Genomic DNA, 72,089 nt, shown 5'->3' on the forward strand with positions numbered 1-72,089 from the left:
TGCTGACAACGTCTTGTCGCCGCCGGCGCGCGCGCGCAGATGAGGGAGGCCGTGCGCGGCGTCGCCAAGCACTTCCCCACGGCGATCGTGACCGGCCGGTGCGTCGAGAAGGTAGCGCACATTCCAGCGTCTCAGCAGAACCTCATTGCACTCGCATCGTCCGGCAACACACACGCTCTGAGCTGACCAAGTTTCCTTGTTCTTTCTTTGCCGTGCAGGTCTGCAGCTTTGTTGGCCTCTCCGAGCTCTACTACGCCGGCAGCCACGGCGTGGACATCAAAGGCCCAAGCTCCAAGGTAGTAGCCGGCCATCTCATCTCCCTATCTTTTTATCTCTTTCTCTCCATCGCCACGCACCCAACTAGCCATAGCCCATGCAGCCGTAGCATCTTTCTTCAATTCGCCTCACTCCATTGCTACTTCTGATGGATTTCCAGGATGACCAGATGGTCCTGCTGCAACCAGCTCGCGAGTTCCTGCCGGTGATCGACAAGGTGTGTGTGTCTCTAGTTCACCCCTCTTGTTGCTATCACCAATCAATTACAACCACACCGTCGACAATGCTTAGCCGTGTAAAAAGTTTCTCCTCCTCTAGTAATAATTAGTTGATCCATGAGGAACTCACCGTCTCACGCGACGCATGGGCAGGCTTTCAGGGCACTGGAGGAGAGGACCAGGGCCACGCCGGGGGCCAGGGTGGAGCACAACAAGTTCTGCCTGTCCGTGCACTTCAGATGCGTCGCCGAAAAGGTGAGTCCGCCGCCGTCGGGTCTCGCCGTCGCCGGCCGGCGGCACACCGTACCCCTCGCTCGCCGATGCCGTCCTTGCAGCTGTAGTCTTACAATATCTCGAGGCCTTGGATGCCGACCCGTCTTCTAGTTTAGGCGCGAGTCAAACGATGCAGCAAGGTTAGAACGCCACGCAGCTTATTCAAACGGGCGATGAACAATCGTCGTGCAGCGCACGTGCCTTGGGCTTGATGCTAGCTTGCATCGGTCGTCGTCTTCAACAAACTAACCGCTAGGCCTTGCTGGCTGCAGAGCTGGAGCCCATTGGCGGAGCAGGTCAAGGCCGTGCTCCGGGACTTCCCCAAGCTGAAGCTCACCGAGGGCAGGAAGGTCCTGGAGATCCGGCCGGCCATCATGTGGGACAAGGGCAGGGCCGTCGAGTTCTTGCTCAAGTCGCTCGGTAAGTGCCGCACGCATGGCGGCGTACGTGCCATCGCTTGTCGTCCTCCCTGTCGCCGTCGCCGTCGCCGTCGCCGTCGTCGATCTCGTCACCGCGGCGAGGGGTAAAAATCTTTCTGGTCGCTGACGGCTTTGTCCGCTGGCTGTGTTCTCCCCTCCTCGTAGGATTCGACGACCGGAGCGACGTCCTACCGGTGTACATCGGGGACGACCGGACCGACGAGGATGCTTTCAAGGTGGGTATTTTTTCTTTACAACAGCGATCAGTTAGTTACATGGAGCACACGGACAAAGTTTAGTACAAGTTTTCCATTCCCTACACGTCGTGCTGTCGCTTTACATGTTACGACACTGCTGATTTAGTTTCAACTGTCCCGTTTGTTCCAACCATGGTAAAAAAATAAATAAATTCCCAATCATCAATCTTTTAACCTTCGCTGATGATTGATTTATTAGGTGTTGAAGAAGAGAGGTCAAGGTCTAGGGATCCTCGTCTCCAAGTGCCCCAAGGAGACAGACGCCTCATACTCTCTCCAGGACCCCACCGAGGTAAATTACAACCTGACGCAGTCAGTGTAAACTACTCATTCCATCACTCTCTAAGCAAGTTGTCGATCGGTTGATAGCCCCAAATCCTTGGTTTTCCAGGTCATGGAGTTCTTGGTCCGTCTGGTCGAGTGGAAGCGGCTGCGATCGCCGTCACCAGCGGCACGCCCAAGGGCAGTGCAGCCGCAGAAGTAGAACGCACGGTGGCGGAGCACACGCCCCTCACCGTCGATCGCTGCGTGATGCTAGCCTCGCCAAGAAGTCGATCGATCTCCGCATGTTTAACTAGTAGTTAGTTAATTGTTAATTGTGCACTAATAACCCTCCCCCAGATACATGCACTGTCAACCCCCGGGCCCAGATGTGAACCGGCGTCATGCAACCCTGATTGTTTTAGCCGCATGGGTTTTGGGAGGCAGGCAGTCATGTGCCCTGCCTGCCGCCCTTAGCTTAACCCAGCAGGAAGGTTCACCCCCTCTATGAATTGTGATGACTACTAGCTATGACTCTAGCCTGCACTACCCTCCTGTAAAATGTAATATATATAAGAATTTTTTTCTATTGGAAGCTATGTAATGTACTTACTTCCTTTGCTGAAGACTGAACTCATTGCATGTGCTGAGTTGAATTCCTGATCGATGGCTTTGTTTATTGTCCAATTTATGCACATGAACTCATATGTGGGTAAGGCTTGGGGCTTAAAAACAACTTTTCCCCAGACCCCGCACAGTGCGGAAAGCCTACGGCACTAGGTACGCCTTTTTTTTATGCACATATGCCTGCTCAATATGGCATAAGAGGCTAGCAAAGTGTATCTGGAACAAGGACTTGCCACATTCTCACCCGGCAATAATACATACTCATTAGTAGGCCTTGGTGACAAGGTTAGTATTTCTTGGATGAACACAAGGGGTTTTAGTATGTGCCTCCGAAGAAAGAATTTCAGTACCTCTAGAGGCATAATTTAATGGTGCTTCAAGGCTAAAAAATATGTATTATTCTTGTATGAGATGCTTGACTTGTTGATTGAAGCGCGCCCTTGTATATTTATTCAGAGAAAAATAAGGCACGCGGCTACGGTGCTAAATTGAAAACTCATAAGTGTGTTTGAATAATAATGGATGAATATAATGAAATAACTTGTTTGACTTTTTTTTTGGGGTGTGTGTGTTTGGGGGTGGGGGGACTGAGAAAACTTATATGGGATAGGCCTTACATATAAGGCGCACCACTAAAAAAACAATCTGATTGACTAGTTTAAACTTCCATCCTGGTTCAAGTATGTCTTTTACAACTCAAAACTTGAATTATATGAAATCACGCCACTTATGCACACAGCAAAACAGAAAAGGCGTTCCCCTGAGAAGCACAACTCCTTGTGTACATGCTTGTTTCTTCAGGTAGAAGTACAAGGGGTGGTAAAGGGTCTTCAATTTTAGCCTAGATAATCTAAGGGACAAGCTCTATAAGGATCTTATCGTATCTTTAACAAAACCAAGTATTCATCATTTATGTAAGATATTTTCAGGGGACCTACTGGTTGCGCTTATGGGCGCAACTGCAGTATAAAGATACGATAAAGGTGCCGTTCCGAAGGGCGAGTCTTGCATTGGAGACTGTCGCCTTAGAGTTAGCCAATCACGAGTGGAAGCATAACCTCAGGATTGGTTTAGATCATTTTCTCTTTGTTCATTCCCCCAGTTAGCCAATGGACGGCTATGTTTTTGTAAAATTTTTTGGCTGTGTCCACTTTGTAGAGGAATGAACTTGTTTCCATTATCTAAAAAAAGTTGGATTGTGAAGAGAGCACTAGAGCCATGATCCCTTACCACCCTGTACAACACACATATACACTCAAATGTTCTTGACGGAGCTCTAGCTAGTCAATGAGTACTTACATTTCTGTCTATAGGATGCTTAAGCCTGAATTATGATGGGAGTTTGGGCAGAAAGCATGTGCAGATTTTTTTTCAGGTTGTGTTGAACCTCGGGAGACAGGTTATTGAGATGCCAAAAGTTTGTCTATATCAGAGCAGCGCACATGGAGTACACTATAATCCGTCTCACCGATTCCATTGGATAATATGCTTTGCAACTATAGGCATCCCCTGCTCGATCAACACATCAACTGTGACTTTCTCACTTTGCTGCCGTGGTCCCATCTCCCAAAAACTATTATTCTGACTCAGTTAAGCATTGTGCCATCATGCGAATGGTGATGATGAAGTGATAGTTCTTGGTTCTCTTTTAGTGCAGCTTTGGATCAAAGCTTTGATATGACCAGATCTTTGGAGCAAAAGCAGCATTAACCAACTGCCATGCATGCGTGGTGGGTACTTCAACACATCACACAGCTAGAATTTTATCCCTCATTGCGTGGGCGGTAGCGTTTTCAGAAGACACGTTCACATCAGCGAAATGGTAATAAATCGGTGCACGCGTAATGGCGCCATGTAAACAATGTTGCTGTTGCTGTTGCATAAGCGTGTTTAGCGGCCTTTAACGGTCGTCCAAACTTCTTTAGTTAGGTCGATGACGACGCAGCATAACACCCATGTATATATTGTCCTCTCTCTCTCTCTCTCTCATGAGGAACAACTTTGGCCATTATTTTTCTTCGAAAAAAATACGGTTGTTCTCTTCTTTTTTCTCTCGAATTTGCAGGAGAGCTATGCATCATTGTATTAAGAAGAAGTGAAAGTTAAGAACAATGTGGAGCTTAATTAAAGAACGCACACCGGTTTACAAAAGCACCCAAAAAATGCAGGTGGTATAAGGAAATAAAGTACCCTAAAGGGTTAACTCTCAAAAGTACTACTGGAGCTCCTGCCCGTTGCAGCTCAAGCGTGTATAGAGGAGAATGAATCTACCTTGTCATAACGGAGTAGTATTTCGTTCCCATCCTATTTTTCAACTGTCATGATTGGTCAGGCCATGGGTTTGCCACGAGGGAACAGCTTAAACAGTTGGTTTGCAACGCAAACCTGACGGAACTGGATTAACAAAGGCATGTCTCTCCCCTGGGACATGAGAAGATTCTTCAGCTCGAAACCAGCGATCCCAGTCAGCGTCATGTGGGTGCTTGCCCATTTTCAGGGCACCTCTCCATGTTTAGCACTGACAAGGCAGTGCAGCAGCCCTTAAAATGTTTTGCTTGTCTTCACCGGTGATCATGTGCCGACGGTCGACGGTTCGGGACGGCCGGTGTATTCTATGAATCAGCATGCTGTTCCTGCACTTATAAAAAGAAAGATTCCTCTGACTGTGAGGTATCTGATCCTCCGAGAGGCATCAGCACCAATCATACAAAGGAAATAAACGCCCGTCTGAACCATTTCCCCTGCAGGGGGAGAGCAGGAGAAAAGATGCTACATAATACACAATTACAGTACTGGTCTTATTTCGCTGTGTGATGCCATGAACCGGCCGGTGCATGTGATATCTTTTACTTTCTTGCATGGGTGGTTGATTCAGATGTTTATAGTCAGTCAGGGATGCCCAAAGCAAAAGGTTCAGGCCCTGGTGTGTGTGCATGCCCTGTTTCTGATGTTTCCACACAAGAGCCCTGCCCAACGGACCAGCAGGAGGAACCAACCATACATTATTGGTCGGGGATCGTCAGCGGCCATGCATCGTTTTTTCGAAAGAATATGAGCTGCGGCCATTATTGGGTGCAGAGGTCAGAGCCGACGCCAATCAGTTACAGATCTCAGGCCGCTTCGTCATTCGCTCGCTAGCTTCCTATCTGACAGTTAATCCAGTGCTCATTATCTAGTTGTCTGACTAATTGCGATTAGTTGGGCTTATCGGTCATTAATCTCGATAAGGGACGCTGAGTAGGTTTGAGCGACTAGTTTTCTAACCGTTCGACTAGTCGTCGCCTAATCGCGATTAGTCATACAATCAGGTAAGAAAACGATCAAAATCAGAATTGTTTTATGAGCTATTTATGGGCTTCGGCTGGTGGTGGGCCGGCGAGGTGATCCATTAGGTTTTTGATATATGGAGGCCATTAGGTTTTTGATATATAGAGCCATAGAGCAGAGACAGAGCAGCTGCCATCCATCCTTCACAAATCACAACACGCACCGCCAGCTAAGTCCACTAAAATCACGCTGCCCCCACCCAAAATCGCGCCACCCCGTGGTCCGTCGCCGCTTGCTGCACGCCCGTCGGCGCAGCTGCTGGCCTATTGCCCCGCTACCCTCTTCCTTCGGCTGCGTGACTCCGCCAGGCCTTGGGCGCCGACATTCCCCCAAGATGCTGCCACCACCAGTAGCATCTAAAGATGAGCTCCGCTACAGAGCATATATATCATATCGGTCCTGGTATACTCCCTCCATACTCGAAAAGAATGTCATTTTGGATAGCGACACGGTCTCCAGAACATAACTTTGACTTTTTATTTTTATAAAAATATTTATCACAAAGTGATATATTTATATTTTTATGAAAGTATTTTTCAAGACAAATCTATTCATATGGTTTTTGTATTTTGAAACTCAAAAACTTAAAAGTTATTCATGATTTATATTCCCAATGTTTGATTCAAATCTTGTCCAAAACAACATTTAAATCTTTATGAAAGTCCAACAGGTACCAAAGAGGCTGCCACGCTGACCCAACCGGTACCAATGACTTTTTCCTTTTTTTCCCCAAATCCAGTTTTGTTTGTTATATTTATTACTGTTTATTTTTTTATAATTGCTAAACGCATTCGAGCTCTACAGTACTATACGTTCATTGGTCGTTCGTGTTCGTTTTCAGAGAATATTTGAAACTAACTAAAAGTGAAATGCGAGCATATAATTAAGCTAATTAGATGAACTAATATATTTACAAATATACAAACATCAAGGCATCACGTTTAGAAATATTTACAAATGTACAAGTCATGTTTGTAGTCCAACTACTGGTCCCCTCAGGAGCTCGATGGAAGTCCTTTATGGATGTGACCGTCGTGGTAGAACTCGCCTCTAGGATTCAAGATCTCGTTCAAAATGAATTCGGTGAGCTGCTCGCACACGGCGTTGATCCGATCAGTAGAGTAACATTCATCCCCCATTTGAGACATCTATCATTTAGGAAAAAAAGATTAACATCATTTGCGTTAGTACAATTATGAAAATGTACTAGTGAACAGTTTGGACGTACTCTCATGTCCTCATCATTAGTCTTCCCGCATGGAGTCATGATGCGCAAGTAGTCGCATACGTAGTACCCGCACCAATCAGTTTCTTGTTGTTGTCTCGCACACTTAAGGAGAAACAAATAAATTACTCAATTTAGAACAATTTGGGATTATATACTTAATTAGACAAATCTTTGTGAATCAACATACCGGATAATCCATTTTAACGTTCAGTTCGGGCCTCCATTGACCACGTCCTTTGTTATTTTTCACAATTTTTTTCCAAATCCTGTGCTCAAAGTTAAGTTTGATATTCAGGAATTGTTATTAATAGAAAAGGATTTGATTGTGCAAATTGAACTTACCTGTTCAAGGGGTCTATGATATGTTGGATTGCGGACTTTAGATTTCTCATTGAGTCAAAGACTATAAGATTGCCGGTCTCTACGGAAAGTATGAGTAAAATCCAATGATAACTGCAGATATAGATAGGATATATACATACATGCATTAGACGACTTAGTATTTATTTAGTAATATAACAGAGGATTGAGTCGACCAAGGCTTACCCAAAGTTGTATGGTATGAATATATAGGATTTGTAATTTTGCCTAGTCAACGAATCGTACATGTTTTGGCATGTTTTCTTGTAATTGTCGTTGAGCACTTTCTGGTTGACTAGCAAAGGAGACATGAAGCCGATCTGATGGTGCCATCCATGTTTTCGGCTTCTTTGGGTCTCCTGTCTAAATGATACAATAGAAATTTTATAATGCACACATATAATTATGTTCTTGTTAACAAAAAATATTAATGTAGAGGTAAGTGATACTTACAAAACCCAAATGGTGATGATAGAGGCGTCGAGAGCTTGTCGATGGTAAATGTGATATAAATTTTCGAAGTACACCCAGAAGTCGTCCTCCCCGCGGAAGAAATCATGGTCACGATACTTGACTCCAAACATTTTCCCTTCGCCATTTGACATTCGCAGGTACCATCTATGCAAATTGAACATCTGCGTGCCTAGACTTTTCTCCTCTTCCTCAGTGACAAAAGGTTTTCCATGCTGGAATGGATTAAGAACGGGAGCGACAGGGATTTCCGCCTCCACTTGCCCCGTTGCCTCCTCTAGCGTTAATCTAGTTTTAGAAAAGAAATATCGCGGCCTGTAGGTCCGCCTAGAGTTGTACGTCCGTCGGGTGTAGGAGTGGCAACCCTGGCACTTGGAGGGGCTCGAGTTCTTTTTGTTGTGTGCCAAGCTGAGAAATGGTCTTGCCACATTTTTTCTTCACATTTCTCATCTTGTGTGCCTTTGTCAGAGTACGTTCATAGTCCGAGGGTAAGCTTTTCAGTTGTGGTGGGTTGTCTTGGCTCGCGAGAAGCTTTTTCCCTAATTCTAGAGGTACCTTTTCCCTGGGGGGGGGGACTTTAGGCTTCATCTGTTCTTTTATATATCGAGCAGTGTCCTCTTCCAACTCCTCAGCGGTCTTCTCGTAGGTCAATTTTCTTTCGACCGTTTTCTGCTTCTTCTGTGAGGGTCTAGCCGCTGGGAGGGATGCTATCTTTTTCTTTCCTTTTTCTGGTGCAGGAGGAGTTGGAGTACTCGTGGCCCTTTGCGCCGGCGGAGACGGTGGTGAGGGAGCTGGTTGTGGGGACGGCGGTGAGGGAGGCCGCGGAGACGGGTGATCGGTCTGCATGGGAGCTGTTGTGCTTGCAGTAAGTTTGATGTCGGCCTTGCGCCATAGAACGACCCCATGCAGTGCGTCTCCCAATGTCTTCTCTCCATCCCCTCCAACCAAGTCGAGCTCAAGATCCTCATTGTTTCCAACTATCTGCTCGACTGTGACGGAGGTGTAGCCAGAGGGTATTGGCCTTCCATGAATTGTAGTAGGATTCAGAGGCATGGCTGACCTGTATGCGACATGAATGGATATATTCCTTGCTCGCACATGAAGCTCGCACGGTGTCGGCATGATGACATCATCCACTGGATACTTCTGGTCATCTACCGCCATTGGCTCAATCTGGGGTTGCTGTTCAGCTTGTACGTCGGGCGCCGCCGTGGATGCAGAGCTGCTGCGTCGCTGTGAGGCCGGGCTTATCACAACATCCGGGTGCGACCCAGCAGTGCCCCTTTGGTTCAGATCTAGCTGCACTGCCTCATTGACCCTGGCGTCCATCTGAGGTTCCAAGGATGCAACCTTCTTGTTCATCTCTTTTTGTATGGCACGAAGTTTCTCTTTCTATTCGGCTTTGCTCTTTCGGTGAGTCTTGTAAGAGGAATCTCCGGCCCAAGCAACTTTCCATGGGACCACGCCGATGCCGCGGGCTCATTCAGGGTGTTCCGGATTCTTTAATGCCCTTGTCAGCTCATCATTCTCCCTTTGAGGCTGGAATGTTCCTTGTTGGGCCTCATCTATTGCAGCGACTAGATCGCGGGACACTTCTTGCATATGCTCGGGCACGACCAAACTTTCATGCAACTAGTTTAGTGTCACGCCATTAGCAAATAACCACAACTTGGATCTATCCGGCCAATCCCAAGTCGTCAGCCTGATGCCTCTATCCATAAGGTCCTGCTCCATCTTCTGTCATTTTTTACTGACTTCTTGTACCCGACAGCCCCAAGGTGGTGGCTGTACTTCTTATTTGCTGCATTCACCTTGGCATGTTCGGATTTTTCTTGGGATTCCTCTGATAGTTTGTATTGTTTGAACTCCTCCTAGTATGGTTTAACCTGAGGAAGATCGTCTCAGTTCGGCTCCTTATCCTTCTTGATGTAATTGATGTACAACTTTTTCTTGAAAGTTGCAAAGGCAAGGGCCATCTTTTTCAAGGCACATTTCTTCACAAGTTCTTGGTCAACTCCTTCAGGAAGAGTGAACATATCCTTAAGTTCTGCCCATAGCATTTCCTTCTGATGTGCAGGCACGGCGTATTGCTGTTCTTCGGGTTTGCTTGTTTTCCATAGTCTTGTGGTGATCGGAATTCTTGCCCGAACAATAACCCCACATTGATTGACAAATTTTGTGCTAGCAGCCTCTGGAGCACTTGGACAGCCCTCTGCGTCCACTTCTGTGATGACCTGTCTTCACTCCATTTTCTTGGTTGGCCGCGCGTCTCCCTTTTGACTGGCTCAACAAAGTCGATGCGGAGATCGACTAAATTACAGAAAAGATATGTTAATTGCAAAACTAATCTACCGAAGTCACCATGCATATAGTTTTAAGATTCATACTGGAACATACTGCTGTTGATTGGGCGGCAGTGCAAAGTCATCATCTTCTTCATCGGCATCTCCAGACATATTCAGGAACGAATCAGCTGTCCGAGCATCTTCTTCAATGATTGGCTGGGTGGTGTTGGCCCTCGTATCTTCGTTTATTGCGTCCAACATGTATTGCCTGGCGGCCTCATCATCACAGAAGGGGTCCATCCTTAACTGAAAACCATAAAAATGTGTTAGAGTATGTGTCCATCCTTAAATGAAGCAGGAGAATTCAATTCTTTGAACGAATATGTGTGTTTGAAAGAGAGAGAGAGTGTGTGTATGTTAGAGGGAGAGAGAGTGTGTGTGTGTTTGTGAGTTTGAGTGAGTGTGTGTGTGTGTGTGAGAGAGAGTGTGTGTGTGTATGTTAGAGGGAGAGAGAGTGTGTGTGTATGTTAGAGGGACAGAGAGAGAGTTAGTGAGTGTGTGGGTATGTCTGTGTGTGTGTTTGTGTGTTAGTGGGACAGAGAGAGAGAGTTAGTGTGTGTGTGTATGTTAGAGGGAGAGAGAGAGTGTGTGTGTATATTAGAGGGACAGAGAAAGAGAGAGTTAGTGAGTGTGTGTGTGAGTCAGTGTGTGTTAGTGGGATAGAGAAAGAGAGAGTTAGTGTGTGTGTGAGTCAGTGTGAGTGTGTGTGAGTGAGTGTGCGTGTGAGTGAGTGTGTGTGTGTGTGCGCGCGTGCGTGCGTGTGTGTGAGCGAGAGACCGTGCGTCGGTGAGGAGACAACGAGAGAGCGTCGGTGGGGAGACAGCGAGAGAGCGTCGGTGACGAGGAGACAACGAGAGTTAGCGAGAGACCGATCGCCGTTAAGAAGTCATTAAGAAGGAGAGAGTGTCGTGTTTGATTTCATAATTAAGAATGAAGAATTCATAATACATAAATACATGAGTTACAGAAATACATGAGTTACATGATAAATACATGAGTTACATGATAAATACATGAGTTATAGAAATACATGATAAATACATAAATACAAGCATTATTCACTCTCTATTTAAATACATGATTAAATAAAGTCTCTCTAATAACTAAATTCTATAACTAAATTATACACTATATATACTGAAAACATTGTACACTATACATAAGACTAATAATAGAAATTCTCTCTAATAACTAAATTCTATAACTAAATTTTACACTTGTAACTAAATTCTCTCTTTAATATTTTAAAAACATGAGGTAAAGTCCATTAATGGGTTTAGAAAAAAATTATCTGAAGCTAACTACACTTCATAGAGCTCATGTCTCAAAGCTCATAAGGAGAACAATTTTAGAACTTAGTATAAAATAAAAAAACTATATGTTACTCCTATTTTTAAAACTAGCTACACAAGGTTTCAAAACAAACTCATAACATCATCACGTAGAGCTACTCACAAGGAAAATAACAAAATTAGTTTTACATTTTTTCTACAAATTCTTATGAATTTCCAAAGTTCACTAAGAAAAAAATAGAAAAAGGGATCGTATCTCTAAATAATTTCTACTAACTATATCTAATAATACAAACACTTTAATTCTCTCTAAGTATCTAAGTATCTCTAATTATCTACAATTACCTCTAATTCTCTACTAATTCTCTAATTCTCCACTAATTCTCTAATAATTATCTAATAAATATATCTAATTCTCCACTAATTCTCTACAAATTATCTCTAATTATCTACAATTCTCTCTAATTATCTACAATTACCTCTAATTATCTACAATTACATGTAATTATCAACAATTGTCATAAAATAAAAAAAGGGGGCGGCGGAGCTCTGGTGGCCCGGCCGGCCTGCACTTACGGCGAGGGGGGGCGGCGGAGGTCGAAGGGACGGCGGTGTCGAGGCGGCGTCGACACGGCGAGGGGGCGGCAGCGTCGAGGAGGCCGGTGTCAAGGAGGCGCGCAGAGGAGGCACCAAGGGGAATGGCGGCGGCGCACCGGGGTTCGGCGTCGAGGGGTCGTCGAGGAGGCGCGCAGGGGCAGCCGGCATTGAGGAGACGCGCAGGGGCGGCGGCGTCGAGGGGGCGCACCGAAGAAAAGGGCCGCGCGGGGTCATCGAGGAGGCGCGTCGGTGGAGGAATGTCGGCGGCGTCGAGTCGGCGTGCCAAGGGATGACCGGGCGCGGCGCGGAGGGGGTGGCGGACGACGATCGGCGTCGGAGGAGGCGGCGGAGGACGATCGGCGCAGTGCGTGGAAGGAAGAAGTGAGGAAGAAGAGAAGAAAACAGGGCACGACCTTATATACATCAAAGGCCTAAGGTGCCGGGTGATAATATCAACCGGTGCCTTTGAGGGCCTAAGGCACCGATTTGAAACCACCCGGTACCTAAGATGCCCCAAAGGTACCGGGTGATAATTCCACCCGGTACCTTAGGGCTACAACGGGCGGGAGTTGAAAAGTGACTAAGGCCCCGGTTAGTAAATAAAAACCGGTGTCTAAGACTGCTGAAATGTTTGTACTTTAAAGCTTTTGCCGTCAAACCTATCGAAAACACTGTGTAACGCAGTGGTAACCCTAAGTTTTCTAATCTCCGAGGCCCGGGTTCGACTCCCGCGCGCCCCTTTGTTTGCCAGAACTTTGGTACCGGTTGAAGGTTTCAACCGGTACCAATAGGTTATCTACAAAATCGATTTTAATTACGTAATAAATCATAATAAATCAAATAATTGCATAATAAATCATTTGAATGCAAAATAATTCCAATTATTACATAATAAATCATTTAGGTGCATAATTAATCTTTTAGTTGCATAATAAATCGTAATAAATCAAATAATTGCATAATAAATTATTTAAATGCACAATAAATCAGATAATTGCATAATAAACCATTTAAATGCACAATAAATCAGATAATTGCATAATAAATCACTTGAATGCAAAATAATTCCAATTATTACATAATAAATCATTTAGGTGCATAACTAATCTTTTTAGTTGCATAATAAATCAAATAATTGCATAATAAATTATTTAAATGCACAATAAATTAGATAATTGCATAATAAATCATTTAAATGCACAATAAATCAGATAATTGCATAATAAATCGGGTAATTGCATAAGAAATCTGATAATGTTCACGAAAAATATTACAAGACATAATCATTCAACTAAGGGAATATTAACGATGGTTCGCTTTATAATCGTCCCTTCATTATGATCATCACGTGCGTAGGGAGCCTCCTCTTCGGCTAAAAGAATACTTGTGTCAACCTCCACTGCGAACGGAGTCATATCTTCAACCTTATTTTATTCTTCTTCATCTGTGACATCGTCGACTCCCACAATTTTTATTTTTCCTGCCAGAACAATATGGCGCTTTGGCTCATCTCCGGCACCTACAAAACTTGATTTATTCCTGGACTTGTCCTTTCTCGGTTTGCTAGACATGTCCTGCACAAAGAAAACTTGAGTGACATCTTTAGCTAGGACGAATGGTTCGTCTTGATAGCCAAGCTCTTTGAGGTCTACCGTTGTCATTCCGTACTCATCGATATCAACACCTTTTCCTGTGAGTTTAACCCATTGGCAATGAAATGGAGGGATCTTCAACGGCCCATAGTCGAGTTCCCAGATCTCTTCAATGTAACCAAAATATGAGTTCGTTTGGCCACTAGAGTCAGTGGCATCTATATGGACACCACTATTTTGATTAGTGCTCTTGTTATCTTGGGCTCTTGTATAAAATGTATAACCATTAATTTCATATCTTTGGTACATCAGGATTGAATTTGCCGAACCCCTGGCCAGCCAAGCTAGCTGCTCATGAATTTGATCGTTGGCCATGGCTTCCTTCTGCAACCAGGTGGCGAATGTATCGTTATGATGTTTTGTAATCCATGTCTCAGACTTCAAAGGGTACATGCTTCGCACAATTTGCATGTGCTCCTCCATGTATGGAGCCACCAAGGCTGATTGTTGCAGAACTGTGAGATGTGCTTTGCTCAACGTGGCATGATCTGTGGCATTTACTGATTTTCTTCCAAGTGTGCCCTTTCCAATCAGCCGCCCCTCATGACGTGATACTGGAATCCCAATTGGGCAGAGTTCTTCCACATAGTCAACACAAAACTCAATGACCTCCTCTGTGATGTAACCCTTCGCAATGCTTCCTTCTGGACGAGCCCGATTACGAACATATTTCTTTAGGACTGCAAAGTATCATTCAAAAGGGAACATATTATGAAGAAAAATAGGACCGAGAATACCAATCTCTTTGACCAGGTGAACTAGAAGATGCGTCATAATATTGAAGAATGATGGAGGAAATATCATTTCAAGACTGACTAAACTTTGGACAACACCTCTTGTAGCCTGCTTAAACTCGGTGGATCGATTGCCTTCTGAGAAATTGTGTTGAGAAAGGCGCATAGCTTTATGATTGTTGCTCGAACATTAGCTGGTAGAATACCTCTAAGTGCAATTAGAATCAATTGCGTCATCAACACGTGACAGTCATGGGACTTTACATGTCTGAATTTCTTCTCTCTCAAGTTCAGTAGCCTCTTTATATTCGAAGAGTAGCCTGATGGGACCTTGATACTGTTCGAATAGTCGAACATACTTTGCTTCTCTTCCTTACTAAGAGTGTAGCACGCAGGACCTAGGTAATGATGTCCTTTACCCCTTTTTTCTGGATGTAGGGCGGCCTGTTGTTTCATATGTTGAAGATCTTGCCGCACTTCCAATGTATCCTTTGGCTTACCGTAGACACCAAGGAAGCCTAGAAGGTTAACACAAAGATTCTTTGTTAGGTGCATCATATCAATTGCGTGGCGGACGTCTAAAACTTTCCAATAAGGTAACTCCCAAAAAATACTCTTCTTCTTCCACATATGTGCACGTCCGTCATCACTCTGCACTGATCTGCTGCCGGGTCCTTTTCCGAATACTACTTTTATATCTTTGACCATTTCAAACACCATTTCCCACAACGGTGCCTAGGCTTGGTATGATGATCTGCCTTTCCATCGTAGTGAGCATGCCTCCTCCTTAATGGGTGCTTGATCGGAATGAATTGACGATGACCCATATACACGATCTTCCTACAGTGCTTGAGGTATGTGCTGTCAGGTTCTTCTAAATAATGGGTGCATGCCCTATAACCCTTATTGGAATGTCCGGAGAGGTTGCTTAGTGCTGGCCAATCGTTGGTGGTTACGAAAAGCAATGCACGAAGGTTAAAATGTTCCTCTGTGTGCGCATCCCACATATGAACACCCTCCTCTTTCCACAACAATAGAAGATCCTCAATCAGTAGTTTTAGATACACATCTATATCGTTACTGGATTGCTTCGGGCTGGGGATAAGCACCGGCATCATAATGAATTTCTGCTTCATACACAACCAGGGAGGAAGGTTGTATATACAGAGTGTCACAGGCCAGATACTATGGCCACTGCTCTGCTCACCGAAAGGATTCATGCCATCCGTACTTAAGCCGAACCTTATATTCCTCGCATTATTTGCAAATGTTGGGAATGTTATGTCCACTTTTCTCCACTGCGAACCATTAGCGGGGTGTCTCAACATATTATCTTGCTTACATTCTTCTTTGTGCCATCGCGTCAATTTAGCATTCGTTTTGTTCATGAACAAACGTTTCAGATGTGGTATTAGAGGGAAATACCACATCACTTTGGCAGGCACCCTCTTCTTGACACGCATCCCCTCAATGTTGCCTGGATCATCTCGAGGGATCTTATACCGGCATGCGTTGCATACAGGGCATGAATCCAAATTTTCATACTCACCTCGATATAGGATGCAGTCATTAGGACAAGCATGTATCTTCTGTGCCTCTAATCCTAAAGGACAAATAACTTTTTTGCCTCGTATGTTGTCTCCGGCAAGGTGTTACCCTCAGGGAGTAAGTTTTTTATAAGTTTCAGCAACTCCTCGAATCCCTTGTCAGACAAACCATTTGATGCCTTCCATTGCAACAATTCCAATGTGGTACCCAACTTCTTTTGGCCTTATTTGCAATCTGGGTACAACAATGTTCTATAGTCCTCCAACATACACTTCAGTTCCCTCGATTCCTTTTATGTTTCGCAAACTTCCTCAGCTTCGCGCAACATCTGACCAAGATCATCATCTACAACATATCCTTCAGTATCTTCTTCAGGCTCACCCATTGCAGTGTCATTGAAAAAGGCATCATAATTGGCTGCAAAGTCAGGAATCCTGTCCTCTTCTTCTACATTATTATCCAGCATAATTCCTCTTTCTCTATGCTTGGTCCAAACATAGTAGTTCGGCATGAAACCACTATTGAACAACTGACTGTGGATGGTTCTTGATGATGAATAATCCTTCTCATTCTTACAGAATTTGCATGGACAACGAACGAAACCGCCATACTTGTGTTTCTCGGCCGCTTCCATGAATTCATGCACGCCATCAATGAACTCCTTTGAACGCCGGTCGGCCATGTACATCCATTGCCGACTCATCTGTGTCCAAAATACATTTATATACATCATTGTAGTGTACAAATAGTTCATTCACACTACCAATTTATAACTAACATTGAATACGCTATTAATAAAACTTAACTACAAAATTATAACGATGCATATGGCCTTTTGACTGCATGACTGTGTAAAAACTTTGTTTTTCTATATGGAACTTTATATTTTTGTACAAGAAATGACGCATGTGGCCTTCTGGCTTCATGACTGGTGTAAAAAACTTTATTTCTATATATGGACCTTAGTTTTTTGCCTAGAGCCTTGAGGATTTGGGATCATCGTCTATGCAATGATTCTCTTTGGCATGGTAATTTTGTCTATATTAATGGCACTGGCACAATAATGTTTTTTTCTTGTAGATGCGCACGCTGCAGCGCAGCAGCGGTAGGCCTAGCTGAGCTGCGGGTCTCGAATTGGCGCAACATGCATCTCGAATGTGGAATCTTGTAAAGTTTTGGAATTTTGAAGGGAACTAAATAAAGCCCCCTTGCATATGTAATTGATAATATTTCCATACAAAATTTGAATTCAAATATATAATTGATAATGCATATAACTATAATAAATAGATACTATTCACTTATCAAATAAATTTATAAAACATATAACTACAATAATTTGATAGTATTCACATATCAAATAAATTGATAACACATATAACTACAATAAGATGCTACAACTAAAAATAATTATCACATGTATATACTAAATTAAGTGATAACTGCTTCTAAAAACCAATTGCTAAGTTATGGAGAAAAATAACTAACTTTTTTTGAAAAAAAAACAAAATTTCGTCTCCCCTCCCCTCACTCAGCTGCCATGAACAGTGAGTTCACGGCAGCTTGGAGGGGGGAGGGGTTGGGATATTTATAGGCGTGGCCCAAAGGCGCTGGTTGGTGCTCAACAACCGGTGCCAAACAATAGGCATAGGCACCGGTTGAAGTTACCAACCAGTGCCTTTGTGGTGGGCACGTGGCGGCACCGGGTCATGGCAAAACCCGGTGCCATTGTCCGCTCTTTAGGCACCGGTTGGTGCCACCAACCGGTACCTATTCCTCCTTGTTCTTTTGGTACCGGTTGGTGGCACTAAAAGGTGCCTATATTGGGGTTTTGGTACCGGGTGATGCTTTAACCCAGGAACAAACTCCTTACCTTTGATCGCCGCTGGCCAAAGGTACCAGCTGCTTTTGCAGCCGGTACTGATACGTGGCATTAGTACTGGTTGCAACAGCAGCTGGTACCTTTGGCCAGGACCTTTGGCCCGTTTTCTAGTAGTGACCCATGCCACGTGTCAACTGCCATTGCGTGCATCAAGATCGCCAATAGAACATATCAGCTGCGAGAGCCTATATATATATGTACGCCCATTATTGGGATGCAGAGATTAGTGTCGACATTGGGGTTTTTTTATTAAAAAAAGAGAGACTTTGAAGTTAATTATATAGAACCAAACTGCTTCTTTCCTATTTACTTCATACGATTCCACACTACTACTACAAAATTGATTTGTAGAAATTCCCTGATTTCACTACTGGAAAAATGCACATTCGTCCGCGGCCGTTAGTACCGGTCACGGTTTCGGCCGGTACTAACGTGCAAATTTAGTACATGGCCAAAGGAACAGTGCCCATGGGAGCCGATTAGTACCGGCTGGTGGCTCCAGCTGGCACTAAAGTACGCCACCGACAACCCTCGACAGCTGCCTGCAACGGCTAGTGACAATTTAGTACCGGCTGGAGCCGCCAGCTGGTGACTCCAGCCGGTACTAAATGGGGAGCTTTAGTACCGGCTGGAGCCACCAGTCCGTACTAATGCTCCCACTATATATCGGGGCTTCTTCCTCTCCAAGCCGAGCCAGTGTCCATTTCACCAGAGAGCTAGCTCAAGCTTGGTTCTTCTCTCATATTAGAGTGGTGCCACCATTTGATCCTTTTTTTTTGTGATATTTGCACTCATCCAAGTGCGCCAAAGGTTTGCAACTTCATCCTCTCTTCTTTGATGGTCTTCATGCTTTGTTTTATGCTCCATAGTTAGAGAAATTTGTGATTTTTAGAAATAGTGAGAATGAGCATTTCTTTGATTTATGCAATGATTTGAAATATATAGAACCGATGACTTGAATGTGGAAGTAGGTTTATTGGCTAGGTTGAATGTGGATAACTTATAGAGATATTTTTCAATCATTTTCTATATATTAGAAATGACCGTTGTATATTTTTTAATTATTTGAATGAGATGAGTATATGTGGACAGCGGAAATTTTTAAAATGAGTTTAGAGAGTTCATGTGATTTACTTGTATATATGACCATATATAGAAAGTAATTTTTTTATAATGAAGTATTGAAAGAAGTATAATAGAATTTTTTGTATTATGAATGGATTGTTTTGACCCTCTAGTGATGTATTTATTTAGGCTCACATTGAAACCATCTAGAAGCTTAAAAAAATCTTTATTTCGAAACAAGTATACATCGTTAATCTCCATTCAATGGTGATGACACTACATTTCGGGGATACACGATGCGCTATAAAGATGTCGCCAATAGGTTGGTCGCAACACCAGTATTTTAGGTTAATGCGAACACATCATTTGGCGCAGTCACCGTGGCCGTTGTTGCACTGAGAGCATATCAACCAGCATGCTGCCTGTGCCAAGTGTCGTGTTCGTATCAACTGTAAATGTTGGTGTTGCGACTGGCCTATTGGTGATGTGTACTGCACCGTGTCCCCCCGAAAGGCAGTGTCATCATCGCAGGGTCGAGGTTACTAACATATACATTTTCTGAAATAAAGTATTTTTTCTTCTAGATGGTTTCAGGATATTGGAAAGAGTGTTCTCCTGGAACTGAAGGGTGCCAAAATAATTAGGAGTTATAGAGATTTATTTCAATTAATTAGAGATTTCTTTCAAATGTTGTTTTTATATATGTATATTTGTTACCACCAAGTGTGAACTGTAAACGAATTAGTGTTGCTATTGGGGCATTAGTCACATCGTGCCTGCAATGTCGCAACTTTTTCTAGACCCTTCATTATGTAGATAGGGTGAGGCCAGGAGCGATGAAGAACAAGGGTTTAGGCAGAGCTGCGACATTGCAAGGACACAATGATGACTAATGCCTCAATAGCAACTCTAATTTATTTACATTTCAGACTTGGTGGTAATAAGGGTACACTTTAATTGTAATTGTGAGAGCAATTATTGTTTTATTATAATTGTAATTATTGTTTTATTGTAATTGTGAGATCATAGACACTTACCAGCAAGTGTGAAATGTAAATAAATTAGTGTTTGCAGTTGGGGCATTAGTCACATCGTGCCTGCAAGGTCACAACTCTTTCTAGACCCTTCATTATTTAGATAGGGTGAGGCCACGAGCAACGAAGAATAAGGGCTTAGATAGAGTTGCGACATTGCACGACACACAATGATGACTAATGCCTCAATTACAACTCTAATTTGTTTACATTTCAGATTTGATGGTAAGTGCCTGTGAAACTCGAATATGAGAATATAATGATGTACATATTTTAATTGTAATTGTGAGAGTAATTCTTCGTCTTTTTATATGTTTTCATTGTTTTTAGTAATAGTAATTAATTTGATCATTGTAATTGTAATAGTAATTAATATTTGCATTGTAATTGTAAGAATTTATAATTTTGTGAAAAATAAAAGTGTTTTCTAGTAAAATATGGTTTAAGCAGCTGGAGGGAGTGGCACCGGTGGGGGTGATCGTTATCCTTTTGGAGAGAAGGGCACAACTCCAGTAGGTCGTCGGTCCAAGAAACCTAGCGCTTTTCATAGGGCAGCGCTCTGTTATTTGAAAAAAGAATATAGAGAATGTGTGGCAAGGGGCGAGGAACCTCTGTTTGATCTTGAGGATTTGTTGCGGCGTTATGGTTCGTCACCACCAAACTCGGAGGTTCCAGCTCCGCCATCTTCTTCTGCGCTTGCAAGAAATCCGTCAGAGCATTCTGCGTTCCCACGCAAGGACGGCTGAAAACCTATGTGTTGTTGTGCGAATTTTTAAGTTGCATGTTGATTGTTCGGATGTTTGTGTTCGTTTTTGAATACAATATATCTATCTGTTGTTGACTAAATCATGCTAGATGGTTGAAGACTTATGTGTTGTTGAATAAATTGTGTTGGATGTAATAAAAATGTTTGTTATTACAAAATTGTGAAGTTCTTTTCCTGAAATTGCTTATCCAACGAGAATATATTATTTGTAGATGGATCGACAATGGATGTACGGCCAGCGGTGCACAATGGCGTGGATTAACGGTCTTAAAACTTTCCTCGATGCTGCTGATGCCCACAAGTCGTCGAAAGGTTTCATGTTCTGTCCATGCCGCATTTGTAGAAATCAAAAGGAGTTCTCAAAAAGACATACTCTACATGTCCACCTTTTTAAAAAGGGTTTTATGGATAACTATACTCTTTGGACCAAGCACGGTGAACCTGGAGTTCCGATGGAAGACAATGAAGAAGATAATGATGATGATAACATCCCAGACTGGGCTCACTTGTATGAAGCTATTGACGCAAAATTCAACACACTGGAATCCGAGGGCAAGTGTTCGCCAAGCACGGAAAGTAGACCAAGCGTGCCAGTCAATCTGACCTGTTGATTGACAAAGAGATAGAGTAAATGTTAAATTCGAGGGTGTATCGGCTGGAGTTCCGATTATCCCTCAGATAGGTGTATCGGCAAGCTTTGCCGATATAATACACAACAAAAGAATATTTAAATGCAAGTGTGTAATAAATGAGTGTGTCGGTAGAATCAGCCGATGCACTAGACGACAAAACCGGCTTTGAGTAGCCGATTATGCGTGTGTAACAAGATCTAAGCTATGAATGTGTAACTCAGATGATGTAAACTAAAAACAGATCTAAACCGGCTCTTGAGATAACAAAAGTGTTACTTCAAAACCTAAAGCCGATCTAATTTGTTTTTAGGTGTGATAATGGCCAAAAAGCATAGGAAAACCTACAAATCTAGCCGATATCGATAATTGGTGAATAAATCTAGACAAGACGACAGCGATGCGCCCGAAAGTAAAAGCCTAGATAGACTCGATAACTTTTGAATAGATTTGAATGAAGCTACAGCGATGCGCCCGGTAGCTAAAGCTCAAATATACTCAGTAAAATGAAAACTCACCAGCAAATCAAGTCGCTCGAATGTGAGGCGTCCTTGATCAACTTGAAAGAACTCATCGAAAAAAGAAAAGAAAAGGCGAAGTCGCCGAAAAAGTGCAAACAAATTGTAAAGTTTGTTGTATTGGATGTGTATCAAGTTTTTCGAGTCCCTTACAACTGATATATATAGCCTAGCGCTATCAAGTCCTAACTGATCACGGCAAACATTACTTGACCCTAAAGAAAAGACTGTCTAAAAGATAAACTACTTAAAATATTACAACCGAATCATCAAGATTCTCGTAGAGTCCGGATCCTCTTCTCCTTCCTTGACTTCATCGGCAACTCTCCATCGTCCGAGCACCAGAGCTAGCAGATCAGCATATTCACAGAATATTCTCCTAGCCCATCGGACGGACTTCCATCTGCCGATTCCAACCCTATGTATCTTTTGGTTTCTTCCATATCGGCTATCTTCCCTTCACAAGAATCAGCTTCCTTGACACGTGTCAAAAAACGGTGTCAACACATGCCCCCCAGTTTCGGAGTAATAGATCTGTTGATCCAAAATTAATGTTAATCATTATTGCCAACATTCAAATTTATCCTCATCTCCCAATCAGACGGTGTATCGAATCCCCATTTTGTCCTCGAGCAAAGGTTATAAATATCTCCGTCTTCCCTTCCGCTGGCACATTTCCTGTAGCATTTCTGCCTTCTCTCTTACTCAAGAACACATCTGACCTGCTGCCGCCATCGCAGCCTCCTAGGGTTTCAAGGACCCAAGTCTAAGAACCACTCTCCTGGCAATGGCGTCCATCTCTGAGATTCCAGAGGTATGTCTCCTTTCTTCACCCGCAACATTTGCTTTTCATTCTCTTCCCGATCCCTTCAATCATGTTTCTCATTTCTGCCTTTATTTTTAGAATCTTAGGGGTAATATGATTATTCCGCTAGAGAATCAACCCAGCATGATCTGTTTAGGTCCCATGGCTAATCCAGACCCCACCAGTATCGTCAATCTGGAGACCAATAGAATACCCCTTAAATCCTCCGATATGAACCTAGATTGTTCTCAGGCCTTTAGATCTTGGCCGAGCGTCACTCCCGGATGGAGGAATTGGTTCCGTAGGATAGCCAATTCTCAGAGAACAAATTGGGAATAATATGATATCAGCCAATGTCTGAACTTATCTTTATCAGAGATGATCAGAAATGAGCCGATGCTAATATCGGCTTCTCACTTTTGGTCTGACGCCATCAATGCATTTATGTTCAATCATGGGCCAATGACACCTACCCTGATGGATGTTGTGATGCTCACTGGCCTGAATATTCATGCTGCCAATAGACCTTTTCGTTTGCTAGAAAAAGCATATTTCAAAATTGAAATTAAAAGCATCGGCGGGTGGAAAGGATATAACGGCAAGAATATGAAGACCGGATCAGTATCTGTCAGAGAGCATACTGCCTTTCTCAACATGTGGCTTGAGAAATTCATCTTCTGTGGCAAAGCAGTTGGTCCAACAAGCAATAATCTCAAGTTGGCAGAAAATCTGGCTACTGGGAATCCTGTCCCTCTCCGTAAATATCTTCTGGGGTCAGTTTACCACTTGCTTCATCAAGTATCATCCAGACTCAGAAAGAATTAGCCGATCACCAACTTGGGAGGCCCCTGGTGGTTCATTCAGTTGTGGCTGCACATGTACATGCACAAAACTATGTCAGTTGAATTGTCAGATATAGAATTCTCATCAGAAAACTTCTTTGAAGAAGAAGAAACCATTACTCGCTGATGCACATCATTCGGTGAAGCAGCTATCATGATTGCCAATGATCCCAAGACCCTTGTCATTACTAATTTTTTGAAGTCCTTCTACAATGGTTTCCCAGAGATCTCCACTACTTGGTTTGCATACCAGGATGAAAATGTCATATATGAAAACCCTTTCAAATTCCAGCTTGACTCGTGGAAAACTGATGAAGAAGCCACCAAGATTATGAAAGAAATAATCTCCCCAAGAATTCTGCCGGTCAACTTCACAGCTGGCAGAGATGTCCCCAGCTATTAGTTTTATAATCCATCAGTGGCAGCCAGACAACTGGGATTTGGCCAAGTGCCCCCTTTTCTTTTTTTCGTTGGTAAAGTTCAGTTCAGAGGAGCTCTTGACAACGCCCTCTCTTATGGTCGACTAAAAGATTTGGAGCCTGATGTAAATATGACACTTCTAGCTGATTGGCAGATTGCACCTTTTGCCACTACTCCATTCATCCAATGGTGGTCTGAATGGCAAGAGCATATCTTCTGCAAATCGGCCAATCTATATTGCATGGCTCTGGACAACAATTACCAATCAGGCGAGAATGAGGTTCAAGTCAAATTACCTCCCAAAACATCTTAACATCTTTCATTTACAGCCTTTGACTTCTACTCTTTGCAGGATGATGATCGGAATCCTCCAACAATCAGCAGGAGTGGGCAGCCGATCAACTACGCCTTGCCAGCCGATAAGCCAAAAATCGGCTATGGTGCCCCAACTCTGATAGATGTGGCCACTGGGAGAAATCGCAAGGTATCTTACACTAAGGTAACAACTCGTAAGAAAAAGAAATCTCCAGGCCAATCTTCAGCAGCAGCAGCATTCCAAACAGATGCTCTGGTTGACCTTCCCTCCTCTTCCTCAGAAGGTAAAAGCCTGAACTCTTATGATTTTACTTTATCTGAACGCTGATCATATTTTTGCTTCACAATCAAGATACTCCTGAACACCAATTTGAAGGAGAAGAAAATTTTCAGAACACGCCTCCTCCTCCATCACCCACCATTCAGGTGTAACCCTGCTTACTCGGCAAGTATTCAAATTTTCCCGTGATCCTAAATATGGTATTATTTCCTTCTGGTTTCATCAGGTACAACATTCACCTTCAGCTCCCAGGAAATCCAGGGCGGACTCTCCATTGATACAGGTACGATTTCAGAACTTGTTCATGAACATATTCTGTATACTTCTGACAATCATCCTTCAGCTTGCCGACCATGCACTATCTGAATTACTTGGCCAGCCAAACACTGCAATCCCAAGCTCTTCATCACAACCCCTCATTCCTGTTGGCTCCAATCTAGAAGAAATACGCCTGAAGCAGGTAAACAACCTTTCTCTCTATTGGCTGATCCCATCACTCTTTTATTTCCATCGGCCATCTTAACTTTATCTTCCTTTCAGGCACAGGAGTCTCCGGACAACAGTCTGTTCTCCTTTCAAATTGGAGCTACTTCTTAGGAAGAAGGAGAAGAAGCAACATCGGCCGATTATGCTGTACTATCAGATGAAATCAAGGCCAAACTCCAAGAATCCCTCCAATTTCTGAATCAAGACATCAGCCAACTGATCAAGAATGCACAGCCGATCTGCGCCATCTTGGAAGAACTCGAGGGTAGACTCCCAGAAGCAATTGAAGATGCACTAACTCCTGCAGCCTTCATCGAGAGTCACCGCGCACAATTCAACAAGGCTCAGAAACAACTCGCCGATCGTCGTCAGCAGGAAGAAATCATCAAACAGAGGGACGACTTCAAAGCTTTGGCAGAATCGGCCATCGGCGAGATCAAATCTCTAAATGACACCCGAGCCAGCATTCTGAGAAACAAGGCTGTATTGGAGGCTAAACATGATCGTCTTCTGCAGCAACTCAGTCAAGTAAATCAAGCAATAGATATTGCAGATCACGATCTCTCTCAGATTCCACCGGCCATCACCAGACTCGAGAAAGATAAGCAAAAGTATGCTCGTCAGGCATATCAACTCCACAAGAGTTTGCGGCCGATTTCTGGTTCATCAGTAGACTATAATGAAGTAATCGAAAACATTGATCAAATCCGCCTGCGCGCGATAAAAGTAATTCGGGAAGCTCTAGGATTACTGTAAAATCATTTCATGTACTGCAACCTTCAGAATTAACAGACAACTTGATCTTAATCCAAAAGTTTGTCTTTATGATTTATTGCTCTAAGGGCGACTCATATCGTGTCTGCCATGTTACAACCGATGCATCTGACTTGCAAATCGTCTTTTACATATTTTTTGCACTAAAGGCAATACTTCCTAGTATTGGCTATAACTTACAAAATCCGGCCGATACTACAATCGGCCATATCCCTCATTGATCAAGATTCTTCTGAAGAATCTCCTGACTTTTCTGACGTAACTTCACAATCAGCCATCCAAAAGAAATCCTTCTCCCATGCTTGACCAGAAAGACAATTCATCCGATCATAACTCACTATATGGGCTTCAGCCGATGCCACACTGAATGACGAATCGGCCGATACTATTTCAATAGTATCGTCAACCCACTGAATCAAACATTGATGCATAGTAGATGGAATGCAACAATTGGCATGTATCCAATCCCGACCCAACAGCAAACTGTATGAATCTTTGCCATTAATAACGAAGAAAGTAGTGGGAAGGGTCTTACTGCCAATTGTGAGATCGACGCATAATGCCCCCAAAGCAGGAGATACGACTCCTTTGAAATCCTTGAGCATCATATCAGTCTTCGTCAGATCATCTTGATTCTTCCCAAGCTTGCGTAGCATAACATAGGGCATTATATTCACAGCTGCACCTCCATGAACCAACATCTTCGTAACAGGCTTGCCATCAACGAATCCCTTCTAGAACAGTGCCTTGAGATGCTGCCTCTTATCATCTTTTGGCTTCTCAAATGTTGCTGGCAATGGCTCCAAATTCAACTGTGCCATGGCTTCCTCTAATTCTGATTCATGATCTTCGTCGCCTGGTGCCATAAACTCTTTCGGCATTATGAAAACCATATTAATTGACACAGCCGATGATCCAAAATCTTGATCACTATCGGCTCTGGGCTTAGCACGCCAAACTTGTGACTTGATCCCTTTCTTGCGCAGAATCTATTCTTGCTCTTCTTCAATGATCTCCAGCTGGCATAGCCTCTGAACACGTCACTTTTGAGACCTGGTCAAACGTCCTGGACACCACTGAAATTGATCCGTATGATCGGGCTCACGTTCTGGATCTCTTCGCATTGGCTGATCATCTTGCACTCTTTCATCGGCCATCTGCTCTAGCCGATCATGTGCAGGCACTCTTCTCCCAGCAGGATCACGTAGCATTGTCTTGCCCCCCAGTCGATCATGCACCGATACCCTTTTTCCTAGCCGATCATGCACAGGAGTGCGCTCACGTCGATAGGGTTCATGACGTGGTTTTTCATATGATCGGCTGCTTTGACCATTGCACTCGGGACAATCATATGCCGATGGCATTGTCAACCCTTCTTCCCAGCAGTAGACAAAGAAAGGACACCTCCAATGATCTTGCTCGCGTCGTTCCTCTTCTTCTCTACATTGCCGCCTTTCACGATCATGCTGAAACTTGTTCAACAGCATTTGAGACGTTACACGTCTACGTGGTGCCAATGAATGTTCAGCATCCTTCATTGGACCCTTTACTTTGACCTCATCGGCTGCTATCTGTGCTTTAGGACCAACAACCCCAGATCTCTTGGCCGATGATGACGTCACAATCTTGGCTTGAGGAGAACCTTCGTCTCTGGCCACATCAACCATGTTCGTGGCGAAAGGATGTTCGTCGATCTTCATCGTCTTTTTGGAAGCCTCAAATTTCAATCTCCCTTGTTCAAAAGCCATCTGAATCTGCTGTCGGAAGACCTTGCACTCATTTGTATCATGCGATGTGGCGTTGTGCCACTTGCAGTACTTCATATTCTTGAGCTCGTCCTCCAATGGAATCTTGTGATAGGGCTTCAACTTGATCAACCCTTCCAACAATAACAAGTCAAAGATCTTGTCGGCTTTGGTGATGTCAAGCCCATATGACTCATGTTCTTTCTTCCTAAACAGACACATCACCGGCTTTTTGCTATTCTCTATCCACTCAGCCGATGCGACCGTTTCTTGCTTCTCTTCTGACTCATCATTGGCAGAATACTCCACACAGTTGATCTTCTTCTGGAAAGGCTTCTTGGACTCGTAGGATCGAGTCTCTCCTGTCATCCGACTTGCGATCTAGCTAATACTTTTAAACTCCTGCGATGCATATTTATCTTTAATGTGCGGCAAGAGCCCATTAAATGCTGCATCGGCCAACTGCTGATCAGACAGAACCAAACTGTAATATTGGTTTTTGACATCTCTGAACCTTTGGATAAAAGCAGCAACCGATTCATCGTTTCTTTGTCTTAAGCCGGTCAAATCGGTCAACTTTAACTCAGTAATCCCAAAGAAAATGAACTGATGAAATTGTCTCTCTAGATTGGCCTAATATAATATGGAGTATGCCGGCAAAGTGGTGAACCAAGCAAAGGCCAATCCAGACAAAGACAAGGAGAACAAACGGACTCTGAGTGCATCATGGTTGCCCGCCTCTCCCAACTGTAAAAGGAACCTATTAACATGCTCCATCGTAGAAACTTCTCCCTGCTCTGAGAACTTTGTGAAGTCAGGCATCTTGTACTTGTGTGGGAGTGGAATCTGATCATAAGCCGGAGGATAGGGAGTCTTGTACATAACAGATTGTTGCTTTGGCCTCAAACCAAACTGCTCCCCCATCACTTCATCTATCTTTGTGCTCCAATCAACTTGCGGCTCAACTATTGGCATTTGCTGAGGGGAAACCGTGCTCGCTTCGTTGGTCATCATCGCAAGTTGCTGGGCTACATGGTTCATCGGCTGTCCAGCCGATTGCATCTGATGTGTTTGCTGAGCTATCCGATTGGGTGTCTGCTGAATTATCGTCGGCTGTGGAGCTGATGGACTAGCCGACTGTTGCCCAGTAGCCTCCATTTATGGTACACTAACACACCGTATCTGTCCGGTTGCTTGATTATGGAATACCTAGTTGACTCCTCTCTGATGCGGAGATTGCGACAATAACACTTCTGAAGGAGACTGGGGTTGGAGCAGGATAGCAAGACGCTGTTGTGGGGTCATCGGCGGTGGCGCCGATGCATTAGCTTGTGCCATCTGTTGTGGACTCCATGTGCCTTGTGCATTTAGCTGTGTTGCCTATGCATCATGATGTGCACCAATCGGCCGAACGGCCAATGGATCAGGCTGAGAGGCTATCAGCTGAGAAGCCGATGCATTAAACTGCATCTTGGGTGGCGTAGAAAAAAAATCCGGATGCATGCCATACCTAGTAGCAGGATTCCATCCCTTAGGAAAAACGAACGCAGACCCATCTTGCACAGATGTAGCAATAGGTGGTGTAGTCGAGTAGATAGGATCTGTTGTAACTGCTGATGTTGCAATAGTAATCTAGGGTGGAGTTTGACTATTGCTTGTTCCTGCTTGGATATCTTGAGCCGACAGGGCTGCTGCCATAGATATTTCCAAGGGAACATACTGCATCTGATCTGGCTGTATATAGCAAGGACCCATGTACCCTGGAAACGTGCCTTCAGCAAAAGTCTTGACCACTGCATTGGGCACCGTGTTGCCCATGACTGTTGCACTCTTGATGAAATCTTGTGCTACAGCTTGGCCAACTGCATCCATCATCTTGTTCTCATGTTGAGCCTCTGTCAATGGCTAGAAAGTTGGAAGATCAAACTTCTTGATCACTTTGCCAGATCTGTTGATGTTGTACGACTTGAGGCATTCACGTTTAAATCTCTCCACCAGCTCTATATATTCCTTCTTTTGTTCTTCTTTGAGCTTGTCTTCAGGAACATGAATCTGGTTTTATTCACTAACTGCAGATTTATCTGTGATTTCCACCATGTTGAAGCTTTCGGTCCCACAAGGTGTGCCAAAAGATGTGTTGACACAAAAATCAACACACTGGAATCCGAGGGCAAGTGTTCGCCAAGCACAGAAAGTAGACCAAGTGTGCCAGTCAATCTGACCTGTTGATTGATAAGGAGATAGAGTAAACATTAAATTCGAGGGTGTATCGGCTGGAGTTCCGATTATCCCTCAGATAGGTGTATCGGCAAGCTTTGCCGATATAATACACGACAAAAGAATATTTAAATGCGAGCATGTAATAAACGAGTGCGTCGGCAGGATCAGCCGATGCACTAGACGACAAAACCGGCTTTGAGTAGCCGATTATGCCTGTGTAACAAGATCTAAGCTACGAATGTGTAACTCAGATTATGTAAACTAAAAAGTGTTACATCAAAACCTAAAGCTGATCTAATATGTTTTTAGGTGTGATAATGGCCAAAATGCATAGGAAAATCTGCAAATCTAGACGATATCGATAATTGGTGAATAAATCTAGACGAGACGACAGCGATGCGCCCGAAAGTCAAAGTCTAGATAAACTCGATAACTTTTGAATAGATTTGAACAAAGCTACAACGATGCGCCCGGTAGCTAAAGCTCAAATATACTCGGTAAAATGAAAACTCACCAGCAAATTAAGTCGCTCGAATGTGAGGCATCCTTGATCAACTTGAAAGAACTCATCGAAAAAAGAAAAGAAAAGGAGAAGTCGCCGAAAAAGTGCAAAGGAATTGTAAAGTTTGTTGTATTGGATGTGTATCAAGTTTTTCCGGTCCCTTACAACTGATATATATAGCCTAGCGCTATCAAGTCCTAACCGATCACGACAAACATTACTTGACCCTAAAGAAAAGACTATCTAAAAGATAAACTACTTAAAAGATTACAACCGAATCACCAAGATTCTCGTAGAGTCCGGATCCCCTTCTCCTTCCTTGACTTCATCGGCAACTCTCCATCGTCCGAGCACCAGAGCTAGCGGATCAGCATCTTCGCAGAATATTCTCCTAGCCCATCGGGCGGACTTCTATCGGCCGATTCCAACCCTGTGTATCTTTTGGTTTCTTCCAAATCGGCCATCTTCCCTTCGCAAGAATGAGCTTCCTTGACACGTGTCAAAAAACGGTGTCAACACAAGAGGGTGCCTTTGAAGAAGAACCAATGCATGTGGCGGAAGCAAATTCTGCAGAAGAACAACAACCACCTGACGAACTAGGTCAGGTTTTAGTCGAAGCAAACAGAGACTTGAAACTTTGAAGGAGTCAAAGAAGTTTGAGAAGATATTGGAGGATCACAGGAAAATGTTGTATCCATATTGCAAGCAGGGGTTAAAAAATTAGGCACCACACTAGAAAAGCTACAGTGAAAGGTAGCCACTGCTATTTCCGATAGGGATTTGAGGAGCTACTAGGACTTGTAAAGAAGATGCTTCCAGAAAGGAATGAACTGCCCCCAACAACTTACGAAGCCAAAAAGGTTGTTTGTCCTCTTGGGTTGTACGTACAGAAGATTCACGCATGTCCTAACGATTGTATCCTCTATCATGGTGAATATGAGGAACTGGATGCATGTCCTGTCTGTGATGCAAAGCAGTATAAGATCAGGCAAAATGATCCTGGTGATGTCGACGGTGATCCCGCAAGAAAAAAAGTTCCGGCTAAGGTGATGTGGCATTTCTCGATAATACCACGCTTGAAGCGCTTGTTCAGAAACAAAACAAATGTTAAGTTGATGCGGTGGCACAAAGAAGAGCGTAAGCAAGATCAGCTGATGAGACACCCTGTAGATGGGTCTCAGTGGAGAAACATGGATAGACAATTCCTAGAATTTGACAGCGACCCAAGGAACATAAGGTTTGGTTTAAGTACAGATGGAATGAATCCATTCGGCGAGTGGGGGGCCAGTCACAGTATATGGCCTGTGACCCTTTGTATATTTAACCTTCCTTCTTGGCTATGCATGAAGGGGAAGTATATATTGATGCCAACACTTATCCAAGGCCCCAAACAACCTAGCAATGATATTGGTGTGTACCTAAGACCGTTGGTTGATGAGCTTCTATTGTTGTGGAAGACAGAAGGTGTACGCATGTGGGACAAGTACAAACAAGAGAATTTTGACCTCTGAGCATTGATTTTCGTAACCATCAACGATTGGCCTATACTTAGCAACCTGTCCGGGCAGTCGAACAAGGGATATCAGGCCTGCACCCTTTGCTTAGATGAAACCGACAGCTTGTATCTGAAAAATTCTCGGAAGGTCGTGTATATGGGCCATCGTCGATTTCTTCCCCTCAAACACCCCTTGAGAAGGAAAGGGAAACATTTGAAAGGGGAACCGGAAACTCGAGCTAAGCCTATGTTCCATGATGGAAAGCGTGTTTTCTCGATGATAAAGGATGGTCATGTAGTGTTCGGAAAAGGTCGTGGCAGCCAACCAGTTCCAAATAATGAAAACGGCCATGCACCGATGTGGAAGAAGAAGTCTATATTGTGGGAGCTACCTTATTGGGAAGTCTTGGAGGTCCGCAACGCAATTGATGTCATGCACCTGACAAAGAATCTTTGCATGAATGTACTAGGTTTCCTTGGTACTTATGGTCAGAGAAAAGATACACTGGAAGCAAGAAGTAACCTGAAAGAAATGACACAACGAGAAGATCTTCGACCTGAAAAAAAGAGAGAAGGGACAACACTACTTACCTCCTGCTAGCTACACTCTCAGTAAAGAGGAGAAGCAAAGTATGTTTGATTGCTTGAATAGAATAAAGGTACTGTCCGGGTATTCGTCGAGTATACAAGGAAGATTAAACATGAAGGAAAAAAAAGTTCACAAATTTAAAGTCTCATGACTGTCACGTCCTAATGACACAATTACTTCTAGTTGCGTTGAGGGGTATTCTACCGGAGAATGTTAGATTAGCAATCGTGAAGTTATGTGCTTTCCTCAACGAAATTTCACAGAAGGCAATAGATCCGGAGAAGCTCATACAACAACAGAATGACGTTGTGCAATGCCTTGTCAGTTTTGAGATGGTGTTTCCACCTTCGTTCTTTAATATTATGATATATCTCTTGGTTCATATTGTCAAAGAGATAAATATTCTGGGATCTGTATTCCTACACAACATGTTCCCTTTCGAAATATACATGGCAGTTCTTAAGAAGTATGTTCGCAATTGTTCTCGGCCAGAAGGATGTATCGCCAAGGGATATGGAACAGAGGAGGTCATTGAGTTTTGTGTTGACTTTATTGATGATCTTAATCCAATTGGGGTCCCCATGTCATGCCACGAAGGGAGACTGAAGGGAAAGGGCATATTAGGGAAGAAATCTAATATGCACATCCCAGAAAGTGAAATCCGCAAAGCAAATTTCACCATTCTACAAAATTCATCCCTCCTGGCTCCATATATGGATGAGCACATGAATATCGTACGGTCTGAAAACCCAGGGAAGTCTGAGGCCTGGATTACACGGCATCACATTGATAACTTTGCCGTTTGGCTTAGAGCAAAATTGATGGGTGATGGCACGATTGTAGAGCAACTTCAATGGCGGGCAAGGGGCCCAGCAATGAGAATCATGCAGTACCAAGCGTACGAGATTAATGGATATACATTTTACACAAGAGCTCAAGACGAAAAGAGCATGAACCAAAATAGTGGTGTGCGAATGGACGCAATAGGAAATGATGGAAACAAGGACAGCTACTTTGGAGTCATAGAGGAGATATGGGAACTAGAATATGGTCCTTTGTTGATTCCTTTGTTTCGGTGCCAATGGGTGAACCGAGCTGGAGGCAGCGTAACGATAGACCGGTATGGAATGACAATTGTGGACTTCAAAAATATTAGATATAAAGACGAACCATTCGTCATAGCAAAGGATGTTGCATAGGTGTTCTACGTGAAGGACATGTCAAGCAAGCCTAGAAAAAATACAGCCAAGTCCGACGACGAGCCAAAACACCACATAAATACAGCCAAGTCCGACGACGAGCCAAAACACCACATAGTTCTTCCAGGAAAACGAAAAATCATTGGAGTTGAGGATATTTCGGAGAAGTCAGAAGAATTTGATCAGTTTGATGACCGTCCTCCATTCTTGGTTGATGTTGACCCAAGCATCTTGTTATCCAAAGAGGACGCTCCTTATTTACGCCATGATCATGACCAAGGAACGTTTGTCAAAAGAAAAATTGTAAATGTTCCATTAAATAATTTTGAGTCATAGTATCCATTATGTTTTACTTTATTGTTCATTTGATCAAGTGATTTATGTAATATATATTTTTTGTGGTCATAAATAATATAAATTAGTATTGTTTACCTATGTATTAATTCCTTGTTCTGTGTTTGCATCTTCAACATGATCTCCTTCATTGTCGACTCCACTATCACCATGTTGTGCCATATCCTCTATCTCCACAAGAATTTTTCTTGATCTAAATAACATAATTAGCATTTTCATTAATTTTTTAATTTATTAGACACAAAAAACTTTTAATAAAGAAAATAAAACAAATGTTTACGTGTATACCTATATTTTACATGTTTGAAATATTATATCCTTCTATTTTTAATGCCTTTGTCAATTTGATACACATTAGAAATACATAAACAAAATAAATGCTGTAATTTTTTTTTGCACTTTAGTACCAGTCCTTGGCCATGCCCAGTACTAAACTACCTCCACAAAATTTTCCCGCCAGTGAATGCAGTTTAGTACCGGGCCAGGGCCTTGACCGGTACTAAAGGGAGCAATTTAGTACCGGGCCATGGCTTTGTCCGGTACTAAATGTGCCAGGAGCCAATTTAGTACCGGATCGTGGCTTTGCCCGGTACTAAACTGCCTCCTCTATATAAGCTCAAGGACTTAGATCGAGCACTGTCACGCTCCATCGTACCTCTTCCTCGTCGCCGGCCGCCGTCCTCGACGTCTCCCACGCCGCCGCCCGACGTCGTTGCTGCCGCGACCTGCCAGGCATCGTCCTGGCCTCCCTCGACCGCCGCCGTTGCCGCGCGCGCCAACCCCCTTGACACCGCTCCGCCGCCCTCGACCGCTGCCGCGCCTGCCTTGACCGCTGCTGCGCCCTCGACGCCAACCCGCCCCCTTGACGCCGACCCGCACCGCGCGGCGCCGGCCCGACCTCGACCGCCGTCGACCCGCGGCGCCTCCCGCCCTCGACCACCGCCGCGACCTCGACCGCTGGCGCGCCGCCTGCTTCGCCCTCCGGCTCGCCGACCTCGGACCACCGCGTGCACGCCGCCGCCGGCCGCCTATGCCCCGCCGCCCCCGGACCGCCGCTCGACGCAAGCAGGGCTGACGTAAGCCCTTGCCGACGTCAGCACTACTACATGCTGATGTCAGCTTTTTTAATTATGTGGATAATTAAAATAAATGTAGAAAATTATAGAAAATAGTTAGTAAAATATAGAAAATAGTTGGGAAATTATCACTACAAGAAATCATTTAATCTATGACGAAACAAATTCGTCACAGATTGCTGAAAAACATCATAAAACAACATCTATGACGATTTCAGATAATGTCATGTATTGAGCGTCACAGATTAAATCGAGTGATGTTTTTTTCTATAATCATCATAGATTGGCACGATCTACGACGTTTCTAAACCGTCACAAAACAACCCGAAGCCCACTTAACCCAACCCAACCCCAATATCTATGACAAAAATAAATGTCACAGATGTTGTCACAGATAATGCCACATGGCATCCGACATAGCGGCCAATGTAAATGCTGACATGGCAACTGACATAGCGCCCGAGGTGGCTTTTTTTGGCTGCTGACATGGCACTTTTTTTAGCTAATAATATAACAATTTCTTTTTTGTTTGCTGACATGGACAATGACGTCACCAACTCACCATTACAGCCCATTTTATTAATGGGCCGGTATCAAAAGCAGGCTACTAATTTAGCACAAACATTTTCCAGCCCACCGAATTCAACCAAAATTAGACTATTTCAGACCATTTCCAAAATTACCATTGCAACCCAAAACAATATACAAAGCTTATTTTTAAAGAATATACATTACCAATCATCCAATACTCAAGCCTACTGTATCAATACATGAGTTCATCTTATGATCCGAACAAGTACACAAATTATATCATTGTCCTGACACATGCAATGGTCCTCCTTTTGACATGTCCACATGCATCCAATGAATCTTATCGTCAATAAGCTGTAACAACCAAAATATATGCATAAGAACCAATCTAGTAGCTGTTGTGAAATCTTAACATTGGAGGCATTTACTCAAACATAATGCATGCAAAAATGGCTACTGTACTACCAAATCTATACAGATTATTGTTCTTCCAAAATGGCTATTGTTCTACTAAAGCTCTACAGATTATTGTTCTACCAAAACACCGTACAAACATGTAGAATGAAATAGTAAGAAGACTAAAAGCAATCTGATAATGTCCAAGTTAGTTGTAACTTGTAAACTTGTTCTACACATCAAGTAATTAATTGTTCAAACAGACTAAAAGCAATCTGATAATGTCCAAGTTAGTTGTAACTTGTAAACTTGTTCTACACATCAAGTAATTAATTAATCAAACTTAGTTTGGCTCTGCACATTTTGAACAAGCAACACAGGAAGAAAACTTAGTTTGGCTCACCATATCAATCAGCCTGTCCACTTCAATGTTCTTCTTGAGGGATTCTTCAGGAGCTTTATCAGTGTTGGCACTACTTAGCCTAAACGAATTACTCCGCAAGCGTACAGAGACCGATGTAGACTTCACCAGGGACTATACCTGGGATATCGAATCCAAGGAACGGTAAAACTTCGACCGAATCTAGAACTACTCAACTGGACACAGCAAAAGAGAAAATGTATGAGGGTAAAGGGCCTAAATCCAGATAACTTACTTATTCTACCTAGCGACAAGCTAACTACTAACTCGATCTACTTCGGCGGCCTCAGGGAAGAACTCAGACTGGGTGAGAAGGGAGTCCAACGGCAGTTGGCATTACTGCTATGAAAACACCCGAACGTGGTGGACTACGAGGGACGGACAGGGCTGTCACCACCTACCGCCTACCACAATGGTACCATGGGGTGGAACACAACCTAAGATAGCTAGCCAAGTCTGGGCACCACGCCCAGGACTATCGAGCTACTTGCTCCCACCGTGTACTTAGATAGAAAGCAACCTCAGATAAGTAGAACTTGCTACTTACGCAGACTCAGGATCCCGCAGATCAAAAAAATTAATTAAACAAGTAACTAATGCTGAAAGTAAAGCTAGCGAGAGACTGAAGTTGAGACGAGGAACTTACTCAAAGATATATTCCTCTGAGGTGGATACAAAATATAGAGTAAGACCCAAGAAAACTCGAGCCCACTCCTTTAAGCCTGGTTTGCGCCAAAGCTTCTCACCTCACTCTCTCCCTATTTTAACACAAAGAGAACTTCAAGAGTGAACTCTTCTCTCAAATGAAGGTGTGTGTTACAAGTGGGAGAGTGAGCTCAATTTATAGTGCTCTGAGGTCGGTTCAGCAGGTGGCGTCGGTTGTAAGCCGGTAAGGCGGTTATGCTTAGCTTCCACGCCATGGGGGGACTCCAGATGCTACCAGGTAGGGCCGGTCGGCCTCCCCTAGGCCGGTCGGCCTAGGGATTGCGCCATCTGGCGCCGACCTTCTCTGGGTGGCTTGGATTGTTTCCTGGGGTCGGTGGTCAATTGCCGCGGCATTTTCCACGTGCTTCTTAGGCCGGCCGGCCTCACCTAGGCCGGTCGGCCTGGCTCTAGCACATCTCGGCCCTCCGTTATCGTGTCACGTTGGTTCAGGGTCTTGTGATGTTCCTCAAGTCAGTTGGGTCTTGGTCAAGTAGTTTGTCACTGAGTTGTGGACCCAAATATATTTGGTTTGTGCCTTTCGATCTTGTTTAATTGCAATCGTGTCAAACACTTGATCTTGGCTTGATATCTTGCTCAGGGCCATCTCCGAGGAGTCACACTGCGAGAATGGTGCAGGGGTAGGCCGGCCTGGGATTCCTCCCATTTCGGCTCAAATTCGTATATTATGTTCCTGAAATCAGAAGTGCACCAAAACTCATGGAACTCGTTAATGTTAGTAAAATTCGATGCATTATAGTCCTGAGAGCCTAAAATCCGAAGGAATGTTGGCGGTAGAAATCACTGAAAACGACCGCCAACAATCAGTTGCGCATATAAGTTAGAAATGACCACCTCGTAAAGCATAATACTTCTTTTTTAACTTAGGAAAATGAACAATTTTAGCCTCTGAATAAATATAGCTCTGTTACTTAGAAGTTAGAAATTCAGTACCAAGTGACTGCACAGAGCAACAAATTGTACCAAGGCACATATAGTGATTTTACTAGTGCTAGTAAAACATAGAGCTAAAACAAGCAGATCGTGATTTTACTTGATTGTTGCATAAAGGCAGATGGATACGGGAGCAGCAGGGCTAGCCTCACAAGTTCACTTGTATGTTGAAAACAAGACAGCATGAACAGCTAACATTAGCTTTTAAACTACTAGGCATCAGCAATGTTTAAGGACAGATTGCTACAATTAATGATTTCTTATTACGAGCATGTTATGACTGTTATTATAAGGGATCAGAAACTTATCTTGATGGATGACAGGCTTAAATGCTCTTATCAGCTTGTAGGTCACAAAGAATAAAATGCACAGGATAGCTACAACTTATCAGGACAATCAACGTCTCAACGAACACCACTTGACTTTATGCTAGACCACATTAGAATAAAATAAATAAACAAAAAGCTCATGAAAACAATAGCATGCTGATCTCGAGTTTAGCATTTTTCATAGACTGAAGTGCATCTAGACCGATATATGTTAATAGTAAGTTTCGGTGATTAATGACAACCGTATGCGACTAACGTGTGTTTTGAAGGATAAAATAATGATTAGTCTAGTCTCATATGAAATGTGAAAGGAGACCCCTCAATTCAGAACAACCATGCTTGCCAAGGACTCAATTTTAAAGATTAAGGACCTTTCTAGTCTCAAGTGTCACAAGGAGATGAAGGACACTCGATTTAGTTAGGGTTTATAGTTTTTAGTTCTTGACCGTACTATTAAGAGGGGTTCATGAGTTAGTAGCTTGACCGAAATTGAGTTGGCCTTAGAAATCTTCACACTCGCTCAAAAAACAGCCCAAGATGGTCAATAGAAGTTAACACAACGCTTGGAAGAAGAAACAATCGAAGTTACATTCAAATCCAAGTCAATTAAGTTGAAAACAAAGAAAAACAACAGCACCGGTTTAACCGATGCCTTAGCATCGGTGCATCCGACGCTTGGCGGAAGTTCCGACGCCCCTGTCGGTCTATCTCTCTGGATGCAAGCAGAAATCAAATCAACAATCTCTATAGCACCGGTTGAACCGATGGTCCCAAGCAAAGCACCGGTGCATTAGATGTACTATGTTCCAGAGAGCATGTTTTGGTGGATCTCAACTCGCCTTCAGCACTGGTTGAACCGACACTTCAGAATCAAGCACCGGTGCATTGGATATACTATGTTCCAGAGAGCTTGTTTGAGTTGATCAGTGAACCTCTTCAGCACTGGTTGAACCGATGCCCCTACGGAGCACGCACCGGTGCAATGACGCAAGCCTGGATACTGTGCCAGAACCCCAACGGTTACTAATTGGACACAGAGAGACCGGTTGAACCGATGCTTTCACTTTCTAACCCGTCGGTTCTTCCGGGGGTCTCGATTTTTCTGCAGTGGACTTCCAACGGCTATGTAACTCTTTCCACTCTATATAAGGGCACCCCTGGCTCATTTGAAGTGCCTTTGACACCCTGAATACCTGAGGCCACCCTTGAGAAGAAGAGCAAGTGCTTTGAGCAAAAGAGAGAAGATCTAGTACATTGTTTGTGCTTCAACCTTGAAGAATTCATCCTTTGCAAGTGTAGCAAGAGTGCTTGAGCTAGGGCCAACTGAGTGTAGGTCAAGTGAAGGCTTAGGAGCTTGTTACTCTTGGTGTTTGACGGCACCTAGCCGGTCTTGGTGATCGGGAGGTTCTTGGTGAGCTCTTGGAGTTTGTGGGAGCCCCAAGACAAGAAGATTGTACACGGTGTGAAGCTCGTCGTTCCGGAGATGGAGAATGAGCATTCTTAGTGATCACTTGCTCCTTGGTGAAGCAAGGGAGCTATACCCTTGTGTGGGTGTTCCAACGTGGATTAGGGGGGAGCGTTAACTCCTCGATACCACGGGAAAAAATCCGGTTGTCTCATGTCCCTTACTTTTATTTCAAGCAATTAAATCCATTTGTTGTTATTCTTGCTTTTGATTGCTTGTAGATTGACTAGGACAATTTGCATGGTAGTGTGAACTCTTGCTTAGGTTTTGATCTTGCTAGTGTGCAAACTTCTAGACAAAATGATCATAATAGTGTGTTTACCTACCTAAGGACCTTTTGCTAGCGTGCTCTAGTGACTAGGTTTCAAATTTGTAGATTGGGCAATACTAGTTTAGGTTAAGGACTAGGTAGAAATTTGAAAAAGTCCCAATTCAACCCCCCCTTCTTGGGCCACGATCCTTTCAATTGGTATTAGAGCCAGGGCTCTCTTTTTAGAATTAAAATCCTAGAGAATGGCCGGGGGAAGTGGTGGTCCACCCAAGCTCGATGGGAGAAACTATGCTTATTGGAAAGCTCGCATGGCGGGTTACCTTGAGGCTATTAATCCCATCGCTTGGGCGGTCACGAAAAAACCTATTGTTGGTCTTTGGAATGAAGATCAAGTCAAATATGGTGCTAGAGCGAAGAATGCTTTGTTTGATGCTCTTAGTGAGGAGATCTTTGCTCGTGTTCACATCAAAAAGACCTCTCATGAAATTTGGGAAGCACTTGAAGCTATTTATGTTGGTTTTAAAAAGTTTCGTGAAGTAAAATATCAAGTGCTTAAGGAAAAACTTAATGAATTCAAAATGCTTCCAAATGAATTGGTTGAACAAATGTATGCTCAATTGAATGTGCTTATTGAGGACATTAACGCTCTTGAAATTTCTCCTTTGTCTACTAGTGATATCATCCGGAAGATCCTTCATTGTCTACACAAGCCCAAGTACAACATCGTCACCTCATTACTCTATGAGAAGGATCTTGAAACACTTGAAGTGAGTGATGTTGTTGGGAAGATTCGGTCTCATGAGATGTTCCTCTTGGGAGAAGTTGATCCACCGCAAGACAAAAGAGATCTTGCACTCAAAGCTAAGAGTGATCATAAGTCCAAGAAAAAGAACAAGTACAAAGTTCCATCACCAAGCTCAAGCGAAAATGAAGCTAACGAAGATTCAAGTGATGAAGATGGTGATGTTGAGCTAGCACTTCTCATGAGGAAGACCTCCAAGATGATGTCAAGGTTGAACAAGAGAGGGTACAACTATGACCCCAAGAAAAACAAGTTTCGTACCCGGAAAAGCAAGGAAAATGTCAAGAAAATGTGTTACAATTGCGGCAAATATGGCCACCTCTCATATGGTTGTCCGGAGCCTTCAAAGCTCAACAAGAAACAAGAAGATGATGACAATCAATACAAGACATCAAAGAAAAGTCATGAGAAGAAGGACCACAAGAAGAAAGGGCCTTTTACAAGAAAAGATAAGGTCAAGGCTTTCTTTGGAGAATGGATCACGGATGGTGAATCCTCAAATGATGACTCAAGTGATGAAGAATCTAAGAAAAAGATTGTGGGGATTGCCATGCATAATGATGAAGATGATGGTGATGAGGCACCTCTACCTCCACCACCCATGTGCTTCATGGCAAGAGGTAACTCCAAGGTGAACTACAAAGCCGGTGGCAAGCATTTGGTGCTTGATAGCGGATGTACACAACATATGACCGGCTATGTAAAGATGTTCACCTTACTAGATGAAGATGTGGGCGATTATGAACATGTCACCTTTGGTGATAACTCAAAAGAAAAAGTGGTAGGTTCGGGTAAGGTAGCCATTACCAAGGATCTTTCTATCTCTAACGTGTAGCTTGTTGAGTCGGTTAGTTTCAATTTGTTATCTATTGCTCAACTTTGTGATTTAGGACTAATATGCACCTTTAGTGATAGTGAGATTGTAGTGACAAGCAAGGAGGACAAGAGCTTAATATTCAAAGGATTTCGACATGGTAACATTTACCTTGTTGATTTCTCATCTAATGATGCAAGCTTGGCGACATGTCTCTTCTCCAAGAACTCCATGGGTTGGCTTTGGCATCGCCGCATTGCTCATATTGGCATGAGCCAACTCAAGAAGGCCTTCAAACGAGGTATGGTGGTTAGTGTCAAAGATGTTACTTTTGACAAAAACAAATTGTGTAGTGCTTGCCAAGTCGGGAAGCAATTTGCGTCATCACATCACTATGATGAGTCATTCGATGAAGAAGATGATGCCTCACCTCTTTTCCATGATGCCCAAGATGAACAAGTGGTTGAAGAACAACTTCCATTTGATGACACGCACATCACAAGTGAACAAGCCCAAGGTCAAGATCAAGATGGCGAACCACTAGAAGAATCAACATCTCAAGCACAAGAGAGGCTTACAAGAACTTCAAGAAATCATCCCATTGACTTGGTCATTGGTAACCCCTCCGGTGGAGTAAGAACTCGTAGACGTCAATATGCCTCTTTTTGTGAACATTACTCGTTTGTTTCTTGCTTGGAACCCACAAATATAGATGAAGCTCTTGAGGACCCGGATTGGGTGATGGCCATGCAAGAATAGCTCAACAACTTCACCTGCAATGAAGTTTGGGTTCTTGAAGAACGTCCTCAAGACAAGAATATCATTGGTACTAAGTGGGTCTTCCGCAACAAACAAGATGAGCATGGTGTAGTGATTCGCAACAAGGCAAGACTTGTGGCAAAGGGCATTGCACAAGTTGAAGGGTTGGATTTTGGTGAAACATTTGCCCCCGTTGCAAGACTTGAAGCCATCCGTATCCTTTTAGCGTACGCTTCACATCATAACATGAAACTCTTTCAAATGGATGTGAAGAGTGTGTTCTTAAATGGATTTATTAATGAGTTGGTGTTTGTTGAACAACCTCCCAGGTTTGAGGACCCTAGATATCCTAATCATATTTATAGGTTGCACAAGGCGCTCTACGGGCTCAAGCAAGCGCCAAGGGCTTGGTATGAACGCCTTCGTGACTTCCTTCTCAACAAGGGCTTCAAGATCGGGAGGGTGGATACAACTCTTTTCACAAGAATCATCAATGAAGAGTTATTCGTATGTCAAATTTATGTTGATGATATCATTTTTGGTTCAACTATCCCCACTCTTTGCAAAGAATTTGGAGAAATGATGGCTAGGGAATTCGAGATGTCCATGATCGGTGAGCTCAATTTCTTCCTTGGGTTTCAAATCAAGCAATTGAAGGAAGTGACTTTCATCCATCAAGAAAAGTATACAAAGGATATTCTCAAGAAATTCAAGATGGATGATTGCAAGCAGATCAAGACTCCAATGCCAACTAATGGACATCTTGACTTGGATGAGGGAGGTAAATCGGTTGACCAAACTCTCTATCGTTCCATGATTGGGTCGCTTCTTTACCTAACTGCATCTAGGCCTGATATCATGTTTAGCGTATGCATGTGTGCCCGCTTTCAATCTAATCCTAAGGAATCACACATTAGTGCCGTTAAGAGGATCCTTAGATATCTCAAGTATACTCCTAGCATAGGCTTGTGGTACCCCAAAGGCGCTAGTTTTACACTCTTGGGATACTCGGATTCGGACTTTGCCGCATGTCGTGTGGATCGCAAGAGTACATCGGGTGGGTGCCACTTGTTTGGGTGTTCCTTAGTCTCTTGGTCGTCAAAGAAACAAAATTCCGTGGCCTTGTCAACCGCGGAGGCGGAATGTAACACCCTAGTTTAAATTTCAGTAGTTAATAATAAATTTAATTGGCTTTATTTATTTTTTTCTAAGGATTATTGTGTTAGTCTTGCATTTAATCTAATTTTTGTTCCTCAAGTAATTAAAATTTATTTTAGGGCAAAATTTGTTGTTGCATTCATGCAGGTGCATGGTTTTATTTGTTGGTTTGCATAGGAGTTTGAATTCAAATTTTATTTGAATTCAAATAGAGATCTGACCTTCAGTGTCGGTGATTATGTGTACCTGAAGGTGTCTCCGATGAGAGGAATCCGCAGATTCAATGTCAAGGGGAAGTTAGCACCTTGGTATGTAGGTCCATTCAAGGTGCTAGAGAGGAAAGGCGAAGTTGCTTATCGCCTGGAGTTGCCCACCAGCCTCTCAGGAGTTCACGATGTCTTCCATATATCTCAGCTGAAAAAGGTGTCTGCGAGTACCCGAGGAGCAGGCACCACTGGATGGAGTAGATGTGCAGGAAGATCTGACTTATACTGAGCATCTGGTGAAGATTCTGGAGACATCAGAAAGGGTTACTCGGAACAAGCGCATCAAGATGTGCAAAGTTCAGTGGAGTCACCACAGTGAAGCTGAGGCTACATGGGAGCGAGAAGATGAGCTAAAGAAGACATATCCAGATCTCTTTGCTAGCCAGCCCAGCTAAATCTCGGGGACGAGATTTCTTTAAGGGGGTAGGGTCTGTAACACCCTAGTTTAAATTTCAGTAGTTAATAATAAATTTAATTTGCTTTATTTATTTTTTCTAAGGATTATTGTGTTAGTCTTGCATTTAATCTAATTTTTGTTCCTCAAGTAATTAAAATTTATTTTAGGGCAAAATTTGTTGTTGCATTCATGCTGGTGCATGGTTTTATTTGTTGGTTTGCATAGGAGTTTGAATTCAAATTTCATTTGAATTCAAATTTCATTTGAATTCAAATAGATTTGAATTGTTTAGAAATAGAAAAGAGTTGGAAAAGATAAAACCCACCCGGACCCAAACCAGCCCAAGCCGCTCTCCCCTCAGCCCACTCTTCCCTTTCTCTCCGGCCCATCCCTCCTCTTTTCCTTTCCCCCGCACGGCCCAGGCTCCCTCTTCCTCCCTTGCGCGGCCCAAATTCCCCACGAGTCCCAGCGCGCTCCGCTCCCAACCTGGCCCAGCACCACGCGCTGCAGCTCGCCCCGCTCAGCCCGCGAACAAGGCACTCGGCCGCGCCCCTGGACCCACCTGCCAGCCGCACCGCACGCGCTCGCCCAGCCGCTGACAGCCCGGGCCCAGCAGTCAGGCTCGTCCCCTTCCTCGCGCAACAGCCGCGCCCGGCACGCCGAGATTCCCGGCGGGCTTTCCTTCCTGGGCACGGACGCCGAGATATCCGGCGCCCTCCTTTAAATCACCACGAGACCCCCCCCAGGAACCCATCTCATCCCGCTAGCGCCGCCACCCCGCAACCCTAGCTGCCGCCTCCCCTCGCTCCGCAGCGCAGAGCACTTGCGCCGTCGTGACCTCGCCTCCCCGCAGCACCGGAGCCCCGGCCAAACAACGCACCGGCTCCGCCTCGGGCCCAGGAACGACCCCGAGGCCTCCCCGCACGATCCCATCACCTGCAACGGCCGGGATTTCCCCGGAGCGCCGCCGCGGGTAAGTCGACCTGCCTCCGCGATTTCCTCGCCGCCGGCGACTTTGAAGCCCACTGACCCCTCTAGAATCCCCGCAGGAGCTTCACGAGTCGAACCCTCGGATCCAGAGACCCGGAGGACCACCCCAGCGACCAGTCCGCGAGCACCGCACCTCCTCGCCGCCGGAGCTCGCCGCCAACCCTGCTGCACCGGTCCTCCCTTCCTTTCCGAGCCCGGTGAGCACCTCCTCAGCCTTCTAGTCCTTGTGCACAAGATATCGTAGGTCGTAGAGCCCTTTAGATGCTGGTACACCGCGCTCCGGCGAGCTTCTTTGCCGCCGAGCCGCCCTTGCCGTCGAGAAGTCCTCTCCAATCCCCGCACCGCCTCTCTGAGCGCCCCCGTAGATCACCCGTGCCATGCGCAAGCCCCTGGGCCAAATCCCAGGCCAAACCCAGCCCCGGAGCACCAAGATTGGTGAACTCCGGCGGGTTCCCCTGCGCGCCGCCGCGGAGTTTGTGTCGCCGGCGAGTTCCGCCGCCGCCCGCGTGCCCCTTCGCCCGAGGCCGTCCGATCGCAGATCTACCGCCCAGATTAGATCGACCCGGAGTCAAACAGGTTGGTTACCGGTCAGCGCACTGACTTTTGCAGAAGAGCCCCTCGGGTTATTGAGTATCAACCCACGGTCCAGAGTTAGTCAAAAATAATTCCACTTAGGTCCTGTTTTTAACGTTTTAACCCCCGAGCTTTCTGGAATTAGCGCCCGCAGTCCAGCCCTTGAGTTTTTATGCGCTAGCCCTTAGATTTAACTATTAATTACATTTTAGTCCTTGGTTTTTGCCCAGAAACCCCCTGGAACTCCAGTTTTCTTACAAATAAGCCCCTAGAACTTGTTTTTAGCCTAGATTATGCGTTTTAACTCCGTTTTAAGCGTTCTTTATGTCCACGCGATCGTTGTAACGCATAGAATAGTTTTAGACTAGTTTAGTGTGCTGTTTTTATATATTGATGTACTGTTTCTTAGCTTTTGCTATTGTTTGCTTGTATGATTATTGTTGTTGCCTTGTTTTTGGCCATGTGTTCGTGAGTAGACGTTGAGCTACCGGAGGAGCCCCAGTACCAGTACCCGGAGCAGCCGTCTTCTGACCAGTTTGAGCAGCAGCAGGAGTAGTACGAGGAAGGCAAGTGTAACATGAACAACCTATCACTTTTAAATACAATTTCATACTGCATTTTAATATTGTATGCCTATAAGGACTTTCCTAGCCACTTTATATCCTTTATATATATCCTTTGGGTTGCATTTTTGGTTAGTTGTGCTAGGTGCCGCGCTATAACACACTTGGTCCTTTTTAATTAATTTGATTAATGGTATATGCAACTTAATTCTGGGAGTGGCCCTCTGTGCTTCGTGCTTGGGTGGCTCACGTCTCGTTAAAATATGTTTTGTTAGAAACTTGGTTTAGGGGGCCAGCACGGTGCTTAGTGCTTGGTTGGCCACTCTCCCTAAGGACCGGTTCATAGAGTGACAACCTGGGACAACAGCGCTACCACAAGACTGGAATGGGACGGTCTTGGCGTAATAATTAGGTCTTTTTGGTTTGGAGTAACTTACCTGCGGGGCAGGGGCGGTAAGCTTCTGTGGCCCTCGTGCTGAGTGGCCTTGTCTGTGCTTCGTGTCTTGACGCCCACGAGACCTGCTCCATAGTCGCCGATCCACCCTCGCGGTTACTCCCTACCAACAAGATTCTTTGTAAAGGCCTCGTAGTGAGTTTGCTAGTCATCTCACCTAAGGAAGTGTGATGAACAACTGGCGTAGCTCACGACTTGTGAGTAAAGATGTGCAACCTCTGCAGAGTGTAAAACTGGTATACTAGCCGTGCTCACGGTCATGAGCGGCCCAGATCCTCCTTTTGATTAGTGGGGTTATCTTCCTTTGGCGAGGCAGGTTTCCCCGGGTGGCTTGGTTTCGGTTTGGTTCTCAGTAGTAACATGTTTAATCTTGATTAATTATTATGTAACTGGGTTTATGGTAATTCATCAACTTGTAGTAAATAGCTTTAATAAAATTTCGCCAAGACTTAAAAGCTAATGCAGTTGAGTCAGCCAACCTTAGAGCCTCAAAGTTCGTGTTATACTTGTTGAGTACAAGTTGTGTACTCACTCTTGCCTCTTCTCTACTTTTTCCTCTTGGATACGCTACTGCTGGTCTGTTCCTGCCGACACGAGGGAGTTCCCTCAGTGCTACCAGGACTACGAGGACTTCTAGGCGTTCGTCTCCCAGTCGACGTCCCTGTGGCGCCCTGCTCAGCTTCGGAGAGTTTATCGTATTTTGTACTTCGCTTCCGCTGTATCAGACATTTAATGTAATAAATAACATTAGTATTCGCTTTATTATATCTTTTTACTTGATATGTGCTGTGATATACTGTTCATTCTGTTGTTTATACGTGTGACTTAATCCTGTCACGTATATGATTGCTCGGTTTATGTCCTTTTATAAACCGGGTGTTACAGAGTGGTATCAGAGCCGTATCGACTGTAGGACGGAGCCTAGAAAGAACTGGTCGAGTTTTAATTCTTCTTCTCTCCAATCCTTGCCCGCTGAAACTATTTTACTATTATACCCCTTGAATTCTATGACTTTTACCCGTCTTGCCTTGATTTCTCTCTCTGAAGAATAGTCTTCGTAGATTTTGGCCCGAATCAGTCATCTAACCCCTATGAGTATAAGCTAGGTGACCCTTTTATAATAATACGATAGCACGTTCTGCGACGCGTTGTGTTAGTCGAGTCGTATGTTAAACTCGGCTAAGTTGTGAAAATTGTCTGCTTGTTATTATGCTATATGTTGGATTTGGATTTTTGAATGATTGCATAACTTAGTAGTTTAAATTTGTTTAAAGAAAATCACTCTTATGTTATGTTAACTAATTAATAAAATGGATTAGATCGTTGGGGGTAAAACAGTCCACTCTATCCTGTCTACTTTATCAGGCTGAGTCTTTTTCCGCAAAGAGTTATCATATCCATCTGAATTTATTCCTGCAATATCCTTACTCGTGAAATCTTTTGTCCAAAATTAGATGGTGAACACCAGGCGTGGTTCTGACCAGCAGGGGCAGAACAACCAGGGGCCCGGGATCCCGATGCCTCCGCCTTTGACTCCGGAGCAGTACTTCTAGCTCCAAAAGCAGATGATGGCCACCCTGAGCTCTTCAGCAGGCTCACACTCAGCCTCCGCCTCCTCCACCGCCGCAGCCTCGCGACAGGTGTGCTGAGTTCCTGAGGGGTCACCCACCGACGTTTTCTCACACGTCCGACCCTCTTCAGGCTGACGACTGGATCCGTGCAGTGGAGCGCCAGCTGGACATCGCCCAGTGCGATGATCGAGAGCGAGTCTTGTACGCAGCAGGACAGCTGCGAGGTGCAGCTTTGGACTGGTGGGAGTCCCACCCAGTCCAGGACCGTGAGGCTCTCACTTGGCTCCTGTTCCGGGAGCGGTTCCGCAGCCACAACGTCCCCGCGGGCATTATGAAGATGAAGCAGAAGGAGTTCCTTGCACTGAAGCAGGTAATCTTAGATATAATCATTCAGCGGTTTCTTTTGAGCTAATGCCCCTTGTTCTATCCTTATGAATCTTGAGTTAATCTTTTGATATCTATCTGTCTTTGTCACTTCAGGGGACTATGTCGGTCACGGAGTATCGTTATCACTTTCTGCAGCTTGCTCGCTACGCCCCTGCTGATGTTGCGGATGACCGCAAGAAGCTGGAGCACTTCATGGAGGGCCTTGAGGACTACCTCCACTACGCGCTGCTCAACCTCCACTTCGACGACTTCAACCATCTGGTTGACAGCGCGCTCAACACTGAGCGCAAGCACTTGGAGATGGAGGACAAGAAGAGGAAGATTGTCCCCGTTGCTTCCGGCAGCAACACTCGTCCTCGCCTCCAGCCGCCTCAGCAGTACCTGCAGCAGCAGTACCGGCCTCCCCAGCAGTACCTGCAGCAGCAGTACCGGCCTCCCCAGCAGTACCTGCCTCGACAGCAGCAGTAGACAGGTCAGGGCCCGAGGTTACCGGCACCTCCAGCTCGTGCTGCTCCACCAGCTCGGCCAGCACCTCAGGCTCCACGGCAGGCAGCTCCTCCTGCCGGACAGCAGGCTCAGGGACCCCCTCGCACCTGCTATCATTGCGGCCAGCCGGGGCACTACGCCAATGCTTGCCCTCGGAAGGCGCGGGCGGGACAGCAGGAGCGCCCAGCTCAGCCCAGGGCACCAGCACAGGGCAGAGTGAACCACGTGACGGCCGAGTCAGCGGCCGAGGCTCCTAATGTGGTTATTGGTACGTTCATGGTCAACTCTCACCCCACTACAGTACTTTTCGATACCGGTGCTACTCATTCTTTCATTTTCAAGTCATTTGCCGAGAAGCATGGTATACCAGTTTCTTGTATGAGGACAGCTATGGTAGTTACCTCACCTGGGGGCCAGATACATACATGTTCTATATGCTCCAGAGTTAGTGTGGTCATAAAGGGGGTAGAATTCCGCACTGGTTTGATCGTCATTGATTCCTCGGGGATAGATGTGATTTTGGGCATGGAGACCCTTACCAGATGGGGAGTCCGTATTGATTGTGCTCAGCAGACAGTTCACTTGTCAGCATCTGATGGCCAATAGGTGACAGTCAGTGCTTCAGAGCCTTTTGGATTTCTTCATCAGATGGAGGCTAGACCCACGGACGGTATTCACGTGGTGTCTGAATTCCCGGATGTCTTTCCGGATGATTTGCCAGGTATGCCGCCTGAACGCGACATTGAGTTTTGTATTGATCTCTTGCCTGGCACAGCTCCTATTGCAAAGCGGCCCTACCGCATGGCACCTATAGAGCATGAAGAAGTTAAGAAGACTATTGATGAGTTGCTAGCCAAGGGCTATATCCGTCACAGCTTCTCTCCTTGGGCTTTTCCATTATTGCTGGTAGATAAGAAGGATGGCTCGAAGAGGATGTGTGTGGATTATCGGGAGCTGAATGCAGTCACTATCAAGAACAAGCATCCACTGCCCCGTATTGAGGATCTCTTCGATCTGCTTCGAGGTGCTCGTATATTCTCGAAGATTGATCTTCGCTCGGGTTATTTTCAGCTGAGGATCCGTCCTGGGGATATTCCGAAGACGGCATTCACCTGCAAGTACGGACTATATGAGTACACGGTCATGTCCTTCGGCTTGACTAATGCCTCGGCTTTCTTCATGCACTTGATGAACATGGTTTCATGGATTATCTGGATGTCTTCGTGGTGATCTTCATTGATGATATTCTGATCTTCTCCAAGATAGAGGAAGAGCATGAAGAGCATCTGAGGCTCGTGTTGCAGAGACTGAGGGAGCATCAGTTGTATGCCAAGTTCAGCAAGTGCGAGTTCTGGATTGACGAGGTTCCATTCCTCGGTCATGTTATCTCTCAGGGAGGCATTGCTGTTGATCCGAGCAAGGTGAATGATGTGCTAGAGTGGGAGACACCGCAGACAGTAAAGGAAGTCAGGTCTTTCTTGGGCTTAGCTGGATATTATCGAAGGTTCATTGAGAATTTCTCCAAGATCGCGAAGCCTTTGACTTCTTTGCTAGAGAAGAATGCGGCATTCATATGGACAGATGAGCGTCAGATGGCCTTCGATGAGCTGAAGAAGAGCCTTACTACGGCGCCAGTCCTTACTCTGCCAGACCAGAGCAAGAGGTTCACGGTGTATTGTGATGCTTCGAAGGATGGTCTTGGTTGTGTTCTGATGCAGGAGGGCAGAGTGATTGCTTATGCTTCACGGCAGCTACGCCGGCATGAGCTGAACTATCCCACTCATGATCTTGAGTTAGCCGCAGTTGTGCATGCTCTGAAGATTTGGAGGCACTACTTGTATGGGCAGCAGTGTGATATCTACACTGATCACAAGAGCCTCAAGTACATTTTCACGCAGAATGAGCTGAACATGCGGCAGAGGAGATGGTTAGAGTTGGTCAAGGATTATGACCTGGAGATTCACTATCATCCGGGTAAGGCCAATGTTGTAGCAGATGCTTTGAGCAGGAGAAGCTATGTCAACATGGCCGTGGCTTTCCAGATGCCTCTAGAGTTATGCGAGGAGTTCGAGCAGTTGAGTCTGGGCTTCTTGCATCATACCTCCAGTGCAGCGTTTGAGGCAGTACCGACTCTAGAGTCAGAGATCAGGTAGCATCAGAAAGAAGATGAGAAGTTGCAGGAGATCCGTGAGTTGCTCAAGAAGGGCAAGGCTCCTCATTTCAGAGAAGATGATCAGGGTACCTTGTGGTACAAGAACCGGATCTGTGTGCCAGATGTGAAGGATCTCCGGAAGTTGATTCTGAGTGAGGCCCATGATACAGCTTACTCTATTCATCTGGGCAGCACGAAGATGTACTATGATCTGAAGGAACGTTTCTGGTGGTATGGTATGAAGCGTTCAGTGGCAGAGTACGTGGCTATTTGTGACACCTGTCAGCATGTCAAGGCTGAGCATCAGAGGCCAGCAGGTCTGTTACAGCCTTTGAAGATTCCAGAGTGGAAATGGGAGGAAATTACTATGGACTTCATTGTTGGATTGCCTCGTACTCAGAAAGGGTACAACTCTATATGGGTAGTAGTGGATCGATTGACGAAGGTTGCTCACTTCATTCCAGTGAACACTACTTACTCCGGTGCTAGACTTGCAGAGTTGTACATCTCTCGGATTGTCTGCTTGCATGGTGTGCCCAAGAAGATCATATCTGACAGAGGGTCTCAGTTCACTTCTCGATTCTGGGAGCAGCTTCATGATTCATTGGATACGAAGCTGCGTTTTAGTACGGCTTATCACCTTCAGACAGATGGGCAGACAGAGAGAACCAACCAAGTGTTGGAGGATATGCTGAGGGCCTGTGCCATTCAGTACGGTACTAGTTGGGATAAGTGCCTGTCATATGCTGAGTTCTCATATAACAACAGCTATCAGGCCAGTCTGAAGAAGTCCCCCTTCGAGGCATTGTATGGCAGAAAGTGCAGGACTCCTCTCTATTGGGATCAGATTGGTGAGAAGCAGCTCTTTGGCCTTGAGATCATAGATGATGCAAAGCAGATGGTTCAGGCTGTGCGAGAAAATCTGAGGATTGCACAGAGCAGACAGAAGAGCTATGCTGATGGCAAAAGGAGAGATCTTACCTTCAGTGTCGGTGATTATGTGTACCTGAAGGTGTCTCCGATGAGAGGAATCCGCAGATTCAATGTCAAGGGGAAGTTAGCACCTCGGTATGTAGGTCCATTCAAGGTGCTAGAGAGGAAAGGCGAAGTTGCTTATCGCCTGGAGTTGCCCACCAGCCTCTCAGGAGTTCACGATGTCTTCCATATATCTCAGCTGAAAAGGTGTCTGCGAGTACCCGAGGAGCAGGCACCACTGGATGGAGTAGATGTGCAGGAAGATCTGACTTATACTGAGCATCTGGTGAAGATTCTGGAGACATCAGAAAGGGTTACTCGGAACAAGCGCATAAAGATGTGTAGAGTTCAGTGGAGTCACCACAGTGAAGCTGAGGCTACATGGGAGCGAGAAGATGAGCTAAAGAAGACATATCCAGATCTCTTTGCTAGCCAGCCTAGCTAAATCTCGGGGACGAGATTTCTTTAAGGGGGTAGGGTCTGTAACACCCTAGTTTAAATTTCAGTAGTTAATAATAAATTTAATTGGCTTTATTTATTTTTTCTAAGGATTATTGTGTTAGTCTTGCATTTAATCTAATTTTTGTTCCTCAAGTAATTAAAATTTATTTTAGGGCAAAATTTGTTGTTGCATTCAAGCTGGTGCATGGTTTTATTTGTTGGTTTGCATAGGAGTTTGAATTCAAATTTCATTTGAATTCAAATAGATTTGAATTGTTTAGAAATAGAAAAGAGTTGGAAAAGATAAAACCCACCCGGACCCAAACCAGCCCAAGCCCCTCTCCCCTCAGCCCACTCTTCCCTTTCTCTCCGGCCCATCCCTCCTCTTTTCCTTTCCCCCGCACGGCCCAGGCTCCCTCTCCCTCCCTTGCGCGGCCCAAATTCCCCACGAGTCCCAGCGCGCCCCGCTCCCAACCTGGCCCAACACCACGCGCTGCAGCTCGCCCCGCTCAGCCCGCGAACAAGGCACTCGGCCGCGCCCCTGGACCCACCTGCCAACTGCACCGCACGCGCTCGCCCAGCCGCTGACAGCCTGGGCCCAGCAGTTAGGCTCGTCCCCTTCCTCGCGCAACGGCCGCGTCCGGCACGCTGAGATTCCCGGCGGGCTTTCCTTCCCGGGCACGTTCGCCGAGATATCCGGCGCCCTCCTTTAAATCACCACGAGACCCCCCCAGGAACCCATCTCATCCCGCTAGCGCCGCCACCCCGCAACCCTAGCCGCCGCCTCCCCTCGCTCCGCAGCGCAGAGCACTTGCGCCGCCGTGACCTCACCTCCCCGCAGCACCGGAGCCCCGGCCAAACAATGCACCGGCTCCGCCTTGGGCCCAGGAACGACCCCGAGGCCTCCCCGCACGACCCCATCACCTGCAACGGCCGGGATTTCCCCGGAGCGCCGCCGCGGGTAAGTCGACCTGCCTCCGCGATTTCCTCGCCGCCGGCGACTTCGAAGCCCCCTGACCCCTCTAGAATCCCCGCTGGAGCTTCACGAGTCGAACCCTCGGATCCAGAGACCCGGAGGACCACCCCAGCGACCAGTCCGCGAGCACCGCACCTCCTCGCCGCCGGAGCTCGCCGCCAACCCTGCTGCACCGGTCCTCCCTTCCTTTCCGAGCCTGGTGAGCATGTCCTCAGCCTTCTAGTCCTTGTTGCGCAAGATATCATAGGTCATAGAGCCCTTTAGATGCTGGTACACCGCGCTCCGGCGAGCTTCTTTGTCGCCGAGCCGTCCTTGCCGTCGAGAAGTCCTCTCCCATCCCCGCACTGCCTCTCTAAGCGCCCCCGTAGATCACCCGTGCCATGTGCAAGCCCCTGGACCAAATCCCAGGCCAAACCCAGCCCCGGAGCACCAAGATTGGTGAACTCCGACGGGTTCCCCTGCGCGCCGCCGCGGAGTTTGTGTCGCCGGCGAGTTCCGCCGCCGCCCGCGTGCCCCTTCGCCCAAGGCCGTCCGATCGCAGATCTACGGCCCAGATTAGATCGACCCGGAGTCAAACAGGTTGGTTACCGGTCAGCGCATAGACTTTTGCAGAAGAGCCCCTCGGGTTATTGAGTATCAACCCGCGGTCCAGAGTTAGTCAAAAATAATTCCACTTAGGTCCTATTTTTAACGTTTTAACCCCCGAGCTTTCTGGAATTAGCGCCCGCAGTCCAGCCCTTGAGTTTTTATGCGCTAGCCCTTAGATTTAACTATTAATTACATTTTAGTCCTTGGTTTTTGCCCAGAAACCCCCTGGAACTCCAGTTTTCTTACAAATAAGCCCCTAGAACTTGTTTTTAGCCTAGATTATGCGTTTTAACTCCGTTTTAAGCGTTCTTTATGTCCACGCGACCGTTATAATGCGTAGAATAGTTTTATACTAGTTTAGTGTGCTGTTTTTATATATTGATGTACTGTTTCTTAGCTTTTGCTATTGTTTGCTTGTATGCTTATTGTTGTTGCCTTGTTTTTGGCCATGTGTTCGTGAGTAGACGTTGAGCTACCGGAGGAGCCCCAGTACCAGTACCCGGAGCAGCCGTCTTCTGACCAGTTTGAGCAGCAGCAGGAGTAGTACGAGGAAGGCAAGTGTAACATGAACAACCTATCACTTTTAAATACAATTTCATACTGCATTTTAATACTGTATGCCTATAAGGACTTTCCTAGCCACTTTATATCCTTTATATATATATCCTTTGGGTTGCATTTTTGGTTAGTTGTGCTAGGTGCCGCGCTATAACACACTTGGTCCTTTTTAATTAATTTGATTAATGGTATATGCAACTTAATTCTGGGAGTGGCCCTCTGTGCTTCGTGCTTGGGTGGCTCACGTCTCGTTAAAATATGTTTTGTTAGAAACTTGGTTTAGGGGGCCAGCACGATGCTTAGTGCTTGGTTGGCCACTCTCCCTAAGGACCGGTTCATAGAGCGACAACCTGGGACAACAGCGCTACCACAAGACTGGAATGGGACGGTCTTGGCGTAATAATTGGGTCTTTTTGGTTTGGAGTAACTTACCTGCGGGGCAGGGGCGGTAAGCTTCTATGACCCTCGTGCTGAGTGGCCTCGTCTGTGCTTCGTGTCTTGACGCCCACTAGACCTGCTCCATAGTCGCCGATCCACCCTCGCGGTTACTCCCTACCAACGAGATTCTTTGTAAAGGCCTCGTAGTGAGTTTGCTAGTCATCTCACCTAAGGAAGTGTGATGAACAACTGGCGTAGCTCACGACTTGTGGGTAAAGATGTGCAACCTCTGCAGAGTGTAAAACTGGTATACTAGCCGTGCTCACGGTCATGAGCGGCCCAGATCCTCCTTTTGATTAGTGGGGTTATCTTCCTTTGGCGAGGCAGGTTTCCCCGGGTGGCTTGGTTTCGGTTTGGTTCTCAGTAGTAACATGTTTAATCTTGATTAATTATTATGTAACTGGGTTTATGGTAATTCATCAACTTGTAGTAAATAGCTTTAATAAAATTTCGCCAAGACTTAAAAGCTAATGCAGTTGAGTCAGCCAACCTTAGAGCCTCATAGTTCGTGTTATACTTGTTGAGTACAAGTTGTGTACTCACTCTTGCCTCTTCTCTACTTTTTCCTCTTGGATACGCTACTGCTGCTCAGTTCCTACCGACACGAGGGAGTTCGCTCAGTGCTACCAGGACTACGAGGACTTCTAGGCATTCGTCTCCTAGTCGACGTCCCTGTGGCGCCCTGCTCAGCTTCGGAGAGTTTATCGTATTTTGTACTTCGCTTACGCTGTATCAGACATTTTGTCATTAATGTAATAAATAACATTCGTATTCGCTTTATTATATCTTTTTACGTGATATGTGCTGTGATATACTGTTCATTCTGTTATATATGTGTGTGAATTGATCCTGGCACGTATATGATTGCTCGGTTTATGTCCTTTTATAAACCGGGTGTTACACGGAATATATTGCCGCCGAGGCTTGTTGTGCTCAAATCCTCTACATGAAGCAAAGCCTCTTGGACTATGGTGTAGTATTAGATAGGATCCCGCTCCTTTGTGATAACGAGAGTGCCGTTAAAATTGCTAATAACCCGGTTCAACACTCTCGAACCAAGCACATAGATATTCTCCATCACTTTCTAAGAGATCATGTGGCAAGGAATGATATACTACTTTGTGGTGTTCGTTCCGAAGATCAATTGGCGGATATCTTCACAAAACCTCTAGATGAGAGCACCTTTTGTAGGTTGCGAAGTGAGCTTAATGTTCTAGATGCTTCTAACGTCATATAATTGCCTTGTCATATAGATGCATTTCATATGTATAAATGCTAGGGGCTTGTCTAACCTTGTCAAGATAGTGATGAACATGGGTCTTGCATGAGCCGGTGGTCTTGGTTTCGCTCATGGCATGAAGAATGATTCATCATGAAGAAGCTTGCCAAGGGTTCAAACTTGACAAGATAGATTTAAAATTTTTGCAATGCATGTGCTTGTCATATAGAATGCATCCATGTTTAATTTCTAGCCTTGCATTGGCATTGCATCACGTTAGTAGCATCACAAGGGAGCAAATCACACTTCGAGAAAGATATTCATGCTAAATATGATATATCATCTCTACAAGAGTGATGAGATCAATATTGCACTTTCATGCCTATTGAGCCACATCCTATCGAACTTAAGGTTTCAATCTCTAAGTTCATAGGCAAAGTGGCTCATACATTTGGTTTTTGTGTTTAAAACCTCGCTTGGATCTTAATTTTCCTATGTGTATGTAAAAGCTTGCGAGCAATATAAGTATGAGTGTTTGAGGGGTGAGGTTGTCTCTCGAAAATGGTCCAAATTGAGCGTTTATGGCTTTGGTTTTGAAAATTTGGATCAGAAGTAGAGTTTGTAGTTCAGCAGAAAATTCTCTTCACCACCGGTTAAACCGACGCCCTGGTTTACCATGCATCGGTTCAACCGGTGCTTAAGTCTTCGTGGATCAGCTTCTGCATCGTCTCTGGAACAACCTCCGACCATTATACCGACGGCCACTGGTGCATCCGATGGTTGGCGGATGAACCGATGCCATCGCATCGGTTCAGCCGGTGCTACTGCGTGGAGTTTTGGCCCATGCAGCGTCTCTGGACCTTCCTCCTGCAGTTGCACCGACGCCCGTCGGATGCTCCGATGCTTCAGTAGCGGTTCTTCCGGTGCCCCTGTTGACCACGTTTTCATCTCAACCAGATCTAGTCAACTACACCGATGGATACACCGATGCTTATATCTTCAGCACCATCGGTCTTTCCGATGCCTAGGGTTGGCGGGCCCGCATGCACCTTTTCTCTAGTTTTTCTCGCGGGCCCCACATGTCAGCATCTCAATTGTCTTCATCCGCTCCAAATCGAACCGCCGTCCCTCGCGCTCGTGCTCCCGCTCCACCGCCCGTACGCCGCCGCGCCCGTGCTCTCCACTCCAAGCCGTCGTCGTTGCCAGTCCCCTGCGCCGCCGCTCCGCCGCCGCTAGCACGTAGCTTCGCCGCCCGCACGCCGCCTCCGCCGCTGCTCACGCGCATCCGCGCCACACTTGCGCCGCCTCTCCTCTGCCGCCCCGCCGCTCACCACCACCGCCGACGCATCTTCTCCTCGCGCGTAGATCCTCCTGCTCCACTCCCACGCACGTGCATTCGAGTCCATTTTTGAGTTCCTTCCACCCTTTGCTTGTGTGCCCTCAAGCTGTTCAATGAATTGTCACAAGGACAAGTTTCGTCGTTTCCGACTTGGTTTCTTCCCTGATTTGCAAGGGTAAGGCCTACACACTCTTTGGCATGTGAAGTTCCTTTGATACATCATCCTTTGCACACATGCACATACACACACACACCCATTCTTGATCCTGCAAATCCCTTTTTAGTGTGATGTTTCGATAGATATCCACTAGATTTCATGCTTTGGGCTCATATCATTCCATGCTTTGCTTAAGGACATTCTTAATTCCATTATCTTCTATCGATTCTCTATGATAGATGGCAGGAGACAAGAAGGGCAAGGGCAAGCAGGTTGTGCAGAAGAAGAAGCGCACTCGTGAGAACCGAGAGGGAGAGAGAGAGAGAGCAGAGGCAGGTGCAGATGCAGCAGACAGGCAGGGTTCACTCAGGATCAGAGATCCTTAGGCTCAGGGGTAGCTACAACAGTAGTTACGTCGCTCAGGACATACTCAAACAGCTCAGACCACACCTGAGTCCCGCTCACATCCACGGACTCGAGGTGGTGGTACTCACAGGGCAGCAGGGCGTGACAGTGAGAGAGAGGCAGCTGGTCAGGACAGTGGTGCAGAGGAGGAGCCTCCACAGGTTGAGCTGCTTGATCTTCGGGGCATTCCAAGACCTAGGATCAAGAGATTGAGATATGTCACCCCAGAGCAGTGGTTTCCCGAGCAGAGGGACGTTGGAGTTGACTGTCGCTTTCACACACTGCTCCAGGAATCTTTCTACCACGCATATACCCAGATGGACATCAAGATTAGTGAGCACAAAATGCTTCACTGGGTGGCTATGCGCATGGCAGCAGGAGGCATTCCTATCCTCCCTTTGTTTGAGAGATATGAGGGTCTACTAGCTCTGCTGAATGAGAGGTCTCCGTACATCAGAGAGTGGGTTCGCGTTTTCTACGCCACCCTATTTGTTGAGGAGGACCGGCAGTTTATTGACTTCATGTTCCAGCAGAGGCATTATAGATTGACTCGAGCACGTTTGGCTACCCTGCTAGGAGTTCAGATTGCCGAGGAGCCACACTTCTTGCACTATCAGGCTTATGGCAACACGGTGCCTCCTCGTCGTCCTCATGAGTCTCACGTCCCGTCTGACGAGGAGATAAGCGTTCTCTATCAGAAGCCTTTTTTGCCTGGCACACCGAGGACCCCGGACAGACTGACTCCCATAGCTCATTCCGTACACCTAGCTTTGAGGAAGAGTCTGTTGTTCCGGATTGGATACAACGAGGGGATCATAGCTCTGCAGCAGTTGCTTCTACTGTATATCATGACAGGATGAGACTTTGACCTCATCGACTTCTTTATCTGCGAGCAAGAGGACGTGATTTTGGATGGGATGACAGTTCACCATCGCCATCCTTTTGCTCATTGGATCTGCTAGATACTCGCTCAGCTCAGTCAAAATGCTCATATGGACGAGCTGGAGCAGTCGAGGATGCATTTCAGTTTTTACTCACCTGCTACTCCTCGAGATGGTCGTCGTGGCCCGAGAGGCCAGCGCAGGGCACAGCGGATTCTGGATGAGCATGTTTTGGCTGAGGGTAGAGTTGTGGATGATCCCATTGCAGCTAAGGACGCTTCACTCACAGCAGCAGAGGCCCAGCTCTCACACTACCTGGTCACAGACTCAGAGGGCTCGGAGGATGACGAGGACTTCATTCCCACTGTTACCGTCCCCCGAGGTGCTCATGATGATGAGGCAGGATCCTCTGGTGCAGCCCGCACCACTGCTCCTCCAGTTACCACTGCTCAGGTCACTCAGCCTGATTCTCTTGCTGTTATTCTTCAGAGGCTCTCGGACTAGCAGGATAGATTTGCTGCAGCTCAGCTGAGCATGCAAGCCGAGCAGGCTCGCCAGCAGCAGGCCCAGACACTAGTACTTGAGGGGATCCGGCAGCAGCAGGAGGCCATGAGGTTACAGCTTCAGCAGCAGTCCCAGATTCAGCAGCAGATGTTCACTTTCTTCTCGGGATGCTTCGATCAGCTGTACCGTCACACCGGACTGCCTAAGCCTCAGCTCCCTACACCCCAGCAGCTCTAGTTCGACCCCACTGCTCCTCCTCCACCTGTTGGCGGTTTTGTGCAGACACCCTTAGCGTCCTTCCCGATGTCACCTCTTCTTCAGACCGGGTTGTTTGCCAGCCCTGCTCCTACTTCCACTACTGCTCCGGCTCATGCTCCACAGCCTAGTGTCTGGACAGCCGAGCAGCGTGCAGAACTCCTCAGGTAGCAGCAGGTTCTGCATCAGCTACAGCACCCCTCAGCTCAGTCACTCACGTTTGAGTCACCCTCACAGCCTGAGGTGCTCCGTCCGTCCGTTGTGCGCCCCACTCAACCAGACCTGACTTCCGTCACGTCTGTTCCTCCGACGGACTCCATGGTCCTCGCTGAGCCAGTTGCTACCGCTACTCCAGCTACTTCTGCTGCTCCGACGACTCCGGTCGAGCAGAAGTCCTCTTCGGTCGACGACGACTGGACGGACGATGACACCGACGACTCCGCCGCTCAGTTTTCCACCGGACTGAGCCTGAAGACCCCGCCTTCTCCAGCTCAGGACTAGATCACCTTCCTTTTTTGTGCTTTGTTGCCAAAGGGGGAGATAGATAGGGAGAGTAGAGATAGGGGGAGCTTGGTGGTTTGTGGCATGTTTGGATCTTCATGGATTTTGTGTATGGACATATTATTTGGATATTGTGTATGTTCTTAGTTAACATGTCCCTACATGTGCTTTATTTCTAGTAATGCATGCTTGTTGATCGCGTTTTAATTTCATATCTTATGTATCTCTACATTGTGTTGTCATCAATCACCAAAAAGGGGGAGATTGAAGTGCATCTAGGCCGATAGATGTTAATAGTAAGTTTCGGTGATTAATGACAATTGTATGCGACTAACGTGTATTTTGAAGGATAAAATAATGATTAGTCTAGTCTCATATGAAATGTGAAAGGAGACCCCTCAATTCGGAACAACCATGCGTGCCAAGGACTCAATTTTAAAGATTAAGGACCTTTATAGTCTCAAGTGTCACAAGGAGATGAAGGACACTTGATTTAGCTAGGGTTTATAGTTTTTAGTTCTTGACCGTACTATTAAGAGGGGTTCATGAGTTAGTAGCTTGACCGAAATTGAGTTGGCCTTAGAAATCTTGCACACTCGCTCAAAAAACAGCCCAAGATGGTCAATAGAAGTTAACACAACGCTTGGAAGAAGAAACAATCGAAGTTACATTCAAATCCAAGTCAATTAAGTTGAAAACAAAGAAAAACAGTAGCACCGGTTTAATCAATGCCTTAGCATCGGTGCATCCGACGCTTGGCGAAAGTTCCGATGCCCCTGTCGGTCTATCTCTCTGGATGCAAGCAGAAATCAAATCAACAATCTCTATAGCACCGGTTGAACCGATGGTCCCAAGTAAAGCACCGGTGAATTAGATGTACTATGTTCCAGAGAGCATGTTTTAGTGGATCTCAACTCGCCTTCAGCACCGGTTGAACCAACGCTTCAGAATCAAGCACCGGTGCATTGGATATACTATGTTCCAGAGAGCTTGTTTGAGTTGATCAGTGAACCTCTTCAGCACCGGTTGAACCGATGCCCCTACGAAGCACGCACTGGTGCAATGACGCAAGCCTGGATACTGTGCCAGAACCCCAGCGGTTACTAATTGGACACAGAGAGACCGGTTGAACCAATGCTTTCACTTTCTAACCCGTCGGTTCTTCCGGGGGTCTCGATTTTTCTGCAGTGGACTTTCCAACGGCTATGTAACTCTTTCCACTCTATATAAGGGCACCCCTGGCTCATTTGAAGTGCCTTTGACACCCTGAATACCTGAGGCCACCCTTGAGAAGAAGAGAAAGTGCTTTGAGCAAAAGAGAGAAGATCTAGTACATTGTTTGTGCTTCAACCTTGAAGAATTCATCCTTTGCAAGTGCAGCAAGAGTGCTTGACCTAGGGCCAACTAAGTGTAGGTCAAGTGAAGGCTTAGGAGCTTATTACTCTTGGTGTTTGACGGCACCTAGCCGGTCTTGGTGATCGGGAGGTTCTTGGTGAGCTCTTGGAGTTTGTGGGAGCCCCAAGACAAGAAGACTGTACACGGTGTGAAGCTCGCCGTTCCGGAGATGGAGAAGGAGCATTCTTAGTGATCACTTGCTCCTTGGTGAAGCAAGTGAGCTATACCCTTGTGTGGGTGCTCCGACGTGGATTAGGGGGGAGCGTTAACTCTTCGATACCACGGGAAAAAATCCGGTTGTCTCATGTCCCTTACTTTTATTTCAAGCAATTAAATCCATTTGTTGTTATTCTTGCTTTTGATTGCTTGTAGATTGACTAGGACAACTTGCATGGTAGTGTGAACTCTTGCTTAGGTTTTGATCTTGCTAGTATGCAAACTTCTAGACAAAATGATCATGATAGTGTGTTTACCTACCTAAGGACCTTTTGCTAGCGTGCTCTAGTGACTAGGTTTCAAATTTGTAGATTGGGCAATACTAGTCTAGGTTAAGGACTAGGTAGAAATTTGAAAAAGTCCCAATTCAACCCCCCCTTCTTGGGCCACGATCATTTCAGAGACATGTACAACTAAGGGTTTCAATTTTTTTTTGCGGGTAAGGGTTTCAATTGTTCCACAAGTCATATGTTGCATCACGAGTATAATTTGTACAACCTCACTTGGCGAAGATAAATCGAGCTTCTAGATGACAAAGCATGCTAATTACACAAATAATCATGCATACACAGAACGAGCTGCTGCCGCACGCCTACACAAGCACGGCTGAGCAGATTCCCTCAAATATTTAGCGCAAAGGAAAATGAAACAAGACTAGTGCAACGAAAGGGCAAGGAGCCGGAGGGCGGAGGAAGAGCTCTAGGCGCGCATTTACCTTTGTGTGCGATGGGCCGGGGACAGTCAGAGCAGAGCTCCGCGAGTCGGGGGTGGCGGGGGGGAGGAGTCATGCGTCGGAGAACCGCGACTCAGGGGCCTGCGAGCTCCGCGCGCCCACACCCGCAAGCTCCGCGCCGTCGCGTCCTTCGTGCCGATAGGCAGGGGAAGCTGGGGAAGAATGGAGTGGAGGAAGGGGACACGAGGAGCGCGCGGCCTCTGGTGGCGTGCTCTCCTCCACAGATCCGGGCTTCACTGGCGCGGTGCACTCGGGGGAGGTGCCGATGGAACCGGCAGCGGGCAGGACGACGCAGCGGGCGACCGAGCAGGAGGGGAGCACCGGAGCAGCGGGTGGATCTGAGGAGTGAGGAGAAGAGGGTACACCTGCTGATGCAAACACTCAAGATTAGAGCAGGGCACGAACAGATCAGCAAAGCAAAATCGAAAGAACGCGAGCCCCACAAGCCGCCGCGCCCCATGCCGCACGCCGACGCCCCGCTAGCGAGTCGGAGGAGCAGGCCGCTACCGGCTTCCACGCGCTCGTGCTGACTGCCGGTCGTCGCGCCGAGCACTGACGCTACGGCCCTCCTCATACCATGCCCATGCAGCCGGATTTGAACCTAGCGCGGACGGATCTGGTGCTGGCCAGTCGTCCATGGCACGAGGCGGAAGGGAAGCAGAAGTGGATCTAAGGAGGACGGACGCGCGGCGGCGTAGGAGTCGTGGACGATGTGGTGGGGCGGCTTCGTTGGAGGGCTCGGGGCTGCCGCGGCGGGATGGCGGAGGAGAAGATTGGGGTGCGGCGGTGGAGGAGGAGATGGGGGAGCGGAGGCGGATGAGGGTTACAGGAGATGCGGAAGATATGGGTGCGGCAGCGTCGGATGAGATAAGATTACCAATATACCCTTCTAGGGTTTTGCTGGAAGCCTATAGAGTTAGATGAAGCTGGGGTAGTATAGACATTTGCAATACTTTTGGCCTGCCTCGTTACTGAAAGGAGGAGGCGGAGGAAGCCCAAAATGAATTCAGCCTGCCTGCCTAATTGGTTTTTTCTTTTATTTAGTGAAAATTTGACCTTTTCATCTCAATTTGAATTACGTGTGCCTCCAATGAGATTTTAAAAAAATGTAAAAAAATATATATTTAGACTCCTTTGTTCCTTTTTATGCATTTTCCAGTAGATGGGTGGAAAAATCTATTGCCTGCTATGGACAATTCAAAATTTTGTCTGCAATGAACCACATAAATTATCAACAAAAAATCTAAATGTGATTAAAAAATGCTAAAAATTAACATGTCAACATATATTTGGGTCATAAGTTTGCCACAAAAAAATAGATGATTTCGATGAAGTGGTATATACATTGTTCACAAATGGATACATGTGTTATAGAGTTTCTTACAACTCCACTCAAACTTTGAGATTTAAGTACCATATAACATTTTACGAACACATATGAACTTCAAATTTAGATATAACTTTATATTGACCATAACATTAGAAAACATGAGGTTGCATTAACAATTCTTATGCAAAAATATATTTTCGTGTTCTCCTCTAAGTTGGGAGAAATGAAGCCATATTAATACGACTCATGAAATAGTGATGAACATGCAAAAAAAAATACTATTAAAAGAAAGTTCGTGTTTTTTGTAAAATTTAGAAAAAAGAATCGATAAATTTAAAATTACTGTGACTAAGAATTACTACTTTTACGTTTTTTTATTACGGATTAAAAAGGAAAATATGATGTATCCAGCAAACCAGGCAAGCCACGTGTCCTGTTCATAGCGCTAGCCCCCACCTGTGCCTATTTATGTATATATATGTACACCATGTCACAATATTCACAAAATAACTAGCAGTCCAGTGGTAGAGCTGTGGACCTTGGCAGTCAGGGTCCCAGACAACGCGACGAATCGCTGATTTTTTTTATGGGAGTCGGTTAGTTGAATTAAGTAAAAGTAAATAGCAAATTTGACACAAAGACAGAGATAGCTTGGTGGTAGATGCGCGCCGGTATTAAGCATCAGGTGCTGTCTTCAAACTCACCTCCACTAATTATTTTTTACCTCCACCTTGGAATTATGCAGTCTAGTCGAGCTGGGCTGCGGGTGAGTAGAGCCGCCGCGGACGCGTTTTTTTTCTTTTTTATATTAAAAAAATCAAAAAAATTCAAAAATATATTTCCGTTTTGAAATATTTCAAAACTACCCCCGGTCGCCCCCTATAGGGCGACATGCCCTAAGTGTAATTTTTTTCTTCAAATTTGCAACGAGGTCCCTGGAAAAAAAATGCAAGGCGGGCCTGTCATCCCCCAACGGGCGACAGGAGGGCCTGTCGCCCTCCCCTCGGGTGACCGATGGGCCCCGCGCACAGGCGCGACAGGGGGGCTGTCCCCCCCCCCCCCCCCCGCGGGCGACAGGGGGGCCTGTTGCCCCCCCTCGGGCGACCGGGGCTTGCTCCCCTATATATGCCTTCTACCCCCATTCCCTCCACATTTGAGCCCAAAAATTCCACCAAAAATCCAGAAAAAAAGAGAGGGGTGAGGAGAAGGGAAGCGGCGAAGCCCTGCCGGATTCCGCACTTGTGATCTGCAGGTTAGTACATTTAATTTATGTATTTTTCCATTGGTATTGTAGAGTAATTTAATTTAATTAGTGCTATAGTAGACCTATTTAAGTAGGTGTTTAATGATACTTTAGTTTTTAGTTATGTAGTAGTAAATTAGTTTAGAAAATTAGTACTACACATTTATTATTACAATTGCAGTACTATTAGAGACGTGTTTATAAATTAATTACGATTTAGAATAGAATTTGGCATATGCAATATAGAATTTGAGTGTCATCACGTAGTTATGAATACTTATACGTTGTAGTTGAATTCCATACTTAGTTTTTACGGATTATTGAATAAGATAGTGAAGTAAAGAGTATAACTCGATAAGTATTCTGTGATATACAGATATGTCGAGCAAGATGCAGTTTCAAGTATTTTATGGTGACTACAATATTTTGTATGGGCCAAATGGAGTAGACCTTTCTACCTTTAAGTGCACATCTAGCGCCATAGATAAACCTCTGGAAAGGAGTTTTGGTTCCATATGTAAGTGGCTGCAGCGTGGGTTCCGTGTTGATCCGTTGACATATGTGATGACCGTCCAGTCTCTTGTTAATTGGGAGGTAGAAAGTGATTTATGGGAATTGATGATGATACACAGCACTGATGACTGGCAGAAGTACAAGCAAGCAGCTCTAGAGCGTGGGTGGCCTCTGGCCATTCTTGTTAAAATTCGGGAGAAGACACAAAATGAAATCCAACATGGTGCAGATCAAGTAATTCCGAGTATTCAAAGAGAGACCAATTATGTTGAGCAAGATGAGTCAGAAGAGACAGAGAACCAAAACATGGGACCATAGGGCCTTGCTGATGAGGGAGAGAGTATACATAGCATTGTGGACGAGATGGAGGCAGAAGACCAAACCGCAATAGAGATGGAAGAATATGAGGGCTCATCTGATGACGAGCAGTACTCATTGCCAAAAGAGTGGAAGGAGCATGGTTTTGACAGTCATCTCGCAGAAGACGTACGAAATCAGGAGTGGGAGTACAGAGGGAATGAGGTAGTGCAAGGTGCAACATATCCAAACATTAAAGCCGTAAAAGATGCTGTGAGATTATGGGCAATATCATTGAAACGAGAATTTAGAGTCGTAAAGTCTGGCAGTAAAGAATATGAGGTGAAGTGTGTGAATGATGGATGTCCAAAGCGAGTACATGCATTCAAGAGAAAATGGAAGTCGAACTGGAAATGTTCCATTGTGACAGAGCACACTTGTTTGCTGTCAGAAGTTCTTCCCTCGCATCGCAATATATCATGCGACTTTGTTGCAAAGCAAATATATGGGTTGATTATGGACAACCTAAATTATGAGCCAAAAATGATTGTTCGACACATTGAGCAGACTTACCAGTACACCATTAGTTATTTGAAGGCATGGCGGGCTAAACAAAGGGTGTTCGAGATGCGGTTCGGCACATACGAGGCATCTGTAAGGATCACCGGGGTGTTCGACCCTAGAGGGGGAGGGGGTGAATAGGGTCGAAAATCGCTTTTTAACCTAGGGCTCAAACTACTTGCATAAGATAAACCTAACACATCCTATACATGCTAGTTATGACTAAGGTTTATCTATGCTACTCTCTACTTACCCCTAAAAGACTTGCAACCTAGCCAATCTTAATCAAACTAACTAGGAAAGTAAAGGTACGCAAGATAGAGTAAATGCGGAAACGTAAAGCGGTAAGTAAAGAGGTAAGGGCAAGAGGGATGTAAACTCCCGAGTAGACACGGTCATGTAACGTGGTTCGGCACAAACGCCTACGTCCATGGGACACCAAGGCTCTTCCGATCACCGTCTTGCACTTCGCCACCAAGGCGATGCTGGCAAGCAAAGGCAAGTGCCCCTAAGACACTGAGTCTCGTGCACCGCAACCGTCTCTCTCGGTCACCCGGCCGTAATCCACTACAGAGCTTCTCCACCAAGGAGGGGGCCTCCTCTTCCCCCGCACAAAGTGTCGTTGCCACTCCACACCAAGACGGAGGGTCACACGACGGATCACAAGTTGCTTGCTGTAGCAAGACTTCTCTCAAGGGAGCTCTCGCAAGAACTAATCCCTATTACAAGCACTAAGCACTCTCACAAGTGTGCTTAAGCCTATATGATGTACAATGAAGCTCTATGGTGGTTGGAGATGTTCTTGGGTGTGTGTGTGGGATGTCCAGCAACTCCAGCACTCTTCAAATGGCCGGGGTGAGGCGTATATATAGGCCACCAAGTCTTGTAGCCGTTGCTCCAACGGTTAGCTGAAATTCTGCGTATCACTGGTTGAACCGATGCCTCTGGCAGGGGTAGCGTCGGTTCATCCGGTCACTCATAAACCGAAGTAGCCGTTGAGCTTCTGACAGCTGACGTAGTGATCACCGGAAGAACCGATGCTTTGTTCCGATGCATCACCGGTTCATCCGGTGCTTAAGAATCTTCTCCTGACAGCTGACGTCATTACACCGATGGTATGCACCGATGCTTCACCGGTTCAACCGGTGCTGAAGAATCTTCTCCTGGGTCTTGACATCGTAGGGGCAGCCCTTCGGGCCTTGCTATGCCTATCTTCTCTTTCTCTTTGTCATCACTTGAACCTAAAAGCCTGAGAATGGTCATCTTAACAATCATATTAGTCCAAGTGTTGTGTTGTCATTCGATCACCAAAATCACTTGAAATGGCATAAATGGTGCCATGTTCCTTACAGCATCATATCATAACCTACCTCATATGTTATCCCAGGTTGCTGCTAGAAATCCTGGAAGCTTTTATGACACATACCTCGTACCAGCCGTGACTAGGGGCAAAGAATTATGCAATGAGCCTTCTTTTGCATAGGTGCTTGTGTTAGAGCATTTCAGTGTTGTTTTCTGGTGATCTGCATTGATGGCACATTTCTAACTGGAAGGTATAAAGGTCAGATACTCACCGCAATCGGGGTAGATTGCAACAACCAAATAGTTCCGCTCGCATTTGCATTTGTTGAGAATGAGAACTTAGACAGTTAGTATTGGTTCCTTGAACGAGTGAAGGTTCATGTTGTTGCTGCACGTCCAGATGTGTGCCTTATTAGTAATAGGCATGCAGGCCTGCTGCAATCAATACTGAAATTGCAACGTGGAACTGCGACAACGCCTTCATTGTGGCCCGATGTCCAAAACAGGTGGTGCATTAGGCATATGGGTGCAAACTTCTATGACCACTTCAAGAACAAGGATCTTAAGAACATGTTTAAGAGGTTGTGCACCCAAAATCAACAGAGAAAATTTAATGCATTATGGCAGATGCTTGATCAGTTGACTGCAGAGCTAGTGAAGGTAAGGGCATTAGGAACATGCACGAGTCAGGCTGCAGAGGCTAGGGATTCAATTGAGAAGCCATTTTTACACTGGATTCGAGGTGCACCTAAGGAGAAATGGTCATTCCTTTATGATACCAACGGAATACAGTATGGTATTCAGACAACGAACCATGCAGAGTGTTTCAATATGGTTATGCGTTCTTGTCTTGCCTTTCCTCTTGTGGAAATTGTTGAGTTCATCATGTATGGGTGCATGAAGTATTTCAGAGAGCGTTACATGGCTGCAAGCATAAACATCAGGAACTCCCAAATTTAGTTTTGCACAAGAGTGACACAATATATGCAAGAGAAGATTGAAAAGGCCAAACTGCACCGCGTCATATCGACAGGTACAATGGAGCATAGATTTGAGGTTCTATATAAGGATAGAACTGGTCGTGGTATCCGTAGAGATAGGGTGGTACAGGAGAGTTTGATTACAGTAGATGGCAAAGCCTTCTGCTCCTGCATGAAGCCTAAGTTATTGCATTTTCCATGCTCGCATCTCATTGCGGCATGTGCAAAGTCTGCGTTGCAGCCAGGAGTATTTGTTTCACCTTACTTCAGCAAGGAAGCAGCTGTATCCACCTGGGGACATGAGGTATACGGGATTGGAATAGTGGGGCTTTTCATTCAGGATAGTGAGAATAAGATGTTTATTCCTGATCCAGCCACTAAGAAAGGCAAAGGCCGCCGTCAGACACGTCGTATTCGGAATGGTATGGACGAGTCCGAAGCAAGCAAGGAAGAAAAGCGTTGCAGCCAATGTGGAGCATTGGGTCACAACTACAAGAAGTGTCCTCAGAATGCACTTCACGATGCTGCTGACGTCAGTCCTTCTGGAAATCTCAGAGATGGAGCACCTCCTACATTCAGACGACCATCGGCGAGAATTGCTCGTGGAAGGCATTCGGTGTCAAGATCCACAATTGTATCGAACATATCTATAATATGTAGTAATCGTGCGTCCAGTTTGTATGGAACATATCTGTAATGTACAAATATCGTACGTGGAGTTTGTATCGAACCTATCTGTAATATGTAGTAATCGTGCGTGAAGTTTGTATCGAACCTATCTGTAATGTATAAATATTATGCGTCTAGTTTGTATGAAACATATATGTACCTATGTGTTCTCATATATTTTTGAATGCAGGTATGGAGATGGCCTCCTTGCTAGACCCAGTTACCGACTCGAGACACAGGTCTTACTTTGCAGCAGTTGAGCACCGAGCCCTAGAGGTGCTACGCCCTCGTCCACCCGGGGAGGCGATCTCTATACACCACTATTGGTGTGACAGGTATGTAATGAAATATTATTGTTTATCACTTATGTATTCGTTGGTATTCCTTTGTTTCAACAATTTTGTTTATTGCAGGTTACGTGAGGCCAGTCTACTGACTCTGGGCCATCTTGTCGAGGGTGGGCCTATTCAGCTCGACCGATCCCTCCTGACGGCGCTCGTTAACAGATGGAGGCCGGAGACACACACGTTCCACCTCCCGTGTGGGGAGATGACTCCTACGCTGCAGGACGTGGCCCACCTCCTCGGCTTCCCTATCGTCGGGGAGGCTGTAGGTCCATGTGTGGTGGCGGCCTTTGTGGAAGGATGACCTGGAGGCCCGTTTTGCCCTAGTTGACCGCGTGGAAGAAGTAGGTCCGATCAACCCGCACCCGCGAGCAGCAGGTCCTTCGAAGACCTGGTTCCTACAGTTTACAGTACGTATTCATTGCATATTTAAATTTAATTGTTACAATTCACATGTTGCATTGTTAGTTGAAACTATTAATCTTAATTGATTATGCAGCCTGCCCTGTTGGCTGCGGATGCCGATGAGTACAGTGTGACCAGATCGCTGGAGGCGTACCTACTTTGGTTGTTTGGTTACATCATGTTCAACAACACTCATGGCAACTCGATCGATAGGATTCTCCTTCCGTATGCACGGGAGATTGCGGATGGAGACGAGGACGTACCGGCCTACAGCTGGGGTGAGGCGGTACTTGCAGCCATCTATCGTGGACTCTGCAACGGCTGCATGAAGACACATGGGAACGCTATCCTGGCAGGGTGCCCACTACTACTACAGCTTTGGTCGTACGAGAGGCTAGCCGTTGGTCGGCCCATGGTCAGCCACGAGCCTTACCACGGGGCCATGTACGGCGACGAGGAGGACGACAGACCCACTATGGGAACTATCTGGATCTGGCGTCAGGTACATTGGCAACAAATCTAATTTTGTTATTCATTGTTACATGATGCATTAGCACACTTTTAATTTTACTTATTCGGAATGCAGAGGTCCTGGGCGCATGCGCAGGTTAGACGCGCATATCCTGAGTTTGTTTCGGAGCTCGACATGCTCACGCCCGAGGACGTTGTCTGGGAGCCTTACAACCCAGAGGCTGTGGCTACCCGTGCACCAGCAGGCCTGTCTTCGCACTGCTACGCGAATGCGAGCCTGTGGCTTATTACAGCCGTCCTGGTTTATGACATCGCGGTTGAGGCATATTGCCCCTGGAGAGTCAGGAGACAATTTGGGCAGCGCCAGGAGTTTCCGGTGCCCACCGTATTGGAGCGTGTCAGTCGCCAGGACCACAGGTAATTATGAATGAAGGCCGGCTCATATATTCGTGTCGAATCTAACGATTCTTCGTGGTCCACTTTTGTAGGTTGTCAAGGAGGGGCTTGCCGTGCTCTAGTGATTGGCTTACCAAGATGCAGCCGTGGGTGGACCAATGGGAACAGGCAGACGAGCACTTGGTCCATCCAACAGGACCACACACAGACAACTCCTTTAGGGCTTACCTCACCTGGTACTTACCCCTGACTCGGGCTCGTCTGGTTTATGTTGACACTCACCCGCAGCCACACCAGGCGAGGCCTCAGGATGGCTATGCCCGGCACCACGTGGAGGCACTAGCTGGCGCGGTGAGTCTCTTGATCATATTTGCATATATATATATATATATATATATATATATATATATATATATATATATATATATATATATATATATATATATATTCATAAGATAATTCATGTGTTTCTAACTGTTCCTTTACTGAATTGATGCAGTTTCGTCTTTGCAACATGATGGAGACGGACTGCTCGACTTACCTGACAAGGGTACGTGCCGGATCCCCAATGACCCAATTTGAGCAGACAGAGACATGGTCGAGACAGCGTGACCTGTTGCGTCAGGTAGTGCACAACTTGGGAAGCCGTGTGCAGTACGAAGACAGCCACGGGTC

At 45.6% G+C, this 72,089-nt stretch overlaps 1 protein-coding gene and 1 long non-coding RNA gene across 2 annotated transcripts in view; one reads left to right on the forward strand and one right to left on the reverse strand.

Annotated features, from left to right (window-relative positions):
- Positions 1–2,313, forward strand: part of LOC120670190 (probable trehalose-phosphate phosphatase 8) — a 3,013-nt gene extending 700 nt beyond the window's left edge. The window contains exons 3-10 of the mRNA XM_039950253.1: positions 40–111; positions 219–296; positions 437–493; positions 648–749; positions 1,040–1,187; positions 1,352–1,422; positions 1,643–1,735; positions 1,835–2,313. Coding sequence (XP_039806187.1) covers positions 40–111; positions 219–296; positions 437–493; positions 648–749; positions 1,040–1,187; positions 1,352–1,422; positions 1,643–1,735; positions 1,835–1,927 — 714 coding nt within the window. The 3' untranslated portion in view covers positions 1,928–2,313. The remainder of the gene's footprint in view (positions 1–39; positions 112–218; positions 297–436; positions 494–647; positions 750–1,039; positions 1,188–1,351; positions 1,423–1,642; positions 1,736–1,834) is intronic.
- Positions 2,314–35,533: 33,220 nt separating this feature from the next.
- Positions 35,534–38,394, reverse strand: LOC120671396. Its single transcript, XR_005673632.1, has 2 exons — positions 36,212–38,394; positions 35,534–35,766 (listed from the first exon to the last, which is right to left on the reverse strand). It is a non-coding gene; the product is annotated as an uncharacterized LOC120671396 (long non-coding RNA).
- Between the last annotated feature and the right edge of the window lie 33,695 nt (positions 38,395–72,089).

Source organism: Panicum virgatum, chromosome 4N (assembly GCF_016808335.1).
Source record: "Panicum virgatum strain AP13 chromosome 4N, P.virgatum_v5, whole genome shotgun sequence".
In the NCBI taxonomy this organism is placed as follows: Eukaryota; Viridiplantae; Streptophyta; class Magnoliopsida; order Poales; family Poaceae; genus Panicum; species Panicum virgatum.